The sequence below is a fragment of the Trachypithecus francoisi genome, unplaced genomic scaffold (genome assembly GCF_009764315.1).
Source record: "Trachypithecus francoisi isolate TF-2019V2 unplaced genomic scaffold, Tfra_2.0 Lachesis_group11, whole genome shotgun sequence".
In the NCBI taxonomy this organism is placed as follows: Eukaryota; Metazoa; Chordata; class Mammalia; order Primates; family Cercopithecidae; genus Trachypithecus; species Trachypithecus francoisi.
The window spans coordinates 19620780-19692146 of NW_022681456.1; the positions used below are offsets into that span (position 1 = coordinate 19620780).

General features: G+C 49.8%; 2 protein-coding genes and 1 long non-coding RNA gene across 6 annotated transcripts in view; 1 reads left to right on the forward strand and 2 right to left on the reverse strand.

Annotated features, from left to right (window-relative positions):
• Window positions 1-28935: 28935 nt before the first annotated feature.
• Window positions 28936-37361, reverse strand: LOC117089356. Of its 2 annotated transcripts, none has more exons than XR_004439564.1 (4): window positions 37305-37361; window positions 36660-36740; window positions 35098-35250; window positions 28936-29253 (listed from the first exon to the last, which is right to left on the reverse strand). It is a non-coding gene; the product is annotated as an uncharacterized LOC117089356 (long non-coding RNA). The 2 variants fall into 2 exon arrangements; XR_004439563.1 differs by lacking the exon at window positions 28936-29253 and adding an exon at window positions 32802-34365.
• Window positions 37362-37524: 163 nt separating this feature from the next.
• LHX5 (LIM homeobox 5) lies at window positions 37525-47430 on the forward strand. The gene is given in 6 exon segments (XM_033220480.1): window positions 37525-38062; window positions 40047-40270; window positions 40964-41241; window positions 41968-42133; window positions 45903-45968; window positions 45971-47430. Coding segments are annotated over 6 exon segments (1206 nt in total). The 5' UTR covers window positions 37525-37889; the 3' UTR covers window positions 46270-47430.
• A 23006-nt stretch (window positions 47431-70436) lies between these two features.
• The window catches only part of SDSL (serine dehydratase like), a 20915-nt gene continuing 19984 nt past the window's right edge, over window positions 70437-71367 (reverse strand). For all 3 annotated transcript variants that reach the window (XM_033220481.1, XM_033220482.1, XM_033220483.1), the window contains one exon: window positions 70437-70827. In XM_033220481.1, coding sequence (XP_033076372.1) covers window positions 70634-70827 — 194 coding nt within the window. In that variant the 3' untranslated portion in view covers window positions 70437-70633. The remainder of the gene's footprint in view (window positions 70828-71367) is intronic.

Sequence of the window (71367 nt, forward strand, 5' to 3'; positions counted from 1 at the left end):
GACACAGTGATAAGTGCCTTACCTGCTGTGTTAGCCTCTTCTTGCTGGTGTAACAAATTGTCACAAACTTAGTGGCTTAAAACAATGCAAAATGTATTAACTTACAGTTCTAGAGGTCAGACGGCTAACATAGCTCTCACTGGATTAAAATACATTTGCTGATAGGGCTGCATTCATTCTGGAGGCTCTAGGGGAGAATCCATATCCTTGCCTTTTCCAGATTCTAGATGCCTCCTGCATTCCTGGGCCTGTAGCCCCTTCCTCTGTCTTCAAAGCCAGCAGTAGAGCATCTTCTCGCTCATCTCTCTCTCTCTCTCTCTTGACCTCTGCTTCCGTCATCACATCTCCTTCTCTAACTCTGACTCTCCTACCTCCCTCTTAGAAGGCCCCTTGTGATGACACTGGGCTCACACATAATCCAGGATCACCTCCCCATCTCAAGAGCATGAATATAATCACATCTGCAAAATGCCTTTTGCCATGTAAGGTTACATAGTCACAGGTTCTGGGGATTCACAAGTGAACATTTTTAAATCCAGCCCAGACTGGGTACAGCCTCATTCCTATAATCCCAGCACTTTGGGGGAGGCTGAGGTGGGCAGATTACTTGAGCTCAGGGGTTCTAGACCAGCCTGGGCAACACGGTGAAACTCCATCTCTACAAAAAATTAGCCGGGCTGGAGGTGCATGCCTGTAATCCTAGCTACTCGGGAGGCTGAGGTGGGAGGATGGCTTGAGCCTGGGAGGCAGAGATTGCAGTGAGCAGAGATCGTGCCACTGAGCCCCAGCCTGAATGACAGAGCCAGACCCTGTATCAAAAATAAATAAATAAAAATAAAATAAAAAATAAAATCCAGCCCACTTCACTTGGATTGACTCTTTTCACCCTTGCAGCTACTTTCTGAGGCAGGGCTACTATTCCTCCCACTTTACAGATAAGAAAACTGAGGCTCTGAAAGCTAACCAGCTTACCCAAAGACATGCTCCCAGGAAGAGGGCAGACTCTCCCTTTCTCTGGCCTTGAATCTGGGAGGACCAGCCCCTGGATCCAACTGTGCCTGAAGTAGTCTACCTTAAACTTTTCAGTTCATAAGCTAACAAATTTCCTTTTCTGGCTCAAGCAAATCAAGTCATATTTCTTGCTATTTGCAACTGAGAGAGTTCTCATGGACAGGAGAGTCCTCCTGAAAAAGAACATTTCCTCAATGGTCAAAAATTGCATACGGCTGAGTGCCTGGTCATTTAACCGCTGGTCAGTCTAGTTTTTAAAACATACTAGTTCTCATATTCATTCATTCATTTTATAAATAAATATTGAACACCTGCTTTCTGTCAGGCACTGTTCTAAGCCAGGGTCAGTAAACTTTTTCTGTAAAGGGCCAGATAGTAGATATTTTCAGCTTTGCAAGCCCTACTGTCTCTGTCACAACTCCTCAGCTCTGCAACTGCAGAGCAAACACAGCTGTACATCATACAGAAATGAACAGGTATGGCTGTGTGCCAATAAAACTTTATTTACAAAACCAAGCTGTAAGCCGACTTTATCCGCAGACTGTAATTTGCTGGCCTTGTTCAAGGTAATAAGAATACAGCCATGGGCTGAGCATGGTGGTTAAGCAAATTGCCCTTGGTCACACAGCTATCCAGTGATAAAAAATCTGTGAGTCTGTCTGGGCACGGTGGCTCACACCTGTAATCCCAGCAATTTGGGAGGCTGAGGTGGGTGGATCACCTGAGGTCAGGAGTTTCAGACCAGCCTGGCCAACATGTTGAAACCTCATCTCTACTAAAATATAAAAACTTAGCCAGGCATGGTGGCACATGCCTGTAATTCCAGCTATTCAGGAGGCTGAGGCAGGAGAATCACTTGAACCCGATAGGTGGAGGTTGCAGTGAGCATCACGCACTCCAGCCTGGGCAACGAGAAGAATCTCAAAAGAATAATAATAATAATAATAATGCCACGAACAAGTCTGCCCTCATGGGTTTCCTAGAGCTTCTGTTATAAGAAGAGAAACAGTCAATATACAAATAAATAACTGTGAGTAACATCAAGAAGTGGTAAGTGCTGTGGAGAAAAACAAACCTGGAGGAGGAACTAGAGAGGAATGGGGTATTTATGCAGGGTGGTTGGGGAAGGCTTCTGTGCAGGGGCCATTCGGACAGAGACATGAAATGAGGACATGAGTTAGGGGGTGAGGGGCATCCGTGGGAAGAGCATTCCAGCAAAGGGTACGGCAGTGCAAACACCCAAAGACGAGGCCACGCTTGGAGAATTTGAGGAACGGAAGGACATCACAGACCACGGCTAGAAAAAAGAGAGGAAAGGACAGAGGAGGGCATGAGGGCAGAGAGTGCTGGCACCGCAGTAAGGGCTCTGGGCCTCGGATGCAATGGGGCCATCTGAGAGTCTGGGGCAGAGCAGTGGCAGGATCTGGCTTATATTTTGAAATGGTGCCTCTGACTACTGGATGCAGGATGGGTTGAGGGGTGAGGACAGGAGCAGGGAGGCCGGTGAGGAGCCTTCTGCCAAGACCCAGTCAGGAGATGAGGGGTTCTTGGACCGGGGGGCTACAGTAGAAAGAGTGGGAGGTGGTTGGATTCAGGATCAATGTTCAAGGTTGAGCTGACAGGGTTGTCTGATGATGCCGCCCCCAACTCAGACCTTACTTTCTATCACCTTCCATGGCAGCCTCCACCCACCCCGACGACAGCGAAAACAGCTGTCAAGACTTCTTTTTTCAGAGAATGGAAAAAAGAGCCACCAATCTATTAACTCATCAATACAGAACCCCGCCAATCTGTCCATCACCCAGGCCCCATCGATAACTCCATCTCAGGGCTGACAAGGCGGGAGAGAAGAGGGAAAATGAAATATTTATAATTTCTTAAGGGACGAAGCCCTTCCCCAAGGTGATGTTTTCAGGTTCAAGCACATTAAGGCTTCCATCACAGAACAATCTCCCTGACTCCTGCTGCCTTCTTGGCAGAGCAGAGACACCCAACAGAGGGACATCCTAAAAACATCTAGGATCAAAGTTCTTTGATTTTGGACCAAAGTTTTGGCATCAGACTCATAGATTTTTTTTTTTTTTTTTTTTTTTTTTTTGAGACAGAGTCTTGCTCTGTCACCCATGCTGGAGTGCAGTAGCGTGATCTCAGCTCACTGCAACCTCCACCTCCTGGGTTCAAGCGATTCTCCTGCCTCCTGAGTACCTGGGATTACAGGCACATACCCCCATATCTGGCTAATTTTTGTATTTTTAGTCGAGACAGGGTTTCACCATGTTGGTCAGACTGGTCTCGAACTCCTGACCTCGTGATCGGCCCGCCTCGGCCTCCCAAAGTTCTGGGATTATAGACGTGAGCCACCGCGCCCAGCCAGACTCATGGATTTTTATCGCTGGATAGCTGTGTGACCAAGGGCAAGTTGCTGAACCTCTCTGAGCCTCAGTTTCTCATCTGTAAAATGGAAACAGCAATAGTACCTATCTTATGAGGTTCTTATGAAGATAAAGTGAGATGATTTATGGGAAGCACTTAGCAGAGTACAAGCCTAGCATGTGCAGAAAGTTACCATAACGAACATTTTCTGAGTGCCCATTTGATCTGAGTCTTGAGGGGTAAATAGATTTCAGCCACAGGAATGGTGTTTTGGGCAGGAGGAACAACCTTGGCACAGGCCCTGAGAGTATGAAGGAGCAGTTTTTAGAAATTGCAGAGTCACTTCGGGAGACCAGAGCAATGCAGGTAAATTAAATTCCTTTCTGACCGTAGGAGATTCTAAAATTAAGCACTCCAGGATGAAGGAAGGAAGGTGGGGTTTCCCCAGTGTCAGATAAGGAAAGTCGGAATCTGGGCCTGGTTGTTCTGCCAACATTTTTTGTATAAAATATTATTTGTATATTGACCGTTTCTCTTCTTAGAACAGAAGCTCTGCCCATGAGGGCAGACTTCTTCATGGCTGTATTATTATTATTATTATTATTAGTGACTCTTCTGTTGCCCAGGCTGGAATGCCTGGTGCTCACTGCAATCTCCATCTCTCGGATTCAAGCGATTCTCCTGCTTCAGCCTCCAGAATAGCTGGGATTACAGGCATGTGTAAGGTGCCCTGCAGATGCATAGGGAGTTTGTGAGTGGGCGGGTTGATTCCTTTCTAACCCTAGGTGCTGGAATTAAGATAATTCTCTCCTCGGCCGGGTGCAGTGGCTCACGGCTGTAATCCCAGCACTTTGGGAGGCCGAGGCGGGCGGATTCCCTGAGGTCAGGAGTTCGAGATCAGCCTGGGCAACACAGTGAAACCACGTCTCTACTAAAAATACAAAATTAGCCAGGCGTGGTGACACATGCCTGTAATCCCAGCTACTCAGGAGGCTGAGGCAGGAGAATCACTTGAACCTGAGAGGCGGAGGATGTGGTGAGCTGAGATGGTGCCATTGCACTCCAGCCTGGGCAACAAGAGTAAATCTCCGTCTCACCCAAAAAAAAAAAAAGATAATTCTCCCCTCAACTCACAGCACATGCTATTGTCATTTATTCAGGCAAGGCTCCTCTTTTGCTTTTTATTCTAGTATTATTTTTCCCTTTATTCTTGTATTAGTCAGCTTTTACTGCAATGGTGCTGCAGAACAACCTCAAAACCCCAGAGACTTACAACAATAAACATGTTTGCCTGGTTTTTTTTCACACATGTGAGTCTGTGGGTTGGCTGTGGTTTGGATGATCTGGACTGGCCCAGCTGGGTCATCTCAGCTCCAGGATTCCTAGAGGGCCTGGATCTGCTCCACGGGGCCCAGACTAAAGGGGAATCAGCTACCTGGGGCATGAGCTTATCATGGGGGATCATAAAAGCTAAGAGAGCAAGGCAAACCCCACAAGCACATTGAAAACCTCTGATTGTGTCACATCCTTTAACATTCCTTTGGCCAAAAGTCAGTTGGCCAAGTCCAAGGTCAAGGAGGGGGCAGGGCACTACCCCACACACACACTGAAGACTTGGCAAAGGTGGAGAAGTATAATTCTATAATAAGGAGGGAGAGAAGGGCTGGGAATGATGATCAATGATCCAATCTAACACAATTGCCCATTCATAATTTCATTTGCCTTCCCACTGCAGGCACTTATATGTGTCAGATAGGTAGATTATAGATGATACATAGATGATAGATAGATGAGAGAAAGGTAGATCATAGATGATAGATAGATTTATTTTATTTTATTTTATTTTATTTTATTTTACAGAGTCTCACTCTGTCATCCCAGCTGGAGTGCAGTGATGAGATCATAGCTCACTACAGCCTCAAACTCCTAGGCTCAAGTGCTCCTCCCATCTCAGCCTCCCAAGTAACTGGGGCTACAGCCATGTGCCACCACTGTGGACTAATTTTTTTAGTTTTCATACAGATGGGGTCTCACTACAGATTGACAATGGATTACAGGTGATTGATAGATTATATATTATAGATGATTGATAGATTAGAGAGAATAGATTACATATGATAGATATAGAGATAGATATCATTAAAATTTTTACAGTATTATCTTATATCTCATTATTTACAACAAAATAATTGTTTTAAATAAACTTTATTGAGACTAATTTATATTCAAATGATGCATCTGTTCTAAGTGTACAGCTTGATATGTTTTGATAAATGTATACACTCATGTAACCTCCACAATCAAGATATAGAACATTTCCAACACCCCAGAAAAAAGTTTCCTTGAATCTCTTTGGAGTCAACTCCCCCACCCCACCCCCACTCCCCAATCCAGGGAGCCTTTGATGTGTCTCCCGTCCCCTAGATCAGTTTCGCCTATTCTCAGCATTCCTATAAATGGAATCCTATCATAGGGACTCTTTGGAGTCTGGTTTCTTTCACTTGGCATGAAGCTCTTGAGATTCACCGGTGTCACTACCCAAATCAACACCGTGTTCCTTTTAATTTCTGTGTAGGACTCCACTGTATGCAATTTGTCCATCCAGTCAACTATTGATAAACAATATTATTGTTTTTAATTTACACAAATGATATTGATTTTACAAGTTTTATTCTATTCCACACTTTTCCACATATCATATTTTTGTGGTCATCCATGGTATTATGTGTAGCTCTAGTTTGGTGTTTCTGCTGCTGCACGATCTTGCACACCTCTCTTTACCTTGTTTTATTTATCCATTCGCCTAATGATGGACCATCAGTTTGCCTGTTTGCCAGTATGAACACTGCTGCAATGAACATGCATGTTTCATGCATGTTTCCTTATATACCTGAGAGTTTCTCTGAGGTTTCTACCCAAGAATTGAATTTCTGGAGCATGCTCTCTGCAAATATTTAACATCATAAAATACTGGCTAACCACTCCTCAGACTGGCTGCTCCAAGCAATACCCCAGAGCACACATCAGGACACTGATTTCTCCATGTCCTCACCAGCTCTTGGTATTATATGCCCCAGTGTTCTGATTTTTACCAGTTGGATAGGAATACCATAGTGAGTCACTGAGGCTTTCATAAACATTTCTGCACTTACTGGTGATTCTTTTCTTGTATTCGGTTGCCTAGGCTTATTGTCAAAATTGTGAGTAGGACAGCTATCCTTTTGTTTTCTTTTTTCTGGAACAGTCTAATACAAGAATTATCTGCTTCTTAACATTTATACAACTCACCTGTAAGACTGTCTGGACGTGGTTCTTTTTTTATGGCAGGGTAAAGGCATTAACACCCTTGAGTCCTATACATTGATCTTTCTGGGGAAACTTGGCTATCTTTGGTGCTGCCTGTCAGATATGCATGAGCCTGACAAGATAGTGCTGCAAAGGATTGGGCAAAGCATGGATGGGGGCAGTCACTGAGCCTGGGAATGTGGAGAGGCAGCAGGAATGTGCAATATAAAAAGTAGGCTTAGTCCAGAAGAAACAAGGAAGAGGGAAAAGGGATAGGTACTCTGAAACTGTGAGCTCTCTGCCGCATGCCTCTGTGTGTGTGTGTGTTGAATCGAACCCGGTGACTCTTGCTAGACCTTGTCATGCATTGTGTCTAAGTCCATGCATACTACACCCAGTATCTATTTGCATCAGTGTCATATATGGTGTATGTATGTTTCCGTGTGTCCATATATGCACACACTTACCTGTCATTTTCTCCAAAGCCTATTTGTGCAAGCTCTGTGCAGTGTGTATGTGTGTTTGTCTGTGCATTTTACAGTTGATTATTAATCATTTACCTAATCTGCATATGACTATGTTTAGTGCGTTTGTATCTGTTGTGTTATTGGGAAAGATTTCACACACAGGTTCTGAGTGTGTGTGTGTGTATGTGTGTCTGTGTGTGTGATGGGGAATAGTACAAACAGTATGCGTTATTGCAGAGGCTGAGTATCCCATTGTGCAGGTTTATTTGTTAAACAAAACCTGTGCACCAATTGTGTTTGCATGCACACGCAAGTATGTGTGTGTGTGTGTGTGTGTGTAGGAGGGTGTTACCATCTCTATGTCTATTGCCACAGACTCCACACACTGTGCTTTTGCATGTTGGTGTCTGTCTATTGCACCCACACAGCCTTCCCTGCCCCCTCCCCGAGCCTGTTTGTAGAGACACCGGCATAATGTGGCTGTGCGTGTGAATGTGTGTGTGTGTTTGCCTTTTATTTTGCTCACTGTTCTGTGACAACAGAATGCTTTCCCTGCTTACCTCGTCTTCCACATTGCAATCCTTTGGGGATATCAAGGGCAAGCCAGAGAAGGGTTACCTGGAGAAAAGGGTTGCTAAGCAACAAAACACCCACCACCCCCGAGCACCACCAACCCAAAACTCCGTTCCAGGCCTGCAACCAGATTAGCATATTAATGAGGCTGTAATTTCCCCCGAATTGTCTGCTGGTACACACTCAACTCACAGCACACTGGCCCAGGAGTTTGCTATGCAAATAAACTGGTTTTACAGACTGCGACTTAATTAACTCATCAAGTTCATCCTCCTAACAGAAAAGGCAGACGAACTACAGATTAATGAACCTGTGTTTGCTCGCCCCTCTCTCTCTCTCCCCTGCCATAGCAAGCTGCCTTTTTCTTTTTATGGCCCGTTTCTTTTCCTTCTCCTTCTGAACCTAGTAGCTCCCAAAAACCCATCTGGGGTTCTCCTCCATCCTCCTCTGGGGTTTCTCCATACGCGCCTGATCTCTCCATCCCCCAAATGCCTCTCCCTTCTCATCCTTGCCTGTAGCCACCCCCAGGCCCCACACCCAGCTCCAGGGGTCTCCATCGCATGGGTCCTCCTCCCTGTCCAGGCAGACTGTTGGAGAAGCAGAGGACTGAAAATGGGACGCTGTTCCTTTAACGAGCTGAGAGCGCAGGCTTTATTTTTTGACACACGATTCATAGTTTAGCCCCAGCCCTGATATTCAATCAGCTGAATACAGATTCTGGAAGAAGAGGCATTCTCCCTGCCTGCGTGTTAATTAGAAACGCCAGTCCTGGCTGCCTCCCACACTAATCAACTTTCTCCACGTCTTGATGGAGGACACACACCCAGGAGGGGTCCCTGGAACTCTCTGTGGAGAAATCAGCAATGCCCTGGATGCAGGAAGTCCCTTAGGATGGAGTGGCTTTGGACACTAGACCATTTCTCCCCAAATCCCATTTCTTTTCTCCCTGGGTTTGCCACTCACTGAGGTCTGGTGGTGACAACCCCTCCTCCAGGAAGCCTTCTCTGGTTTGCTGAAACTCAGAGCATAAATCTAAACCTAGAAGAGAGCTCTACATTGGAATGTCAAGACATTTGCCCCCCAGCCCTGGCCTCCATGCAAGGAGGACATTCCACAACTTCACCAATGTCACAAATAAGCCGCTTAGTGACATTCTGCTCCTTCCCCAGACTTCCCTGCCCAAATTCAGGCCTTACTATTTCTTACGTAGGTTATTATACAATGTCTTGTATCAGTTCTCTCTGCCTGTTATCTTATTTCCTTACAATCAGCCTTCACTGTGCCACTGGAGGAATAAACCAGTTCCTCCCCTGCTCAAACACCTCTGATGGCTCCCTATGGCCATTAGAACAAAGTCCAAGTGTAGCACAATGTTCAAGGCCATCTGTGATCTGGCACTACCTACTCCACTCCAGGTTCACCTTGCAACCCAAATGTGTGTGGTTTTGAAACACAAGTGAGTATAAGAATCATCTGAAGCCCAGGTGCGGTGGCTCACGCCTGTAATCCCAGCACTTTGGAAGGCTGAGGCAGGCAGATTGCTTGAGGCCAGCCAGTATGGTGAAACCCCACCTCTACTAAAAATACAAAAATTAGCTGGCCATGGTGGCGCATGCCTGTAATCCCAGCTGCTTAGGAGGCTGAAGCAGGAGAACTGCTTGAACCCAGGAGGTGGAGGTTGCAGTTAGATGAGATGCCACCACTGCACTCCAGCATGGACAATAGAGTAAGACTCTCTCTCAAAAAAAAAAAAAAAAAAGAGAGAGAGAGAGAGGGAGAGAATTATCTGAAGCTCTTTAAAAAGATTCAGATTCATGGGTCCTACCTCGAGATAAACTGCTTCTGTAGAAGCTACTTCTGTAGGCCTACAGCAGGAATTTGCATCTTTAACCCGTATCCCAGGTGACACTGATGGAGGTTATCCTCGGACCATACTGTGAGAGACAAGGCTCTTTGCTCATCCTCCTGAGCTCCTGCCTGCACCTGATTAAATCCCTCTGGCCTAAGCACTTGGTCAGGTCTGGTCATTCTTCTCAAAGGGCCTTCTTGACATGTTCCACCTGGCACTCCTCCCCAGCATCACCTGTTAGAGATGCTGCCTGCACGGTGGTATGCTGGGGCCCTTCCCCTGGCCTCCCCAGCCCTCTGGTCTCTCATCCCTCCTGTCTGTGAGTAGTGGGCACCCAGGCAGCCCTCGGGATGGTTGTGTGTGACTTAGTATGACCTGACATAGGGGTAGGTTGGAGTATTTTTTAACTGTCCTTTAAAATCAGGAGATGCTTGGAAATTAGGGGAAAAAATTAATTCTCCCAAATGATTGCTTTTACTGTCAATCAATAAAGGTCTTCAGTGTAAATAAAAAAGAACTTGAGTCCTAGAGGTTAACCAATTCCCCATCTCACCAACTTGCTGTGTGTCCTTGGACAAGTGACTTGCCCTCTCTGTGCCTCAGCTTCTCCCTAAACAAAGTGGGAATAATGATAGTAACTCACTTCATAGAAGCAGAAAGGAGATTTTCAAACAGCCACAGAAAGTTCTTGAGACACCCAGTTAGTGGTTAATTACTGCCTGTCATTCCCTTTATGTGTTCGTCTGAATCCAAGGGGCATAGTGAGTTCTTTACCCCCAGGTGCTCTGTTTCTGGTTTTACTCTCTGAGTGCAGTGCCTGGTGCATAGCAGATGCTCAACCAGTGAAGGTTTCATGGTTGGAACTTACATGGAAAGTGGACAGTTCTGGAGGTGCAGGGAAGCTTCCTTCGTTAATCCACGTGGCTCTTATGTTCAGGCACGCCAAAGACAGATACACAGGCACACACAAATACAGACAGACACACACACAGAGACAGACAGGCACACACAGAGACACACACAGAGACAGACAGGCACACACAGAGACAGACAGATGTACACATACAAAGACAGACAGGCACACACAAAGACAGACACATGAAGATAAACATACACACAAACAAACACAGATAAACAGACTCAGAAAGCCAGACAGACAATCAGACACACACACATACACATATAGACACACACACACACACAGGGACACCCTTACAACATTCTTCCACATCTACATAAAGAACACACAGACACACATACACAGACATACAAAGGAGACAAACACAGAGAGACACACATAGATCTAAGCATTCACACACAGATTGACACAGACAGACACACAACCTGACATGCACACAGATTCATACACACACTCACACACCCTGACACACACACGCGCATGCACACGTACTGCCGGTCTGTTTGGTTCTTGTATACCAGAATCACAGGCGGCGGCAGTGGCAGCTGCCTCCCCATCTCTGTAACAAGCCCGCATTTATTTGAAGAGTGTCAGGAGGTCATTCCTCAGCTAAATAGTGTCATTCCCATCCATTCCCTCTCCTCCTAGGACCTATTCCACCATCCATTCATCATGCCCGTATCTTTAGCCGCAGGGCCTCCCAGACGCCCGGCCGCCCCCTTCTCTGGCACACAGGGGCAGCAGCAGCCACGCTGGGGGGCTGGCCTCCAATCCCTGCCCCTGGGCCTGACATTCCTGTTTCCCCAGGGCTTTCATCCTGCGATCACTGACCCCACCTTGTAGGCAAGAGGGCAGAGGCACAGAGAAGAAAAATGCGTTTTTTTGCTCATTCATTTATTCATTCAAGATTAGGTAGGAACACTTGAAATTGCCATTCTTAAAGATCAAAACCAGTCAAATATCAACAAATTAAAACAGTTCATCCTAATATTTAATGAGTGGGTCCCCCAGGCCAGGCATTGGGCCAGGCCTGGAGATGCAAGGATTCACCTGATGCTGACATTCTAGGAGGCGAGACAGACGATACACAGAAAAACAAATACGTGAATGACACCTTCAGATGGAAGGGAGTGCCAGGAAGAAAAGAGCTTCAGTGTGTCTGTAGTTCCAACTAGCGGGAGGCTGAGATGGAAGGATTGTTTGAGCCCAGGAGGTGGAGGAAGATGCAGTGAGCTATGGTTGTGCCACTGCAGTCCAGCCAGGGCAACAGAGTGAGACCCCATCTCAAATAAAAGAAAGGAAGGAAGGAAGGAAGGGAGGGAGGGAGGGAGGGAGGGAGGGAGGGGAGCTAAAGACAAGGGGATGGGGCATCGTTGGGTGGAAGCCTTACTGCTTTGAACAAGGATGTCAGGGACGATTTCTCTGGGAAGGTGACTTTTGAACAGGGACCTGAATTAAAGCAGGAGGCTCAGCCCCTTGGGAACTTGAGGCCAGCTGGTTTACAGGCAGAGAGAACAGCCAGTGCAAAGGCCCAGAGGTAGGCATGTGCATGGCTGTAGGGGCAGCAGGGAGGCCAGGTGGCTAGAGTAGAGGAAAAAGAGGAGAGGGTGGGGGAATGAAGGCAGTCGGGCAGGAGAAGCCTAGGCATGGGGGCAGCTTGAATTTTATTCAAGCGTGATGAGATCCATCACAAGAAAGTGATAGGATCTGACTTAATGTTGCCCACATCACTACTTTCTCAGCATATGCCTGAGAGAATTAAAAATCTAAGGTTGGGCACAGTGGCTCATGCCTGTAATCCCAACACTTTGGGAGACTTAGGCAGGCAGATCGCCTGAGGTCAGGAGTTCGAGACCAGCCTGGACAACATGGTGAAACCCTGTCTCTACTAAAAGCACAAAAATTAGCCAGGCGTGATGGCATGTGCCTGTAGTCCTAGCTACCTTCAGTCCCAGGTACTCAAGAGGCTGAGACAGGAGAATCGCTTGAACCTGGGAGACGGAGGTTGCAGTGAACAGAGATCGCACCACTGCCCTCCAGCCTGGGTGACAGAGCAAGCCTCTCTAGATTGATAGATAGATAGATAGATAGATAGATAGATAGATAGATAGATAGTCAGAGAGAGAGATATTCTATATACAGAGATATTCTAGAAAGAGAGAAAATTAAAAACCAAGACTCACACAGATCACTGCATATAGGTATTCACGGCAGCATTACTTATAATGGCCAAAAGGTGGAAATAGCCCAAATGTCTGTCATCAAATGAATAGATAAGCAGACGTGGTCTATCTATACCCTGGAATATGATTCATCCATAAAAAGGAACAAAGTCCTGACACACACTACAACATGAACGAAACTCGAAGCATTATACTATGTGAAATAAACCAGTCACTAAAGGACAACTATTATGTGATTCCACGTATATGAAATACCTGGAATAGGCAACTGCAGAGAGACAGAATGTAAACCAGAGGTTGCCAGGGGAAGAGGGAAATGAGAAGTTATTGCTTCAGGGAAACGGAATTTCTGTTTGGGGTAACAAAGCTTGGAAACTAGATGGTGGTGGTTGCACAACATTGTGAGTGTACTTAATGCCACCAAACTGCACCCTTAAAAATGGTTAAAATATTTTATTCTTCTTGAATTTAAAAAAGGAAAAAAATTGGTTAAAATTGCGAATTTTTTGTTATATGTATTTCACCACAGTCACAATAAAAAAATAATAATTGGCCAGGCACAGTGGCTCACTCCTGTAACCCCGGTATTTGGGAGGCTAGGGTGGGAGGATCACTTGAGCCCAGGAGGTCGAGGCTGCAGTGAGCCATGATCACACCACTGCACTCGACCCTGGGGACAGAGTGAGACCCTGTCTCAAAAATAATAGTAGTAATAATCACTGCTGGATAGAGATTAGCCCAGAAGGGGCAAGGACGGCAGCAGAGAGGCCAAGAGGAAGTCGCTGCCTTTTTCTGGGCTCACAACCATAACAGTCAGAGCACAATGTACCCAAGGTGTTTCAGTGACACCATGAGAGCAAGGACTCCAGCCCAGGACGTTGGCCTCTACACCTTCCCTGTGCCAGTCTGGCTTTGGGGACTTTAGGAGTAGAATAGTGGCTTGGAGTGAGGGCTCTGGGTCTGGGAACCTGTGTTCAAATTGCAGATTTGCCCCACCCCTAGCTCTGTGACCTTGGGATTGTGACCTCAGCTCTCTGGGCCTCAGTTTCCTCTTCTGTTGAGCTGAGATCATAATGGCACCTACCCCAGGGGTTGTTGGGAGGATGAATTGGGATAAGGTAAGTTAAGGGCTGCCTCCATGCCTGGTAGCAGAAAGCCCTCCAGGAGCCATAATTCACCAAGGTAACTGTGTGAGGCCTTTTTTGTTTTGCTTTTATGTGGGTTTTGGTTTTGTTTTTGTTTTTTGAGACAGAGTCCTGCTCTGATGCCCAGGCTGGAGTGGTGGCGCAATCTCAGCTCACTGCAACTCCACCTCCCAGGTTAAAATGATTCTTGTGCCTTGGCCTCCTGAGTAGCTGAGATTACAGGCATATACCACCATACCTGGCTAATTTTTCTATTTTAGTAGATACGGGTTTCACCATGTTGGCCAGGCTGGTCTTGAACTCCTGACCTCAGGTGACCCGCCCACCTCACCTCTCTTCTTCTTCTCTTCCCATGTCACCCTGCATGCTGTCTCCTCCCTCCAGGACCGGCTTCCTAGGTGCACAGCCTGCATAGTCGCACAGGGCTTACTTCAGAAGGCCCCCATACCTGGCTTTAATGCTCCACTGCCACCATCTTGAAACTCTTAATAACAGTCAAGCAAGGGGCCCCATATTTGCATTTGATACCAGCCAGTCCTGACACTTCCTTGTCCAGGTTCTCACTCACAAAGAGAAGCACATTGCCCCTTACTGCTTTGTAGGAAAGTAATTCTCAAACCTCCAGCCAGAAGAAGTGGGACGCACGAGCCTTCTTCATTTCTCATTTCATGCCCTTCCCCTATTTTAAAAGCCTTTCCTAGAAGAATTAGCAAAGGCAGGGAATGGGAGATGAGAAGACAACAATGAAAATATTCCAGATTGCCTCAAGCTTTCTCCTGTCCTCATTCCAGAAAGGCAGGCTGCCTTGGGGACAAGGAGTAGTGAACAAGAGAGAGACAGCTGGCATTAGAGAATGCCCCAAAGCTCCTCTTATCTAGAGAGTCTCGAAGCTGACTGCATATCAGAATCTCCAGGAAAACTGATTTGAAAAGTGGATTCTCTGGCCCCACTATCTCCTGGGGGTTCTGATGAATCTACTGCAGACAAATAGAATCCAGGCCCCTCATGATTCCCCGCAACACCCCACGTGATCAGACCCCAATCCTCCAACACATTCCCCTTCTGTCAACCACAACCATTTCTTCTATCAGGAGCACTCTCCCTGGATCTTACCAAGGCTGGCTTGTTGATGTCATCCTGGTCTCAGCTTAAAGCTCAGGTGCAGTGGTTCACACCTGTAATTCCAGCACTTTGGGAAGCTGAGGCATGTGAATCGCTCGAGGCCAGAAGTTCAAGACTCAGCCTGGGCTGGGCAACATGGCAAAATGCCATCTCTACTAAAAATTTTTTTTAAAAAATCAGCCAGGCCTGATGGTGAATGTCTATAGTCCCAGCTACTCAGGAGGCTGAGGCAGGAGGATCACCTAAGCCCAGGAATTCAAGGCTACAGTGAGCTGTGATCATGTCACTGAACTCCAGCCTAGGCAACAGAAGTGAAACGCTGTATTAGTCCATTTTCATGCTGCTGATAAAGAGATATCCAAGATTAGGAAGAAAAAAGGTTTAATTGGATTTACAGTTCCACATGACTGGGGAGGCCTCAGAATCATGGCAGGAGGCAAAAGGCACTTCTTACATGGCGGTGGCAAGAGAAAAATGAGGAGGAAGCAAAAGTGGAAACCCCTGATAAATCCATCAGATCTCATGAGACTTATTCACTATCATGAAACTAGCAAGGGAAAGATCAGTCTCCAGGATTCAGTTACCTCCCCCGGGTCCCTCCCACAACAAGGTGGGAATTCTGGGAGATACAATTCAAGTTGAGATTTGAATGGGGACACAGTCAAACCATATCATTCCACCCCTGGCCCCTCCAAATCTCATGTCCTCACATTTCAAAACCAATCATGCCTTCCCAACAGTCCCCCAAAGTCTTAACTCATTTCAGCATTAACCTAAAAGTCCACAGTCCAAAGTCTCATTTGAGACAAGGGAAGTCCCTTCCACCCTTGAGACTGTAAAATCGAAAGCAAGCTAGTTAATTCCTAGATACAATGGAAGTACAGGCATTGGGTAAATACAGCCATTTCAAATGGGAGACATTGGCCAAAACAAAGGGGTTACAGGGCCCATGCAAGTCCAAAATCCAGAAAGACAGTCAAATTTTAAAGCTCCAAAATGATTTCCTTTGACTCCATGTCTCACATCCAGGCCATGCTGATGCAAGAGGTGGGATTCCATGGTCTTGGACAGCTCCACCTCTGTGGCTTTGCAGAGTACAGCCCCCCTCCCAGCTGCTTTCATGGGCTGGCATTGAGCGTCTGTGGTTTTTCCAGGTTCATGGTGCAAGCTGTCAGTGGATCTACCATTCTGGGGTCTAGAGGACAGTGGCCCTCTTCTCACAGCTCCACTAGGCAGTGCCCCAGTAGGGACTCTGTGTGGTGGCTCCCACCCCATATTTCCCTTCCACACTACCCTAGCAGAGGTTCTCCATGAGAGCCCTGTCCCTGCTGCAAACTTTTGCCTGGGCATCCAGGCATTTCCACACATCTTCTGAAATCTAGGCAGAAGTTCCAAAACCTCAGTTCTTGACTTCTGTGCACCCACAGGCTCAACACCTCATGGAAGCTGCCAAGGCATGGGACTTCCACCCTCTGAAGCCATGGCCCGAGCTGTACATTGGCCCCTTTGAGCCACGGCTGGAATGGCTGGGACACAGGTCACCAAGTCCCTAGACTGCACACAGCACAGGGATCCTGGGCCCAGCCCACGAAACCACTTTTTCCTCCTGGGCCTCTGGGCCTGTGATGGGAGGGGCTGCTGTGAAGTTCTCTGACATGGCCTGGAGACATTTCCTTCATGGTCTTTGGGATTAACGTTAGGATCCTTGCTACCTTTGCACATTTCTGCAACTGGCTTGAATTTCTCCCCAGGAAATGGGTTTTTCTTTTCTACTGCATCATCAGGCTGCAAATTTTCTGAACTTTTATGCTCCATTTCCTTTTTAAAACAGAATGATTTTAACACACCCAAGTCACATTTTGAATGCTTTGCTGCTTAGAAATTTCTTCCACCAGATACCCTAAAACATCTCTCTCAAGTTCAAAGTTTCACAAATCTCCAGGGCAGGGTCAAAATGCCACCAGTCTCTTTGCTAAAACATAGAAACAGTCACCTTTGCTCTAGTTCCCAACAAGTTCCTCATCTCCATCTGAGACCACCTCAGCCTGGACCTTATTGTTCATATCACTATCAGCATTTTTGTCAAAACCATTCAACAAGTCATTGGGAGGTTCCAAACTTTCCCACATTTTCCTGTCTTCTTCTGAGCCCTCCAAACTGTTCCAATCTCTGCCTGTTACCCAGTTCCAAAGTCACTTCCACATTTTGGGGTATCTTTTCAGCAGCACTCCATTCTACCATTCTGCTGGTACCAATTTACTGTATTAGTCCATTTTCACATTGCTAATAAAGACATACCCGGGACTGGGAAGAAAAAGAGGTTTAATTGGACTTACAGTTCCACGTGGCTGGGGAGGCCTCAGAACCATGGCAGGAAGAAAAAGGCACTTCTTACATGGTGGCGGCAAGAGAAAAATGAGAAAGAAGCAAAAGTGGAAATCCCTGAGAAGCCCATCATATCTCGTGAGACTTATTCACTATCATAAGAATAGCATGGGAAAGACCAGCCCCCATGATTCAATTACCTCCCCCTGGGTACCTTCCACAACATGTGGGAATTCTGGGAGGTATGATTCAAGTTGAGATTTGAATGGGGACACAGCCAAACCATATCAAACCCTATCTCAAGAAAAAAAAGTCACCTCCTAGGTCTTAAATATAAATGATGTCCCCCAGTCCCTGTCACGTCCATCCTATTATCTGTGTTGGGCCCTCATCACAGTACAAAGTGACCTTATTTGTGTCTTGTCCATTTTCTGTCTCCCCAGCTAGAACATAAGTCACGTGAGAGTGAGGGTCTCATCTGTCTCAGCAGCATGGTGGCCTCGCTGCCTAGCCCACTGCCTGACATGTAGCAGGTGCTTAGTAGACATCAGCCGTATCCATGAATGAATGAATCTGGGTTTTTAGCAAGAGCTTTGGTGATTCTAATGCATCCAGTCTGAGGGCAGTTGGGAACTGGTGGCCTGGTCCAATCTCCCTTAGAAATGCCCTCTGTACCCCATCAGCCATTTCCTGCATATCCCCAGTGATGGCGAGGCTCATCCCCTTTTCAACAGCCCTAACCATTGGCAGGGTTGACCTTCTGTAGTTGTCAAATCTGCCTCCCCAGAGCTTCCATCCAAAGGCCCTTTTTCAACCTTCCAGGCCTCTCCAAACAGACCTAATTCCTCCATCAAATAGCAGCCCCTCAGAGACTCAAAAGCCTTCAAGTCTTCAGACAGTCCCTCCCCAAGCCCTTCAATAATTCCCATTTGTAAGTTTCACCACTGCTATCCAGGAAGGACCAGGATTTAATGGAAGGAAGCCTGCTCCAGATTGGACACCTCTCGTTTATTATTCTTTGACAACTGGCTTCATCTCCAAAATGTTCCTCCATGAGCTTGGATTTCTTCCGTATTCAGGCAGAAAAGTATCTAAGAAGCAACCCTATTCAAAGCAAGGGCTGCTTAGGGGAGAGCTTCCACCTCCCACAGCACACCACTCCCCAAAAATAAAAACGAGTGTTTTCATGGTCCAGAAAGATATTAAGTAAGCTGGATGTGGTGGTTTATGCCTGTAATCCCAGAACTTTGGGAAGCCAAGGCAGGAGGATTGCTTGAGCCCAGGAGTTTGAGACCAGCCTGGGCAACATAGTGAGACCCCATCTCTACAAATAATTTTTAAAAGTATCCAGGTGTGGTAGCGCACACTTGTGGTCCCAGCTATTCAAGAGGCTGAGGCAGAAGGACCACTAAAGTCCATAGAGCAGCAACTGCAGGGAGCTCTGATCCTGCCACTGTACTCCCGCCTGGCTGGCAGAGTGAGATCATGTCTCTAGAAAACAAAGAATAAAAAAGAAAGATATTAAGTAATGAGGAGTTAAAGAGTGGAGATGAAGGGACTTCAGGATGCTTATGGTCTGTTTGCAAAGAAGAAAAGCAAATTCACATCCATCTTCACTAGGTCCAACAGGAGGATCACAGGCCCTGTGGGGCCATCTTTAAGATAAGCTGCAGACCAGCCCAACCAACCTAGCACGTGGCTCTGCAAAAGACAGAGTGAGATTCTGTCACTTACCATTCAAGGTTTTTCAGCTCCAAACCCTAGCTGTGTTGTTGGGAGAAGTATACGGATCAAAAGAGGACTGAGGCTAAGTTTGGAAATCTTTTTCTATTGGTCGGGTGTGGTGGCTCATGCCTATAATCCCAGCACTTTGGGAAGCCAAGGTGGGCGGATTACTATGAACCCAAGAGTTCAAGATCAGCCTGAGTAACATGGTAAAACCTTGTCTCTACAAAAAATAAACAAAATTAACTGGGTGTGGTGGCGCACACCTGTAGTCCCACCTACTCAGGAGGCTGATGTGGGAGGATCACTTGAACCCTGGAGGTGGAGGCTGCAGTGAAGAAAAAGAAAGAGAAAGAAGGAAAGAAAAGACAGGAAGGAAGGAAGGAAAGAAGGAAGGAAGAAGGAAGGAAGAAGGAAGGAAGAAGGAAGAAGGAAGGAAGGAGGGAAGGAAGGAAGGGTGAAAGAGAGAGAAGGAAAGAAAAAGAAAGAGAAAGAACGAAAGAAAGAAAGAAAGGAAAGAAAGAAAGAAAGAAAGAAAGAAAGAAAGAAAGAAAGAAAGAAAGAAAATCTCTTTCTGACCATTTGGGAATTGTTCCTGCAGGCAGGGCTGGGACCTCAGTCCCAGAAACCCTGAAGGTGCATTTCCTCTGTGGGAAGGCTTTGGGGTGAGTCCGGTTTGGAGATTAAACAAAGGAGGCCATGAGTCCCTGTGTGTCATCCAAGGAGACTCCCAGCTACTCACACCATTGCCACCCTGGGATGCTGAAGAAAGGGTTCCAGAAAACCTGTCTCCACCCTCAGGTGATTTTCTGGTGCTTTCTACCAAGCCTTCAAGAAGTGAGCCCCAGCTTTGCCCAGAGAAGCACTGGAAGGGTGATGTCATGCAGTAGAGAGTCACTGGACAGGAGCTGCGGCCAGAGGAATAGCTTCCAACACACCAGGAATGTCCATTGGCCAAGCCCAGTGGGAAGCCAGTGAAAGGAGAGCCCATGGATGCTATCCAAATGGGTCAACCTCCCAGACCAGGCAGAGAAAGGTCAGGAAGCAGATGTAGGGAAGCAAAAAGAAGATCCCCAGCATGTCACTCCAGCCCTGTCCCTAGCAGAATGCCTAGCACATAGTTGGAGCTCAATAAATATTTGTTGAGTGAAAGAACGACAGTCTGGTCTAGTTACCTCAAAGTTTTCTACTTTTGGATTTGTCACATTGTTCTCTTCTCACAAGAATGCCCTCTGCTTCCTGTCTAATCATATCCCATCCTTCATTACATAGCTCAGAACCAACTCTGAGCCAGGAACACTGCTGGTCCCTTCCCTGTCACTACACCTTGGATCCATCTCAAATCCTGTTGATTCCCTCTCTTTCACACCTCTCACCTACCCAGGGCCCTGTCTTAGTTCAGGCCAAAACCTGAGAAAAAGAAGCCAGACATGAAATAATGCGTGCAGAATGATTCCATTTCTATAAAAGTTTAGAAAATGCAAACTAATCCATAGTGACAGGAGACAGATCAGTGGTTGCCCAGAGGTGGAGGCAGGGAGAAGGAAGAAGGGATTATTAAGGGACAAGAGGTGACTTTGGGAAGGTGTCAGGTGTGTACCTTGATAGTTTTTCAGGCATGTACATGTCAAAACTCATCAAATTGTACACTTTAAATATATGCAGTTTATTCTACATCAAATGTGCCTCAGTCAAGCTGGACCCCCGCAAAGAAACCCTAAATCCCCACAAAAACTTCACAGATCTCCCCATCTCCTAAAAATGCCTAGGTCACTGGTTATTGGACGCTTGCATTAACTCATCCCCTGGTTATTTATTGAGCATCTGCTATAAACCAGACACTGGGCTAGATGCTGATAGAAGGGGTGGGTAGAGGCCAGCCCCAGGCCTCCGTGAGCTCAGCGCCCTGTTGGGAAATAGACAACTGAGCTATGGGGGTATGGAAGGTTTCCTAAAGGGGATTCATCTTAGAGAAGACCCAAAAGGCAAGATAGGTAGGTGGAAGTGGGAGGAAGAATAGTTAAGATCGAAGGAACAACAGACTCAGAAGAAAGTGAAAACACTGGAGAATGCAGTCAAACGATAGAAAACTGGGGGAGAAAAGACACAAGAGATGATATAAAGGAAGGGGACAGGGGCTTGGAAACCAACTATGGGGTTGGGATTTTATCCTGACAACAACAAGGGAGCAGGTTATAAGCACACAAGTGACCTAGTCAGTTTTGTTCTGCAACAAAATCACTCTGGCTGGGGCAGGAAGAATGGATTGGAAGAGAAAGGGTGAGAACAAAATGTCGTGGCAAGAGATGGCTTTAGCCTTAACTGAGGCATGACTATGAGTAGGTGAGAGACGTGAAAGAGAGGGAATCGATAGGATTTGGGATGGATCCGAGGTGCGGTGAGAGAGAAGGAGTCAGCAGGGTTTCTGGCCCAGGCAGCTGAGCACATGACAGTGGCCACAGAGGCAGCAGGTGTAGGGAGGGAAAGTGATGATTCAGCATTGATAACACCAAGTTTGAGGGGTCTGCAGGCCCCCCTGTAATCTGTTCGGTGAAGTTGGGTAGATAGAGCTGACACTCAGGAGCCAGGTCATGGGTGGTGTCTCCTTAAGCTATGAGATCTTGAAGACAAGAATCTCCAACATCTTTGCATCCACAGCAAGCTGCACTCAATGCTTGACATGTATTTTTCTCCTAATAGATGTTTGTTGGTTGACCCTTGACTGAGTTCTCTCTGTACACAAAAGCCCTCCTTCGGGGGACATCTATTTATTTATTTATGGGTGAGGTTTCCATGTCTGCTTGCTCTAAGCTCCAGGTAAGGAGAGAGACAGAGAACAACCCTCAATTCCCATGGGCCAACTCCACCAAACCCTCCCTTTGGTTCCCACCTTGGCTCCACATTCCTGGAAAAGAGGTGGTCTCTGAGTGGCTCCTCTTCATGATCAGTTTGCCCTCAGAAGGAAACAAGACTCTATGTCTGCCAAATACCAGTCATTACACTTCGGATGGCTCTAATATAGTGTTCCAGGAAGCTCTGGCCAATGTAAGTTGGGCTGGCAACTCCTAATTCACAGATTGAAGGGTGGAACAGAGAGGTTTAGGAACTTTCCAAAAGCCACGCAGTAAGCCCCAGGGCAGAACCAGGCCTCCTAATGCTGAGTGTGGCTAGTCCCTGACACTGGTTGATGTTCTTTCTACCTACTCTCTCCAAATTCACCTCTGAGGCAGTGAGGGTTGCAGAATAGAAAATCCCTGCAGAGTGTAGAAGTCCAGTGACCTGCCCACAGTCTCACAGCTAGGAAGGAGCAGGTCTGTGCATTTTCACTAGAGCAGAAACCAGAATTCCTCCTCTCCTCCCACTTCTCGATGTTTCCAGGGAACCTGTACAATCAGCAGTCACTCTATTTATGTGCACCACTGAGCCTGGTTGGAACTGCAAACTCCCTTCTTTGGGTCATTTCGTATCTTTTCCTGGTTTCATATTTAATCTTCCCCATTGAACTCCTGGGGCAAGAACTGGGTCTGATGCATCTTTCTGCTTCCCACCCTTCACCAAGTGTCTTGAGGCTCAACAAATACCTGCTGATTCAGTTTGATTCTTTTTCTTTTAGAGATAGATTCTTGCTCTGTTGCCCAGGCGGGAGTGCAATGGTGCAATCTCGGGTCACTGAAGCCTCCACCTCCCGGATTCAAGTGATGCTCCCACCTCAGCCTCCCGAGTAGCTGGGACTATAGGCATGTGCCACCACACCCAGCTAATTTTTGTATTTTTAGTAGAGATGGGGTTTCTTCATGTTGGCCAAGCTGGTCTTGAACTCCTGACCTCAGGTAATGAAGTGGACAGGAGAAATATTTTAAGGAAGGAAAAAACAAGCCATTGACTAAATAATCCCCACAGCCCTGGGTTGCTCTTTACTTACCTGGGTTTCTATCCCCTCCCTCTTCGTCACCATGTGTAAAACACCAAGGCAGTCAAATTCCAATCTCTGGGCTTCAGATGCCTGTAGGGTAGGAGTGAAGATGGAAAGAAGGACTTGAGATTTAGGCTGTCAGAATTTGCCTTAAAGGGATCACTCCTCTCATCCAGTAAAGGGGACAGGGAAAGGGAGAACAATGATCATTTCAAATAAACTGATCAATATCCTAATCAAGCCATCGCAGGGTCAGGGTTGCTGATCCATGATCTCCACTTCACAGAGAGGTAGAGCGATTCCTCCAAGTTCACACAGCAAGGGAGTGGCCTATTTAGGCAACATAGCATTCATCTAATAAAAACATCCCTTTTGGAAGAAGGTACTGGTTAGTTACCATCCACAGCTCTGGATTCAATCTTGGCTTTGCTAATGACTGGTTGTGAAATCCTGGAAGAGTTGCTCAACCTCTCTGCACCTCAGTTTCTTCATCTGTGAAATGGGTGGAATAACAGCGCCTATGCTGATGACACATGGGAAGCGCTTTGCACAGTGTCCGGCGCATGCAATCTCCAGACAAGTGGTCACTGCTGCTTACCTTCCCAAGAGCACCCAAGAAGTGATGCTAATGGTGGAGATGCCTTGCACCGAAACAGATCGGAAGGGGACATATTTTAGACCAGAAGGACTTGTACTGCCTCTCAGACTTTACAATCATCTGGTCCCGGACCGCCTGGCCACCTCTGCGCACACCACGCCTGCAGACTCCACAGGGAACTTGGCCAGGCTGAGAGCTATGTGCAAAATAGCTGGATCAGCGCTCTCCAGAGAGGGACCCAATGGCACCTTTTGAGATTCTGAGGTCTGGTTTCCTCAGGACCTCAGAAATGCCAAAGCCTCCTAGAAAGAGGGAGAAAGACAAACAGGCTCTGAGAGGTTTTCACATTTGCCCACCAGGAGAGAGCCCTCTTGGAAAAGCCCAAGCAGCCTCTGGCCCTGGAGCACTGACCAGCCAGGGATCCCCATTGGCTCAGGGGGAGTGGGCGGGGCCTGGTTGGCAGTGATACGCCCCCTTCCCGGAGGGAAGTTCAGTGGGACTGGGCAGGGGAACCAGGGCTTCTTACCAGCCACAGGATGTGAGGCAGCTTATCTTCACCTCTGCGCTATTGACATTTCGAGCTGAGTAATTCTGGGGCTGCAGGAGGAGCGGGGCACCCTTCTGAATATTGTAGGGTGTTGAGCAGCATCCCTGGCCTCTATCTACGTAGCATCGCCACTCAATTGCGTCAACCAAACATGTCTGTAGGCATTGCCAAATGTTCCTTGGGAAACAAAATTCCTTTTCCTACTCTCCCAGTGAGAATCACTGGTGTAAAGGCAGCTTCCCAAAAGAGGAGGGCACAGGAAGGGGAAAGAGACACATAGGTTAACAGCGGTGGGTAGAAGGTGAAAGAGAAGAGACAGGAAAGGCAGAGTACCTGCTGGCTTTAGGGGGAGAAAAGGACTTTTTTTAACCCTGAATAGATCACATTAGTATCCCTGGAGATCTGATCCAGGAAGCTCTCAAATCCTCCTCCTTCACACGGAGGCACACCCCTTCCTATTTTTCTTAATAAGAGCAGAATTTCATTCTGTAAATACGTATTGATTGCTTTTTGTAGACAAGGCACTTTCATGCATCCATTCCAAATAACTATTCAACAAGTCTGTAATGTTATTGCTATTACTTAATATTTCATCACTAATAATTAATTGAAACCATCATAAGTTGGGCATTTGCCTTGTGCCACGCACTGTGCTAAGCGCCTTACATTTGTCTTCTCATTTAATCCTCCCAACAACTCCATGAGGTTATTAGTTTCTTTTATCATTATTATTTTTTCTGGTTGACAAATGAGGAAAATAAGCCTCAGAGTGAATAACTGAACCAAAGGCACCCAGGTTCATACACTTTTTGGTGAATAAATGAATAAACAGCCCTTCTTCCTCTGATATCCATAGTAACGTATAGATGTACAGAAATTTGTGTTGATGTGTAGGTCTCCTCTGCTAGGCTATGAGCAGCTTGTAGGGGGTGGGAGGTGCTCATTCACAGTGGTTTCTGCAGCCTCTAGTACATTCCCTGGTACACATAGTAGGTGTCCAATACATGTTTACCAAATGAACAAATTAAGGAGAATGTTTTGCACGTTTCTAAGTTACCTTTATAAACACCATCCCCCAGTACCAGCACAAGCCCTTTCCCATAGTAGGGCTCAGTATTACTGAGTTTTGTTCAAGGGGTAAAGGGTAGGAGACGTGCAATGGACACACGTCTTTGCAGAATGCTTCTGTTATGTACAGGAAAGCTCCCCTGCAGGGTGACAGTGGCTCAGATAAAACCTATGGGAATGAGCTCTGTGTGAAGGCAGGCCAGCCCCAGCCCTGGGACTGGATATTGAAAGGTCCTTTCATAACTCCAAGTACATAGCTCTCTATACCTCTCTCTCCAAGAAGATAACCCTCACCTTCTTTCTCTAGCTATTTCAAGTTCCAACCAAATGAATGCACTTACTTTCACCTGGAAAAAAAAAAAAAAAAAACCTTCTTTTTGTAAAGAATAAAGAAAGTCACCCCCAAACAAGGCCCAGTAACACCAGCTACTGTGCAGGTGCTTCCCAGTTTCCCAAACATCATCTCCCTAAATGATCCCAGTAACTCTCTAAGGCAGGCACCATTACTGCCCCATTTAACAGATTAGGAGACTGAGATTCAGGGAGGCTGGGCATTCCCACCTGCCATTCATGAGCAGGTTAGCATGGGAGCTATTGGGACTCTGAGCCAGCTCCTCTAACGTCAGAGCCCTCTTCTACCTCCACAGGTAAGAGAAGAGCTCTTGAAGGAGATGAGCTCTTAAACAGTAAGTCTCATCTTTTCCCCTTTGCATCTCAGCCTCTTTGCTCCATTGCCTTCCCTCATCTCTTACTGCTCTGCTTCCTTTTTTTCTCCTATACAAGGCTCTAACACAAATAAAACAGACTGAAACAATCCCTCGTGGCTACTCTCTGAGACAGACATACACCTTTTTTATGTGATGGCTGCCATAAAAACAAGTATACACTTTTATCCCCATCCGTCAAATGTGGAAACTGAGGCACAAAGAAGCTAACTGACTTGCCCTCTGTTGCACAGCTGGTAAGTGATGAAGCCAGATTCCAACCTAGGAGCACCGGGTCCCAGAGTCTGGGTGTTAACACTATACTCCATCAGCTCCCCCACAGATGGGACTGGTAACCTTTCCAAAAAATGTGTAATTTAGATGTCTTCTTGATTCATTGTGTTTTCCACTATCACCCCCTTTTTTTTCTTGTCTTTTTTTTTTTTTTGTAACCAAGTGAAGATTTCAGATCCAGCAAGAACAATTAAAATCACGCTCTGAGGCCACAGACCTGCTTCTCCACCCCAATGTGATTCTGTATCTAGTCTGAAGAATCCACCCAATGACTGCACTCTCTTGGGGTCCTTGGACAAGCTTTTCTTTCATCCTCTTTCCAAACTGGAAACCCACCCATCCAGCTGCTCCATTTGCAGACCTCAGAAGATGGGCAAATAAAGTTCAGTCTTGTCTCAGCTCTGCCCATCCATCTCCATTCACTTCTGTAGCTCTCTCTATGTATTCATTCATTATTCATTCAGTCAACAAATATGTATTGAACAACTATGGTTCCAGGTACTGAGCTAGGCACTGGGGATTCAACAGTGAGCAAGACAAACACGGTCTCTCTGCCCTCATGGAACTGATATTTTATTAAGAAATACAGACAATATACACCTAAACATATAAATAGAATAATTCTAGATATTGATAAAAGCTACAAAGAAAATAGACAGAGAGGAGGGCTAGACAGTGACCGGGGATGGGGTGCTTTTAGACAAGGTGATCAGGAGAGGTTTCTTTGAAGAGTTGACATTTGAGCTGCGATCTAAATGACAAAAGGGAGCCAACCGTGTAAGAATCTGAGGGCAGAGGGGAAGCCAAGTGCAAAGGTCTTGAGGTGAGAAAAACTAGGTCTGTGTGAGCCACAGCAGGGGTGGGGGCGAGGTGAGCAAAAACCAATCACAAGGAGCCCTGCAGACCAGGGTGAGGAGTATGGATTTTATTCTAAGTAGAATGGGGAGTTGTTGGAGGGTTAAAAGCAGAATGACACAACCTGATTTATGATTTTAAAATATAAGTTTAGTTATAGTGTGGAGAGTAGATTGCAGACGAGGGCAAGGATAGAAGAATCAGGGAGCCCGGTCAGGAGGCTACTGCTATAAAACAGATGAGATGGTGGTGGCTTGCACCGGGGTAATAATGGAGGAGAAGATGAGAATTAGATGGGTTGGAATATATTTTGGAGGCAGAGCTAACTGAACTTGCTGGTGGATTGTATGTGAGGCAGGAGAGAAAGGGGAAATCAAGGATGACTCCTAAGTGTGAGTCCAAGAGATTTTCACATTAAGCTGGTCCCATTCTGTGAAATGCCCACCCAACCCACATGAAATGAGAGCCTCTGTCCTCACCATTTTCACTCCTTCTTTTCAAATTTAGGACTTAAGCTAAATTCAAGTCTAGACCACAGGCCATGAGGTCCAGGGAATTCAATGGAACTGTGCTAAAAAATATATATATACACCATTGTAACCACAATGTAACCATCTGTGTGGCTCTAATACCATGAGTTATTAGAATAAGCACAGTCTCCAAAGCCAGTGAGATCTGGGTTAGAATCACAGGCCTTCACAGCATACCTATAAGCAACTTAATAAGCATTTCTGGGCCTCAGTTTCCTCACCCATAAAATAGCACCATGATATATATCTACTAATTTTTAGATTTGCAATGAAGATCAAGGAACCAGATGCACAGAATGATCACTAAATAAATGGCTTTTAAACAAAATTTATCCTTTTTGTTTGAGAGACACCCAAGGTTAAGACGTCTCTCCCAGCACCATGTGGCTCTGTATTCTGAGAGGGATAGAGGTGCATGGTCCAAAAGAGTGACCACCTTGGTCCTAATTAAAGATCTAAGGGGGTTTAAGTGAGAAGATAAGAGTTAGGGTCTGGAGAAACTGGAGTCTCACTCCCCTAACCCAAAGATATAACCCTTTATTGCAAATCCTTTGGGTTTGAGAATTCTGGTTCCTCTGCTTTTATGGGCAAATTAGCCCTACAATGTTCAGGTAGGGAGCTGGAGTTATTGTATTCCACTGGACTTATAAGTACCCCTCCCCCTTCATATGTATCGGCAATACTAACAACTGGACATAGCTGACACCCCTGTAGTGGGGAGGCCTGGAGGGTGCTGAGAAGACAAAAATGAAGATGTGGACCTAAAGCATCTGGGCTCTCTGGGAGACAGTGTATCTATGAGATGCCAGAGGAAACATACACAGCTCTCCGTGCACTAAAATGGGTGCTCCCTCACGAGGGAGGGAAAATGTGATTTTTTTTCTACCCTGCACATACTTATTTAGGCAAGTACTGCATACTAATTTGAACAGAGGAACACATTTGGTTATGCACCATGCCAGGTGTCTAGGTAACATCATGAACATTTAGAAAATTAAGCACCAGATTAACTCTTTTGTACCCAAACTTTCCAAAGGAATCACTTCCCTCTTACTGCTGATCCTGAAGATTGACATCCTTACAGATCTCATCTCTGTCTCAAAGGGTTAAGTCAACTTCATGTCCATCACTTTGGCCTTCACAAGCCATCTTTCTTCACGTAGGCAGATGCCTTAGTCTGTTCACCATCAATCCCCCCCACCTCCAGCTCTTATTTTTTCTACCCAAGAAGTTAAGATGCCAGGGATATGATATTCCCGAAACTAAAATTTCTAAACCCCTTGCCTCTTTATCGGAATAAATCAGAGGGCAGATTCTTGGCATTTGTTATAGGTTAGTTACATTGTTTTTAACACGAATTTCCATTTATTTAGGAGTGGAAATGTCCGTTTCTCTCCATTTTAGAGTACAGTTAAAATAAACCTTTCTAACATCATTTATTTGGGAAGAAAGGAGAAGACACCGTTTTCAATCAATCGTTTTGTTCTTTGATATATGTATATACACCTGTGTACAGGGCGCAGGTTCTAAGGTGAGCCCCCCGAAAGGGAAATAAATTCAGGGGAAGGCAAGAGTCACACAGCGAAGGGGAGTTAGAAGGACGGGGAGTGAATGAGCGGAGGGCTGGTTACAGAAGCCCTCTTGCTCCGGCGGCGGCGCCGCCGATTCAGCACCGCGGACAGCTCCTGTCTTTGTCTTGGTCCAAACTCCGGCGCCGGTGCGCAGCCGGGCAGCCACCGTGGCTCACCCCTGCTTTCTCCCGCAAATCTGCTTAGGGAAGAAAGAAAGAGAGAGCAGAGCAGAACGATGGAGAATTTTCTATTCTCTCCCCGCATCCCCCGAACTCGGCTATGATACCATCCCACCGCATCTCAGCTGCCGATTTTAACTCGGTTTCACAGGGAGCCTCGTTTCTGCCTACACGGTGTTTGGGTGGGTGTTGGGGGGCAGGAGAGGGCCATGGCGAGTTCAGAATGGGTTTGGAATTCGTTTCACTGTCACTGCCCAAGGCCCCAGCCGGCCGCGATCTGTCCCCAAACAACGCCTCGCCTTCGACCAAAAAAAAGAAGAAAAAAAAAAAAAAAGCGGCGATGCAGAACGTTTCGCGGGTGCGTATCCGGGGCTGTGGACACGCAAGGACCCCCAGACCAGCTAAGCCTCGCCCCAAGACCCGCAACCTCAAATCCAGGGAGCTAGAAAGATTAGAAAACGTTTCTTCCGACGCAACCGTGTCCTGGGAAAAATAAAAAACAAAAAAGCTTGCTGAATTATGTTACAATCAAAACCTATACTCCCCAACCCTCCGCACCGTTTCGGCGGCGTTTTTTCTCCCTTTCGCCAGGAAAAGCGTCTGGCTCCGAGTTCAACAAGCTGCACCCACAGAGGCTGCTCAAAATGTGTGTTATTTTTTTTCTGGTTCCTTTCGTAGGAGCCAGGATAAAAGGAATTCTTCTCACGTTCAACCCTGCTCGAAATCTGGCTTCTGCCAGAGGGTGAAAAATGCCGTGCACGAAGCTCACTCGCCAAATCCCACACACATACGTAAACAAACACAGCACACACACACAAACACACACCCTCTAGCCAAGACTCAATAAAGTTACTCGCTTCCACCAAGCTTTAGGGAAGTAGGCCAGCCTAGCTATGATTTTATTCTCACGGAATTTGTTCCCGAAGTGGGGCGCTAGGGTAGGGGTAGACCTGAGAGAGTAAGTTTAAGAATGAACCCTCTCCAACCCCTGCCCACGCACGGAAGGCTCTTCCTGTGGCGGTCTGCCAATGCCTTAGGAGGAAAGAAAGAGACCTCTTCGCAGGTTCCCTAAAGCCTGGGGACCCCACATGGGCATCGGGGTACAGGGAGCTCATCCCCAACCAACCATCCGAAAGACCCCAGTTTCTGCGGACTCATTTGTATTTGCCTCTAAAATAAGATATCTCACACCCCACCCTCAAAAACATCCCTGGAATTTTTTTCGAAACGGCACTCTGTCCTCCCCTTCCCCCTCCCCAAGAAACCTGGCGGAAAAGGCCGCCGCGCACTGCGCGGCAGCTCAGAGGAGTTTTAGAGAGCGCGATCCCGCAGCGGTCCCCGTGGAGCAGAAGGGTGCCCAGCAGGGTAAACATACTCGCCTTGGGAGGAAGGAGCTGGGGTCGTTTTCCCCGGACCCCTCCTGCCTCCCGGGGTCCGAGGCGGAGGGCGCCTGGGGGAAGGGTGGGCGCTGGGGGGTGGGCACTGTCCCCGCCCCCCAGCCCCTTGCCTCGCGCTGTTCAGCCGGGCTGCTGTGTAAACCGCCGCTTCCCGATGCAGATTTCCCTTTTAACACCTTCTAAACAAAGGCTAATGAGGCCACTGCATCACTCTATCAACACACAATCATTAGCAAGCGAGAAATACACGCGCAGGCACACACACACGCGCGCGCGCGCACACACACACACACACACAGAGCTGGGGCTGCCGAAGTAGGGCCAATTCTAAAGGAACCCATATTAGGCTAACAAAAAGGAGGTGGGATATGGAGGGGCGGGAGAGGGGCTGGGAGAGAATGGAGAGAGAGAAGGGGAGAGCCTGTTCTCTTGATAGCGAAAAAAAAGGCCAAGAGAAAAGAAAGAGAAAGCACACGCAGACTGAAACATGGCTGTGCTGGTTGGAGGGAGATCGTTAGAAAGTCTGCGGACCCTTATTTTGGAGGATAGGGTCCCCGCAAAGCTCTTCTTCCTAGGTCGCAAGAGCTGGAGTGGGGCTGCAGGTGTCTTCTTAGAAATAGCTCCCAAGGTCTGGTTCATGGCCTCTACCATCAGATAGTCTCAGTGGGGCCAGAGGGCCAAGACTACAGCCTCTCACGCCCCAGTATTGCCTGCCCTGAGATCCCGAAGGGCCAGGGTCAGCCTCCAGGCCCAGCCAGCTATGCAAGGATGAAGAGAAGCCTGACTGTGATGAGTGCTCAGCTGGGACCCACTGCTCACCCGGTGCCACTGGCAGCCTGGAATCCAACCTTCACCCTTGGGGAGGTGGGCCACTCTGTGCTAAGTGTGGGCCTTTCCTCTCAGAACAAAACAAGTCAGGGTTTCCCTCACAGGTTGGAGGACGGGCTTGCTGCTTTCCTTCTGTCTCTCCCAGGTCCCCTTCTGGCCCCCGGGGATCAGCCCCAGACTTCACTCTCCCAGCAACTGAGTGTGTTTTGCCCGGAGAAGGAGCACCTAGCAGGAGAAGGCAGCCTGTTTTTGCTTGCCAGATAGCCCAAGGTGTGGGACCTCTGGGGGAAGGGTGCATTCCAGGAGAGGGGCTTGCAGTAAGGAAGGAGGGAAACCCACGCCCCACTGCAGCTCCAGAGGGACCTCTGAGCTGGCCGGCACTCACCAGCTCACACACTCACTTGGAGGCTGGATCTCATCCACTGCCCAATCTCCACTTGCTCCAACCCTCCACTTGCTCCAACCGCAAGGTCCAGGGCCTGTCCCCCTAGGGGTAGTAGGCCCAGTGGACTTCCAGTAGCTGGGGCCCCTGATGCTACAGCCCCAGAAGTCTGACTCAGTGTTGGTCCACCCCTGCCAGATCCCACAGGCAGGCCCCTTAAAGTTCCAGCCTAGATATTGGACTGGGTTAAGTTTAGACTCAGAGCCCTGCTTTTCAGTGCTGGGGGTGAATGCAGAGGAAGATTGGGCAGGGAGTAACTTGGTGGGGGATGCCATTGTTTAATTCACACTTTCTACAGCTCTCCAAAGAAGGAAGGAAGAAGGGAGGGAGGGAAGGGAGGAAGGAAGGAAGGAAGGAAGGAGGAAGGAAGGAAGAAGGAAAAGAAAGAAAGAAAGAAAGAAAAAGAAAGAAGAAAGAAAGAAAGAAAGAAGAAAGAAAGAAGAGAAGAAGAGGGAAGGGAGAGGGGAGGAAGGAGAAAGGAAGGGGAAAAGGAAAGAAAAGGAAAGGAAAGGAAAGGGGGGAGGGAGGGAGGGAGGGAGGGAGGGAAGGAAGGAAGGAGGAGAGAAGGGAGGGAGAGGAGGAATTCCTTGCCTTTTTGATTAAACGTCCCGGGTCGGGCCTGCCCAGTTAACAAGACCGTTAATTAAGCCGAGCACGATTCAACTGACAGGAAGGCCCTGCGCCCCACAGAGATGTTCTGGAGACCAAGCAGTCCACGGCCCAGCTCCAGTGGGGCACACCAGCCACGACATCCCCGCCTCCCAGGGTTCCACGCAGGCCAGGACACTCTCCCTGCCTGGGCTCCGGGTCGCTCTCAGCCGGCCATCCCCGAGGGTTCCCCAGAAAATTCACCACTCCCACTCCACCCACCCCACTCCCACCCCCGCCATCCCTCTCGCATCCCTGCCAGGATGTCTAGGCTTGAGCACCGTTGCGCCCCGCCGGCGTCCTCTCTGGCCCGCCTGGGAGCGCACCGTCCTGAAGTCCTCGGGCAAACCCGAACTGCGGAGGGCAGAGGCTGGGCTCGCTGGTTCTCGCCAGAGCGCCACACCAGCCGCTCTCCTCCCGCCTCCAGGCGGCGGGGCCCAGCCTTCACGCCCGCTCCTACTCGGGGGCCCGATTCCTTCCGGCGGCGGGCGGTGCTCTGCGGCGCTGCGGGACGCTGAGTGTGTATGCGAGGCGCGGCCTATATTTACACCCCAAACAAAATAATTACACTTTTGTCGGAGGGAGAAAGCCAGTGATTAGGCGTAGGCTCTTTGCGGCAAAACAGTTTCTCAGTGGTACACCAGTATAATTTTTCACGGCTGGCTGAAATCAAAGAGGGGAGGTAATGAATCCGGCGAGCAATTTAAATTTACAATTTGTAACGCCGCCGCCGCCGAGCAGACCCGGCCGAGAGCGCAGCTCAGAGGCGCTCGCTGCGTTTGTTTAATGTTAAAGCCGCGCTGGCTCTTGGGGGTCGGGTGGGGGGAGTGTGCGTGTTGGGGGTGGGAGCGGTAATGATCGAAGTCGTGAGAGGACGGGCTGGGTCGCACAAGATGCCACCAAGAGAAGTGGGCAAACCGCGCGCCTCTCCGGTCCCCCCAGTCACCCGGGCCCCCAGCGCGCGCGTTTCCCAATAAAGGGTGCCACTCCCGGCCGTTCGAAAAGAGGACATGCCTTAAGAGGAGCCAGGAGAGAGACTGGCTGCCAGAGAAGACCCCCTTTCCTGCTTGGCTGCAGGATCTCCCAGGCCGGAGACTTTCCGGTGAGGAATAGGGAGGTGCACCTGAAACGACCTCTTCAACCCGCGGGAGGGTCAGCTCCAAACGTCCGGAAGAGCCCTCATTCCGGCCGCTGCCCGTGTCCCGAGCTGGAGAACTCAAGAGAGGTATCACCCACGCCCCAGCTCAGCGCTCCTCAAAACTCCCACCCCAGGCTAGTGTGGGCCTCCTCGCCTGTAATTAATTACCGAACTCAAGGGGGAATATGCAAACCGCATATTACTAACTCTACAGGGCTTAAGTGATTGGAAACAGATTATTATCTTGTTTGTCTTTTGTCTGTTTTACTTATCCCGCCGCCGTCTGTCGAGTTGTAATGTTGATACTCTTTACTCTAGGAGGAAGATTTTTATATAGTAAATTCCATCAACATCTTGTATAAGTGACATTGCATCTCCATGCATTACCCTGTTAAGACACAAGCGGTTTATTAGTTACATATAGGAGGGGATTTCGCTGCCTGGTCGCCATCTGTTAGCGCTGTTAGGGTGGGATGCGTCTAATAGCTGGTCTGCTGGCATTTTCCGATGCTGTGCACCGGGGAAGGCGGTGGGCTAGAGAAGGCCGAGTGGGTTCTGGGCAGCTTGGTAGCCCAGGTCCAGGGAGTTCTGGAACGGGGGTGCTGAGCTGTACTGAGGGTGAGGCCCCCAACGCAACTCTGGGGGGCTGCAACAAGGGCAGGATCGGTAAGTTCCCCTACAAGAGATGGAAGGTCAGACCAGGGCTTCTGGAAACAGAGTCCTCATCTCCTGCAACCAAATATTCAGCCCCAGGTAACCCACACTCATCCCTACTCAGGACTGCTCTCATTTGTTCCCTCTTCCTAGGACCTCCCTGGCCTGGTCACATGGTGGCTGGGGCCTGGCTACTCATTGAAGCTCTCTGGGAGATGAGGACCAGAGGGTCTGTCTGAGATTCAGATAGAGCTGAGTACCCAGGCCCCCTGCCACCACCAGTGGGTGTGCAAAGCCTGGGCTGGAAACACACACCAGACAGGGCACTTTGGATATTTTGTGGGGTTTGGGGGAGAATGGGCTCAGTGTGCCTAGTCTGGAGCAGAGAAGAAAGTGGTTGGATGGAGGTTTTAATGATCACGGAGCACGTGGCGGGGGTGCAAGTCTTCCCCCTATACCCCAAAATCTGCACGATGCACAGTAAGGAGCACTCAACTCAGCGCTGAGTCGAGTCGGATGCTGGATTTGGAAGCTCCAGCAGAGAGGTCAGGGGAGGAGAACAAAAAAAAGAGAGAGAGAGAGAGAAATGGAGAAAGAAAGCAAGGGAGAACCAAAGGAAAACGAAACAGAAAGAGAACAGATTCTCAGCACAAGAGAAAAACGGAGACAGAAAGGAAAACAGAGATGTGGCGAGAACTCGGGAGAGACAGAAAAAGCTCAGTGAGACAAAGACGGAGAAGGCAGCATGATTCACCTCTGCCGGGAGCCTGAGCACCTCTCTCCTCTCCGGGTTCTTATTTCTTTCCAGCTCTGCCCTGCCAGAGCTCAAGCATCCTTTAAGCCCAGGTGGGCAGAGCCAAGTGCTGTGGGAAACTGCGGTTCCGTTTGAAGTCTCGCATGGCCGAGCCTAGGAGACCAAGTGAGTTTCATCCTGCCTGTTCCTGGTTGAGCTGGGCTCTAATCAGGCTCACTACTATGCTCTGTAGATGCCTGTCCCCTGACAAGCTAGAGGGTCAGGTAACAGCACCAACAAGCAGAAGTTGTCCGGGTTAGGGATTCCTTTTCCAGCGGGCTGGCTGGTGAGTCAATGCTCCACTCTGTAACCAGCACTCACCAATTCCCTGTCCCTAGCAAGATCACCTCCCCTAGATAACTGTGGCGGACAGTGCTAGACCTGAAGAGGAAGGGGGACAAGTGGGTATCCCTGAGCCCCAACACAGGCATCCACAAATCCTGTTATCTCAACCTCCGAATCCACAAAGGTAAGCCCTGCTAGGAGTACACACACAAACACAAATACAAACATAACCACCCCCCCTCCCGTCTCTCACACACACACACACACACACACACACAAAGCCTACAGGAGTTGCATAAACAAAAAACTACTGTTTGCACAAATACACACATTTGCAGGCACACACACACAGCGACTAGCACACAAACATCGCTCTTCAAAATTCTGCACTCACAGACAAAACCAACCCAGTTCAGTCTCCTATACACAGGGTCTCAAATATGCACGCCCTCACCTAGACACAAACACACACATTCAGGTTTTTAAAAGTACACCTTCACATCAGTGCTTGCTAACACAGACACAAATATGCTTACGTTAATGCACGCATACACATGAAAACATCCTCACATTTATGCGTCCTAAAATAAGCATACACACATAGGCACAGACCAACAAAAATAAAAGTGCACAAGGTGATAAACACAAACATTAGCAGGACCATACACAATTACAAACACACGAATCTGCACACACAAGAACGCACACGCAGAAATGTACTCACCGGATTGATGGTACTAAAGCAATAAACAGATGCAAAAATGGAATTCTCAAAGAGCAAGGATACACTAACAAGCTCAGGAAACACACCCAAACAAACATTCACAGCCAAGTGTTGGCACAAACCCCTCTAGCTCCAGCCCTCGGTCCCAGGCCCTACTCCCTCAGCCCCCTTTCCAGAAGCGAAACGAAAATCCTGGTTGCCCATTCCCGGCCTCCCCAACTTGGAGCCCTGGTGGCTACGCTGGCCCCGAGGGAGAGGAGGCCTGGTCCCTTCTCCTCCTCAGACCCACACACCCCCTCCTCACACACACCTGCCAGCACCACCCCGCTCCTTAACACACACACACACTCTCTGCTCACACTCTGGGCGCCCTGCCGAGCACGGAACACACGTGCGCCGCTTCTCCTGCGCCCAATGAGGGGACAAACTTGCACACCCAGCCCGCACGACGTGAATGCAAATAGCGTTCTCATAGTCGCTGCTGTCCCCCGCCTCAGCCGTACGACCCACTCACCACAGTGCCCATAGGAAGACCTGGAATCTGGAAGGTGCAGCGAGGAAAGGAGAGACGTGGTGAGTGCCACCTCCGAGCTGTCTGCGGGAAGACCCGTCCACCCTGAATCTCCCCCTGTCCACATCTCCCTCAGAGCCCCGTGAGCAGCGCACGCAGGCCTGAAACTCTGGAATTCCGGACCAGGCCAAACGGCACCCCTCCTCCTCCCCCGCCTCCCCACTCTGGGCCTGGGCCTGCGCTCGGCGGCCAGGCAGAGAAAACTACCCAGGTCGCGCGGCCTCCACTAGCTCTCTCCATGAGAAAGGCCCGGCTGGGCCCCAGCCCCGTGTATGACAAAAAGAAGCCGGGGCCGGCTCCAGGAGCTCGGAGAACCGCGCTGACGCAGCTCAGGGCGCAGACTGGGCGCGGAGGTGGGGGAATCCAATCTGAGCTGCCTGGGCTGGAGAAGGGGAGGGAGGTGTGGGGCGTGGGGCAACTTCTGCAAGTTCCAGGGATGGCAAAGGGGGCAGGGGTACCTCCCGGACTAGGCCTTGGAACCCGTGACCCCCAAATATTTGTGAGGAGAAAGAGAGAGGAAGAGAGACGCAGTTTTCGTATCGCGCGGCCCCCGCCCCGTCAGCCCCAAACTGGAAGGTAAATACTTACTTAGCCTCCGAACCAGGTACAAGCTAATACTCAACAATACTGATGCCTTGTTTTTTTTGCTCTGTCCGGACCGCAACGCTGTAGCCAATTTAGATATGCTATAAATTTAAGAGGTTGCCATGGCCACGGTGCGCCCATTGGCCGCTGGGCCCCCTACGTGCCGCGCCACGTCACCAAATCTGAATAAGGATGCGCGAATTACGCGGCGACCAGACAAAGATGAGGATCGGGACCGCTTGAAAGTGGGGGAAAGTGCCGGCGCCTCCGCCACCGGGGAAAGCCGCTCCGCAGCGCCGAGGCCAGCAGCCACCCGAGATACCTGGGGAAGCCCGGAACAGGCGCCGGGGCGTGCGGCCGGTGGCATGCGGTTGTGAACGCCACCCCCGCCCCCACCATCCCACTCCCGGCAGCCCAGCGCCAGGCCAGCGATTGCCCAAGGACTTGACCGGCTGAGTCTTGGTCCGGACCGGACTCTCCCTGCAGCTGCTGAGACAAGAGGCGAAGGGCAGCGGAGGGCCCGGCAGGCCCGAGGGCCAGGGGCCCAAAGGGAGGGCAAGGCGGCTGAAGCCGCCGGGGCACGGGGCTATGATGGTGCACTGTGCCGGTTGCGAGCGGCCCATCCTCGACCGCTTTCTGCTGAACGTGCTGGACCGCGCGTGGCACATCAAATGTGTTCAGTGCTGCGAGTGCAAAACCAACCTCTCGGAGAAGTGCTTCTCGCGCGAGGGCAAGCTCTACTGCAAAAATGACTTCTTCAGGTAAGAGGCCGCGCCGCGCTGCTGCCTGCGCGCCCACCCTGCGCGCGCTCCACTGGGGAGCTGGGGAAGGGGAGACCCCCATACCCATCCCAGTCTCCCCGGATCACAAGCTTAGATGGTGAGCGGGCAGCACTTTGCTCTCCTCTTGTCCTCGGTCCAGGAAAGGTCCCGAGCCCAGGCGGAGGAAGAAGGACGCTGCTTCGCTGCCTCACGTTGGCTCGAGGCCGGCTCAGAGCGCTGGCGGGGCAGAGGGAGGAAGCCCTGACAAACTTGCTCTCCATCCCTCTCCGCCCCTTCCAAGCGGCTGCAACCCCAAGACAGAAGCTTCAAGCCCTGTCCCGAGAGAGAGGAAAGATTTTTGCCTGAGTTAGAGACGCCTGGAGGCTTCTCGCTCCAGGCAGAATGTGTGAGCCCATCGACCCGCAGTCCCAAACAGAAACTTCTCAGCTCCAGAGGGGGCCCAGCGCGGAAGGACTCCCCTGGTGATGGGAGGACAGAACCTCCCCACCCCCATCACGTCCCAACCCCTTAAACATTTCCTCCCATGTTGAAAAGCAGAAACGAAATCGAGGCTGAGAATCAGGACCTCTGGGGTCTAGACTGGGCTGTGGCACCTCCCCAGAACCCTCACCCCTGTGGGCCCCCTGGCTGGCCAGGGCAGATCACCTCTCTGAGCCTCAGTTTCCCCAGTCTGGAAGCCAGTAGAGTTTGAGGCAGCTGAGCCCTGCCTGTTTCCCCTGGGCACCCAGAGCCGGCTTTGTGAACAGGAATTCCCCGCGCTGAGGAAGGGGGGCGTGAATCACGCCATAGAGAAAGGCAGCCTGCCGGCCCCAGCGACTTCGCACTAGGAATTTGAATAGGAGAAAATGTCAGCCGCTCCTTTACACGTGTAAACTCCCTGGACCTGGAGGCCCGATGCCCCTAATGTAGCAGTGCTTGCAAAGCGCCTAATGATTTTTGATAAGGTGCATATGGCCAATTACGCTGCCGGATAAGGCCAAAAGTGACTTATGGCTTCTAATGCCCTCACTACATCAATGTCACCCAAATTCACCCTGTTTAGAGACATGGGTGTGAGTAGATGTGGGGTCCCCAGAGTCCTGGGTCCTCCCCCACCCCACCCCCAACCTGAGCCTCACCCATCTCCCATTTCGGGGGAGGCTGGCTTTCTCCCTGAGCTCAAAGAAGAAAGAAAAGGAATGAGATCAGGAACGCGGGAAAGGGGGGATTTGAGAGATTCCTGTCCTGGCCTTGCAGGGTCTATGATTGTCCTGTATTCACATTCCCCTGCTGCCTGCCAGGCCAGAGGTTTAGGGGGGCTGAAATTCGTCCCTGCTCTCTAGGGTCCGTCACTATGAGGCCCTGCTGTCCACAGCTCCTGATTAGCTCCAGCGAGACCCAGAGCGGTAGATTGGAAAGCCTCTCCATTGGTGCTGGAAATCAGTGGAAGGTTCCCTCCTTTCTGCTTCCTCCTTCCAGCCTAGGAGAAAGGCTCCCCGCCTGACGGCTAGGCTCAGCCAGCCAGGCAGATTGGCCCTAGCTAGGCACCAGCAGACTAGAAAGGATCCAGAAGGCAAAGCCACCAAGTGGCCCAAACTCTCCCCGCCTGGCTTCAAATCCTTCATGGACTCTAAGTTTGCCTGGAGCAGCCCAGGCAGGCCTGGCAGGGGTTGGATTTGGGGGAGGACATCTTGGGGTGCTCTGGGCTCTCTTCTTGGCTGAAGGCTGCACCCACTGCTCACCCCTTCCCAGCCCAGGAGAATCTCAAAAACCCCAGTGGAGGCATGGCAGTCCCAGTCCCAGAAACAGCTCAGAACATTTGTCCCAGTCTCCTGCTCTGGCCAGAGCACTCAAGATTGGGGTTCCGTTTGACAGATATGGAAATGGGGACTTCACAGAAGCCAGGTCGGGTGGGAAGAGGTCAGGGACTGGGAAGGACTGGATACAGTCCCACCCCGCAGTGACGGGCACCTTGTGTCCACAGGCGCTTTGGCACCAAATGCGCTGGCTGCGCGCAAGGCATCTCGCCCAGCGACCTGGTGCGCAAGGCCCGGAGCAAAGTCTTTCACCTCAACTGTTTCACCTGCATGGTGTGTAACAAGCAGCTGTCCACCGGCGAGGAGCTCTACGTCATCGACGAGAACAAGTTCGTGTGCAAAGACGACTACCTGAGCTCATCCAGCCTCAAGGAGGGCAGCCTCAACTCAGGTATGAAGCCCGGGCCCCTTACTAGCCTTAGGCCTTACCACCCTCCCACCGTGCCCAGCCTGGCACTCCCTACTTGGCCTCCGGTGTGCTGTCTGTGCTGAGCTTGGAGCTCATCAGCCCCAGGCAGTTCTAGGGCAAGGCAAGGGGGTTAGAGGCTAGAGAAGTGGCTTTGGAGCAATTTTACAGGGGATCTGAGAGCTGCCAGATCTTCCCCACCCTCCTTCAATTCAGGAGCATTTTCCAAGTTGCCCTCCTCCCCTAATTTGGAAGCGCACAATTCCCCCTTGTGTCATTTGAGCTCCAGGTAATTTCTAGATGCACTGGGAGGACATTAATTGAGGTCTGGAGAGAGGAGGGAAGTGAGAGGAAGATCCAAGCCCCAAGGGAATCTATGCCCTCCTCATCCCCTCTCCTTGAAGGTGGGAGTTCTCCAGAAGGTACGCCTCCCCCTACCCTTACCCAGGTACTAGCTGAGACGCGCGAAGAGGGCTTAAGAAGCGCCCATCCAAAGGCCCAGCCCCTCCTGGAGAGAGTGGGCGGGCACCGGTCCCTGGGGGAGGGGCTGTCGCAGGTTTGGGAGGGAATCCAGCGGGACCGGCCGTAGCCTGGGCCGGCGTGAACCCGCCTCTGGATTGAAGAGGCGTCTGGTCTTCCCTGACGCCGCTGTCCCCTTCCCGATCCGTCCGCCCGCAGTGTCATCCTGTACGGACCGCAGTTTGTCCCCGGACCTCCAGGACGCACTGCAGGACGACCCCAAGGAGACCGACAACTCGACCTCGTCGGACAAGGAGACCGCCAACAACGAGAACGAGGAGCAGAACTCGGGCACCAAGCGGCGCGGCCCGCGCACCACCATAAAGGCCAAGCAGCTGGAGACGCTCAAGGCTGCCTTCGCCGCCACGCCCAAGCCCACGCGCCACATCCGCGAGCAGCTGGCGCAGGAGACCGGCCTCAACATGCGCGTCATCCAGGTGCGGTCCGGGGCGGGCACAGCTCCTTAGCCCCGCTGGCCCGGGAGCCGGGAGCCTCGGAGGAGTCTCCCGCCAAGCTTCCTTGGCTATGAGCGCGCCTGGTTCTGGTCTGGGAGCAGACCGTAAGCCCGATTAGGGCACTCGCCCGAGGTCAGGGGACTGTGAGCCGAAAGATTCCATGTAGCCCTGCTGTCTTCCTGGTGGTGCGATTTGGGGCCGGGTCACTTTACTTCTCTGAATTCCGCCCCCCGCCTTGCTCAAGGAAGGTTGTAAGCCTCTCTGGGGTCTGGGATCCCCCTTTAACTCCCACCTTTCGAGCAGAGAAAGAGGCGATGCCCCCTCCCTCCCTGCGCCGAAGCGCGGGCAGACAAACGGCCAGAGGCCGGCTCCGGAGCCGAGGGGCCGAGGCGAGAGTCGTGCGGAAGGGAGGCCTTTATAGAGCCGTCAGACAGCGGGCGAGCCGAGGACCAGGAAGCCCAAGTCTTTATGAGTCGCCCCACGGGTCCGCGAAATCCTTCACCCTTGGCTGATTCGCCGAAGCCCCTCTCCACCCCTCCCGGCCTAATCCGTCCCGGCCCCGCCTCGAGGGAGTCCTGGTGCGGAAGAGGCGCAAGGACCCAGCGGGGGCAGCCCAGGCAGAGAAGGGAGGAAAGGGGAGAAGAGGGGAGGAGAAGGGAGGAGAGGACACTCTGATCCCTAGCTCACAGCCTCCCTCCTCTGTCCCAGGTGTGGTTTCAGAACCGACGGTCCAAAGAACGCCGGATGAAACAGCTGAGCGCCCTGGGCGCCCGGAGGCACGCCTTCTTCCGGAGTCCGCGGCGCATGCGTCCGCTGGGCGGCCGCTTGGACGAGTCTGAGATGTTGGGGTCTACCCCGTACACCTATTACGGAGGTAAGGGGCGCCCCGGGATTCGCTGCTCCGCACCTGCCCTGTTCTGGGAACTGAGGGCAAAGGGTCCTGGCCGGCACGTTTTCCGCCACAGGACATCACCCACTCTCTGGACACACGATCACGGACACATGTACACTCACCCACGTCTCCTGGACACAAAATCAGACACATGGTCTCACTCACACAGTGATGCACACAGAAGCACACACAAGATGCAGTGACACACTCACCCTCACCCACACAGGGCACAAGTGTGCACTCACACTTGCGTTCAGACACTCCAGGAACACATATCTAGACACGATCGCACGATCACGTACAGATAAATTCCACCCTCTCACACACAGGTACACTCACGGAGACACAACCCCACAGAGGCACACACTCCCACCAGTCACACTGAGGCCAGCACTGGCAAATCCGCATGCATGCCGCCCCCACGGACAGACACACAGCCTTCCCGCTGCCCTGGACCCCTGTGCCCGGTGTACTTGGTATGAAGTGGATTCTGAGCGCTGGAGGGTAGTGTCAGGGGAGGGGATGGGGGTCTGGATTCATTCCAGGCCGCCTGCTCACTAGCATCGAAGGCAGCAACTCCTGTTCCGTGTGGCGGGGTGTGTGTGCACAGTATCTGGCAGTGTTAGGCCAAATGCCGGCAGTAGATCTGGGCAGGACTATAGCCCACCCTCCAGCCCCAAGCCCCCTGGGGTTCCTACAGACTAGGGTCACAAGGATTGGGTCAACCCCAGATTTCCACCGTCTTTGGGGCTGCAGAGAGGGAGGAGCCCCAGTTTACAAAGGCCTTTAGATGGTGGTACCAGGCTTGGGCCCGGGGTGAGCTGTCCCCTTGTCACCGCAGCTTTTCCTTCTCTCCCTTCCCTCACACTGGATTGGTGAACCATCCCAACTCCCCCTACCCGTTTTTTTCAGCTCCTTACCCTCAGCCTCATTGCTTGAGCTCACCGAGCTCATCGTCCTGTTCTTCCCAGGGCTGAAGGCTTAAGAAAGCACCTCTCCTCTTCTGTTCTGAAGCTTCTGAATTTGGAGAGACCCCAGGGCTGCCTACGTCTGAGAGGCATCTGCACTTCTGAGTCGTAGCGCAGGTTAAGGAGAGGCAATTTCTCTTAGAAAGTGAGTTCAGTGGCAGTGTTGGGAAGGCAGGAGCTAGGCACCCAGGTAGACCCAGAAGGGAAGGGAAGATAACCCCATCACTAACTTCAGCTCATCCGGAAGCCTGAGGGGGGATTAGACCCGACCAGGGCCCCTAGAAATTGTGGGCAAAATGCCAGGCTCTGCTTTTTTTCAGGGCAGAGACCCCACGCAGTGGCAGGGCTCAGGCTGGAGCGCCACAGCCGCCCAACCCTGGACAGCCCCCCAACCCTGGAAAGCCCCCACCCCTGGACAGCCCCCAACCCTGGACAGCCCCCCAACCCTGGACAGTCCGGATGGTGGGCGTGTCTTCCGGCGTCTCCACTCACCCACTCTCTCCACCTAAATTTGCCTCTTTCCCTACAAAATCTGGGCCCAGAGCAGCGAGGTAGTGGGGGAGGTACCGGCCCGGAATTTTTCCCCGCCTGGGTAATTAACCAGGGTTTCCCCGAGGACCAGTTCGCCCCCGCCCCGACCTATCCCACAGCCTCCTCTCCCTGCGTGCTGGATGGGGTGGGGAGCTGGACACGGGGGCCCCTCATTCCGCGGAATGGTGGGGAGGACTCCCCAGCCCCCAGCGAGGCAGCCCCGCCTAATCCGCGCTGGGAGATCCCGGCGGCGGAGACCGGCAGCGGGCGAGAAAGGGGCCGGGCGGCGGGGCCGGCGGCTCCCCGTGGGAGCGCGGACAAAGCCCCAGCTGCGGCTTTTGTGCCCTTTTCAGACGGCGTTTGTTCCAATTACCTCCGGCCCGGCCGCCATATGGGCGGAGGCGGCGCGCACGGCGCCGGGGCCGCGGCCTTCGCTGGTTTTCCGGCTCGCTGAGGGCCGCGGCCGTCTCCCATCCCTGTCCCTTTGGGGCTCCAAATTCGCCGCTCCCCATCTTCCCCTTCACTTTCGGGGAGAATTAAATTAATGGTTTTAAAAAGTAATTGGCAACCGTTTTAGCTGTTGCTTAAACTGCCTCCTAGCCACGCCTCCAGACACCCCCCATTTGGACAGATTTCAGGGTTTGGAGACGCAAGAGGATGGCAGGGGGCATCAGGAACTCGCCCCTTGACTGAGATCCCAGGACTCAGCAGGGGGAGTGGATTTGCAGAAGAGCCTCAGGCTTCTGGGCGCGCTGGTTTTCCTGCCGTACAAAGCGGGTGCCTGGTACAAGGTGGTCCTTTCGTGAGGTCCCCCACGTCAGTCCTTCAGGGCCCCACCTGGTGGGGGAAGGCAGGATATCCCGAAGGTTCTGGAAAAGGGGCTATGTAAGGAGGTCAGAGGGTTGATGTAGATTTGTTGAGGCAGAATGGGTTTGTAATCCAGAGTCCCTGCACCTCCTGAATTTGTGGGCAAAATTCGCATCTTTGCGTTTTCCTTGAGAGAGAGAGCCCATAGCTATCACCAGCTTCTCAAAAGGTCTCAGTGTCAGATGCTTCAGATCCTGGGGGTCCTGGCAAAACCAACCCGGGGCAAGGCTGGAGGACCGAGCTTCTACCCCAAGGTGCCGGCGGAGCTCTGGGCATGACCCACAGCATCTCCGTGTCCTCCCCCTCACCCAAGTCGCTGGAGCTCAGTTTTCTCTGTCTCAGGCTAAGTGAGGCCGGTACAAAAGCCGATCTCACCGGGATCGACGCGCGGGCCGTACTTGGCGAGGCGAAGGACTTGGACTGGGTTGGTGGGGCGCAGGGACCGAATTCAGGGCTCCAAGGTCTTCCCGCCCGGCCCAACCCACCAGTCCCTCTGAGCTCCGACCGCGGCCCTGATCCAGTTTTCCCCGACCCGGTCGCTTCCCAGTCTCATCCATTTTGCGCTCTGCTCTGTCCGCTGGTTGGTCCCTGCCAGGTTCCTCTCCCCAGGCCTGTCAGCCTCCGCTTCTCTGGAGGTTCCTGGGACTCATCTCTGATCCACCGTCTTGCGTTCTCTGGTCGCATCGACTTCTCTCCATCTTCCGGCTCACTCCAGACCCTCGCTGCGGCCCCCGGGGTTTCCATGCGTGTCTCTAACCTCGGCCGTCTCACCTCTCTCTGCGTCTTCCCGACTCCTCCACGACCCTCTGATGTCTCTGGCTCTCGGGTCTCAGCTGCAGGCTCTGCGTTCTCTGGGTCTCTTTTCCGTCTTTCTCTCTGGCCCTCTGCGGATCTCTCCGTCTGTCTCTCGCTGTCGCGCATCTCTGTGTCTCTCACCGACTCTAAAACACTCAGGAATCTTTCTGTATCTCTGAGTCTCTGGCCGCCGCTATCTCTCTCCATCTCTAGGTGTCAGGAAACCTGTGAATTTGAAGCTTCCGAGTTTTTGCCGCGTGTGTCTCCCACGATCTCGGAGTCTCTCCCGTCTCTGTGTCTAGTCTCTGGCAGTCTGAGTCTCTTGCCCTTTCGAGATCTCTCATTGTCTCTCTCCCCAACCTTCCCCGTGGGTCTGCGACGTCCACTGTCTCTAGGGGCGCCGGCCTCCACAGATCTCTCTAACCTCGGTCGGTGTCGTGCGCTCCCCTCTCTGGCCCTCTCGGGTCCCCTCCCCGGGTCCCGGGTAACACCCCCCCAACCCCCCGCCCCCGCCCCCCCCCACCTTCTTCACCTTCTCTCACCGCGCCCTGTCTCCTTCCCCCTTCCCCCCACCCCCCACACCCCCGCAGACTACCAAGGCGACTACTACGCTCCGGGAAGCAACTACGACTTCTTCGCGCACGGCCCGCCTTCGCAGCGCAGTCCCCGGCCGACTCCAGCTTCCTGGCGGCCTCGGGACCCGGCTCGACGCCGCTGGGCGCGCTGGAGCCGCCGCTCGCCGGCCCGCACGCCGCGGACAACCCCAGGTTCACCGACATGATCTCGCACCCGGACACGCCGAGCCCCGAGCCGGGCCTGCCGGGCGCGCTGCACCCCATGCCCGGCGAGGTGTTCAGCGGCGGGCCCAGCCCGCCCTTCCCCATGAGTGGCACCAGCGGCTACAGCGGACCCCTGTCCCATCCCAACCCTGAGCTCAACGAGGCCGCCGTGTGGTAAGGCCGCCGGGCCTCCCCCCTCCGCGCTCGGTCCCCGGGGGCCCCGCCCCGAAGCAACCTCCTGAAACCAAAACGCCCGACGCCGACACGGTGGGAGACGTGGGTATCCCTCGGGGGTTCTCTCTCGGGTCCGCACTCAACTGGCAGCTGCTCCTCGGCTGGACGCCGAGGGGGGCCGACCCCCATCTCCACTCCACGGGCTCTCCAGGGGCCTCAGCCCACCGCCAGCGCTCTCCCGGCAACCGCGAGCAATTTCTTGGGACCAAAGTCAATACTCCGGAGGGTCAAGAGATTTTGAGCACGCTCTAGACTTTCCCCGGGCCCCCACCCACCCACCCAACCACCGCCACCTCTTTGGACTGAGAGAGGGTGAGGCCAAGAGGCAGAGACGGTGTTATTCCCTCTCTCTGCAATCCGAGGGGCATTTTGTAATCTTATTTCTCGCTGTGCTTTCCCCGTCTTAAAAAAAAAAAAGATAAGAAAAGGAGGAGAGAGATTGAAAGAGGGAGAGGAAAGGGGACAAGATGAGGAAGAGAGAGATGGAGAGAGTGTCAGCCAGAGGGAGAAGACGGAGAGGAACTCGCGTGAACCGGGAGCCACCGGAAGGGAGACCGAGCCACCTGCACGCTGGCGCTCCCTGGTGGCCAATCTTGAGGCTCAAGGTCAGCTTCTTTAGGAAGGGGGCTGTGGGTCAGGACGTGGCCAGCCGGGTCCAGCTCCCGATCTTCCTTACTTTGACGTTTATGTTGAGCCCGAGGGTGCAGGCTGGACTCTAACACACGCACATCCTGCTCTCCCCGTGGGTGAGGCGCCAGGGTTGCAGGGCTCGGACCCACAGACCACCCTCCCTGCCCGGGGCCTGGAGGCTGGGCCGTCAGGATGTACAATATTATACTTTTTTGGAAGTTGAACGCTTCTAGTTTCCTTATTTTGTATAAAGAAGAAACAAATAAAGTATGTTTTTGTGTTTACTGTTTATTTATTGTACTCTAGTTATCCGGGGTTGGACATTTTTATATTTTTAAGAGGAGGTAGGGCAGAGTGAGGGAGGGGAAGCAGAAAGAAGTTTACCTAAAAAAAAAAAAAACAAAAAAAAAACAAAAAATAAACTTTTTTTAAAAAGAAAGATTAATAAAAAAAAAAAACAATGTTTTTTCCCTCAGCGCTGTGTGGTTTTCTTTTTTTGTCCCTACCTTGATGATGACTCAGAGGGAATGAAACCATTCCTTTCCCTGGTTCTGTCTCTGACATTAAACCCTTGATGGATGCAAAAACTTCTGCTCACCCAAAGGGGGAGCTCTTCTAGTGACTCCCAGGTTCATGAAAGTGGCTGTCCTCTTTTGACAGCTACTATGTGCCAGGCACTGTATCTCCTCATGCTTTATGTAGTACCCTGCTCTAACACAGCCTGCCCAGTATATAGTAGGTCTTCAGAATGTTTGATGAATGAATGACTGTGTGATTTGTTTGTTGCCAGCACATCAAAAGAATTACAACTTCACTCCTAACTATTCCCCAGTGTAATTTCTGGTGGCCCAAAAAAAGAGCAGGCTGGTAAGCTGATGCTGGTTATCTGCAAGGCTATGTTAGGACTGAAGTGCCCCTCCTCCCCAAAGTGATGCTGTTGTGCTCTGCAAATCTTGTGCAGTGCATGCTTGTCTTTAGATAAAGGCATGAGGGAAAGAGTGTCCAGTGAGATTTAGGAGGCCTGAGGCCACTACCTAAAACAAGTCACTCTCCTTCTTTGACTCAGTTTCCCTACTTGCAAAAGCAGGGGTTGGAGAGAATTCTTCCTACATTCCCTTCCAACTCAAATGTCTGTAATCTCAGCACTTTGGGAAGTCGAGGTGGGTGGATCGCCTGAGATCAGGAGGTCAAGACCAAGAAACCCTGTCTCTACTAAAAGTATAAAAATTAGCCAGGTGTGGTGGCAGGCGCCTGTAATGCCAGCTACTTGGGAGGCTGAGGCAGGAGAATCACCTGAACCCAGGAGGCAGAGGTTGCAGTAAGCTGGTATTGCATCACTGCACTCCAGCCTGGGCAACAGAGCAAGACCCTGTCTCAAAAAAAAAAAAGAAAAGAAAAAGAAAAAGAAAAGCAGGAGAGAGAGGTAAAAATAAATAGAAGAGTGTCCTGCACTGGGATCACTTTTCACGCAAGCTTGGGGTGAGGGAAGCTGGCCCACTGTAGCTGCAGCAGGGGAAGTTGGGGAGCAGACCACCATGGGACAGGCGCATGCTCAGAGCCCCGCTCTTCTGCCTTTCTTCTTTATGCGTTCCTCACAAGAATCATGCAAGGTGGCTCGCCTTTTTCTTTTCTTTCCTTATAGCACATTTGTCTTTATCAGACCAATGCTACTTACTTGTGGAAAATTTAGAAATCTCAGATAAACAAAAGGAAGAAAATGTCACCACCCAGAATCTCAAGCACTATAGAAATGTAGTTGATGCATTTTCTTTTGGACTTTTTTCTTTTCTTGTTTTTGTTTTTGTTTTTGTTTGTTGTTGTTGTTTTTCCATTTTGAAACTTGAGATCATACCCTATACTCAGTATGCGGTCATCTGCTCTGGTTCACTCAGCAATGCTTCCAGATGTATAAACTGATCTTCAGAGACAGAGCTATGTCATTCTGTATAGTTACTGCTTAAAGTTCTCTTCAACGGCTGAGCCATCCTTTTATAGTTTTTGTTTTATTTTTAAGCAATTCTATTGTTGGATATTTGGGTTTGTTTCCAATGTTTCACCACTTTAAACCACATCAGAATATCCTTGCAGCTGAATCCTTGGACATGTATCAGGGTAGGTATTATTGGCCCCCTTAGGGTACTCAGAGAGGCTGAGGGACTGGCCCAAGGTCACACAGCTGGGAAGTGACAAAGCTGAGATTCAAACCCATGTATTGGTTGTGTTTCTACTTCTCTATGGTACCCTAATTGTAATGGATTCTAGAGGCCAAGAGAGAATTTGCAAGGTGGACTTCATCTCTGGCGGGTCCCTGAACGCTTTCTGGGCATGTGTGAACTTTGCAGAGGGGCTCACTTAGAACTTGCACCAGAGTGATATAGGGGAAGAGAAGCTAGGGGGAGGAAAGGACTCACCTCTCCTCAAACAGGGTTGTGACAGGGAGATAGAGGTCAGGGAGAGAGGGGAGGGGAGGAGGTGTGAAAGAGAGAAAGAGGAGGGGAAGGAGGCAGGAGAAAAGGAAGGAATAAGGAAGCAAAGGAGAGGAAGAGAAGGAAGAAAGGTTAGGAGGAGAGAAAGGGGAGATTCAAGCTGTAGGAGGAAGAGCCCCCATAGGTGTTCCAAGTCACATACTCATGCTCCATGCTCATGCTCCATGGTCCATGGTATGGACCATGAGCTCCATGGCTCATACTCATGCTCCATGTTCATGCTCCATGGTGTCCGGGGACCTCCAGCCCCTACCCAGATAGGACACTTAGACCCAGAGGTGTCCATCAGTGAAGGTAGCAGAGTGAGGCTGCAGGATGAGAAGCCACAGTAGAACCAAGCCCTCTGCCCCTTCCTCCAGATACAGGCACACACATACACACAAACATGCACCAGACAGACACGTACGGGCCCACACAATGCATACTTACACATGAAAATACATGTACACAACCAAAACACAAGGATATACAGATGCATGTTCACAGGCATATGGATACACACACACACAAAGCAGCCACATGGACACACAGCTGTGCATGCACACAGAGACACATACAAATGCAAGGGCACAATGGTAGGCACACACATCTACATACACGTGCACACACATGTACATTAACAGATACCCACAGGCTTGTGTTCACAAATGCACACACCTACAATATGTCTAACCCCTGTGGACCCACACAAACCCACACACCATGTCCTTGCACACATGCTAACACACATGTACACAGGATATATACCTGCCCCTTGAATACTCACAGCTTCAGTCTGGGAGAACTGGGAGAGGAAGAGGCCCCCTTTTAGTGTCAGGAGACTTAAATGACCCTGGGGTGGCCCATCAAGATCTCCGAGGGTGGCTCCAGAAGCCAGGTTCCAGGAGGGGTGCCATGATTTCTGCATGATCAGTACTTGTGGACACACTCCCCATCGTTCCTTCCTCGAGTATTCACACAAGTGAAGAGGGTTGGCAGCCTAGGTTACTTGGGAATGGGATGGAGGCAGAACAGAGCAGGGGCTCTGGGATCCAGGACACTACCTGACTGAGGAACTGGAGGTTGCTCACTATGTTACCTTTCTGGTCACTATGTCCCCTTTCTGGGCCTCAGTGTGCTCATCTGTGAAATGGACTCACAACATCGTTTCCTACACCGGGTGTGGTGAGGATGGAAAAGAAGCGACTCAGCCTGTGGCCAAGGTTCAGGAAATCTAAGGCCTGGGTGACATCCCCATTTCCATGTCTCTCTCTCTCTCTCTCTCTCACACACACACACGCCAGCTTCCATGGAGGGTAACAAGAGGAGAGAGGGCCTGATTCACACCAAATTCACTCCCACTTCTGTGCGCTCATTTTCATTCCCCAAGTGCTTACTGGGCCCAGGGGCTCCAGGAGGAGACATTCTCCCACCCCAACCCTGGCACAGTGTCCCTGCAGGTGTACAGCCATGATACTGGGTGCACATCGTTAAGGAGGCAGTTCTTGAGAAAGGCTAGATGGGGAAGGGGAGCAGTTGGGAAGGGACATTTGTCCTTCAGCATCCCCAACCGTTTTCTCAAAGTATGATCGGAGGACAATGCTTGCTACAAATCGTAGCCCCGGGTCCCCCCACTTATGGCTGGAATTGTCCTCTGGAGTGGGGCCCAAGATGCTTCACATTTAGCTCCCCAAGAGATTCTGGCACCTCCCAAACATGCAGGACCAGTGCTCAACATGATGCCACCTGTCTCCAAACCCGTTGGCCAGCCTCTCATTCAATCCTCACAATGTCCCTTCGAGATTAGCTTTGTTCTTCCCACTTTGCAGATGGAGAGACTGAGGCCCAAGAGGTGAAGTAAGCTGACCAAAGTCACACAGCCAGCGAGTAGCAGAGCCAGGTTTTGAATCGAGAACTTTTGCTGCAAGAGCCCACATTGTCCCTGGACCCAGGACAGAGCCCAGTGCAGTCTAGTAACTACATGAATGACTGAATGAAAGAATGAATGAATTAATACAATTCAGCTGCTATAAAAAGGGATTCTTTAAAAAATGGCTTAATGAATACTAATTCTTACTGATAGCAACCTCACAGGCTTTTGCTTAAAACCCCCTCCCAGGTTAAACAAAGCTAGCCAGAAGAGCAGAGGGCTTCGTGAATACTGCCAAGGTCAGAAGACATAAGGACGTCTGGTTTCTCCATGTTCGCCCTCCTCCCTTTCCTCCTCCATTAATGTATCTGCTCATCTCCTTCTATCTTCATCGCCTGTATTTATTATCTCTTAAAAATAAAAGGTTTCTGAGAGGAAAAAAACATCCCAGGGCATACAGGTAAAGAGGCAAGCCAGGCTCTCCTGCCAGCGCCCTCCAGCACTGGATAAAGGGGGACCTCGCCTGTCCCCTTGCTGCCCCTAGGCTATAATTCTGGCCAACACCAGACAGTTAAACCACACGTACTCCAACCCCCGTCATGCACGCTCTCCTCCTGTCCCTGTCCCTGTCCCTGTCCTCCTGCCCCGAGATATACACCCCACAGAGCACAGAGCTGACCCACTGTGCTTAGGACTAATATTTAAAATGCAGAATGGCTGTGGAGGGTGCCTACTCCCAAGCCTTGTCGTGCAGTAAAAAGATATAAACAGAATAAATTACCTCTCCAGCTTGGATTATGAGACTACCCTTCTCCTGACCAGAATTTTAAGTCCTGCCTCCCTCGTAGTGCTGCACACGGCTGATTTATGGAAACTCGAGCACCTCTCTGCATATTTCTTCTGTTCAGCCAAGTGACCAAGTTTACCCTTCCTATGCCATTAGCGTTATTAACACCTGGGTAACCGATCATTGCAAATGGGCCATTTCTGTGATGAACGGAAGCCTCTCCAGCCGCTTCTCCAGGCCAGCACCACCTCTGGCTTCCTGTTTCTGAATTTTGTGCCAGAGCTCAGAACCATCCTCACCTTCCCCTGCCCCCAGCACCTGCTGATGGGTTCCTGGGGGCTTGGGGAGGAAATGTCTCACCCCAGCAGGTGTTTGTGGCTTTCTGGCAAGCACACAGGAAGTGACACCACAGCTGGTGTTCATTTATTCTTCAGAGAACTGACCAGAGAATGAAACTGAGGCTCAAAGAGGGCAAGAGAGTGGCCAAAAGTCCCACGAAGAGTTTACAGAGGAGATGGGATCAGAATTCATATCTACTAATCTCTTGCTACTCAAAGTGTGGTCCGCGGACCGGCAGTGGCATCACCTGGGAGCTGGTTAGAAATGCAGCACTTCAGGCCCCACTCCAGAACTGCACACCACAGGTTGCACAACTCCTAAGGAACCTGTGTGCATGCTTCATTTTTGGAGCAGTGGCTTGGAAATCACACCCAGATTCTCCATGATCCCTTTTTCACTGCAGGAAAACCTTATGGTGTAACTTTTCTTTGTTCAGAAACAGCTGAGATCCCCAGCTCTGTGGTCTAGCTGAGTAAGTGTAGAGGAAGTAGCTGGCTGAGCTAGTGATGCCCTCCTGGGCACCTGCAGTATTCCTGTCCATGTCTTCCTCCATTGTAACACCTCAACCCACATTGTGTTTGTGTCTCCATCCCAACTTGAGACCAGGGACTGTGTGACCTCACATTAGGTACACAGTATCTCTGAGTCTCAGCTTTGCAAGGCCCTATAAAAAGAGCACAAAAACATCTGACTTCAAGTTTCATCATAAGGGTTAAATAAGGCCATATGTGTCATAGTCTAAACACAGTGCCTGTCAGAGAGCTGGCCAATAGTAATAAACACAAAAATGAAATAATAATAATAATATAGTAATAATAACAATGGCCATTCATTGGATGCTGTCATTATTATCTGTTCTTTTTTCTGCTTTGAGGAAGTGCTTAAAACACTTTTTAAAACAAAGACTTGGCCGGGTGCAGTGGCTCAAGCCTGTAATCCCAGCACTTTGGGAGGCCGAGGCAGGAGGATCACCTGAGGAGTTCGAGACCAGCTTGGCCAACATGGTGAAACCCTGTCTCTACTAAAAATACAAAAATTAGCCGGGCATGGTGGCAGGCGCCTGTAATCCCAGCTACTCAGGAGGCTAAGGCAGGAGAATCGTTTAAACCCAGAAGGCGGAGGTTGCGGTGAGCCAAGATCATGCCATTGCACTCCAGCCTGGGGGACCAGAGTAAGACCCCATCTCAAAAAAAAAAAAAAGACTAACATCACAGCCTATTGGACAAACATGTAGTTTATTACTTTTCAGAATATACTTCAAGATTACCCATGCTGCCTAATGGAAAATTATGGGGCCTATGAAGATAAGACTGGGAGTTGGGCGCATTGGCTCATGCCTACAATCCCAACACTTTGGGAGGCTGAGGTGGGTGGATCACTTGAGATCAGAAGTTCAATATCAGCCTGGCCAACATGGTAAAACCCCATATCTATTAAAAATACAAAAAACATTAGCCAGGTATAGTGGTGTGTGCCTGTGATCTCAGCTACTCGGGAGGCTTAGGTGACAGGATTGCTTGAACCCGGGAGGTAGAGGTTGCAGTGAGCCGAGATCACACTACTGCACTCCAGCCTGGGTGACAGAGCAAGACTCCATTTCAAAAAAAACAAAAACAAAAAAAAAACAGACTGGGTCTGACACATAGTAAGAGGTCAAGGCCTAGTGGAGAATAATCTGACATCTTTAAAAAAGAAATGTGGCTGGGTGCAGTGGCTCATGCCTGTCATCTCAGCACTTGGGGAGGCTTGGGTGGGAGGATTGCTTGAGCCCAAGAGTTGAGACCAGCCTGGGCAATATACTGAGACCCCATCTCTACAAAAAACATTAAAAATGTATAATGTAAAAGTTAGCCAAGTATGGTGGTAGTCCCAGCTACTCAGGATGCTGAGGTGGGAGCATCACTGGAGCTCAGGAGGTTGAAGCTGCAATGGCTATGGCTGTACTGCTGCACTCCAGCCTACGTGACGGAGTGAGAGACCTTGTCTTAAAAAAAAATAAAAATAAAAATAAATGCATCATCAGGAGATGAATAGATAAATAAAATGTGGGCCGGACATGATGGCTCACGCCTGTAATCCCTGCACTTTGAGATGCCAAGGCTGGAGGATTGCTTGAGTTCAGGAGATCAAGACCAGCCTGGGGAACATGGCAAAAACCCATCCCTATAAAAAAATTTTAAAAAACACAAAAATTCACTGGGTATGCTGGCTTGTGCCTGTGATCCCAGCCACTCGAAAGGCTGAGATAGGAGGATTGCTTGAGCCTGGGAGGTCGAGGCTGCAGTGAGCCATGATCGCGCCACTGCAATCCAGTCTGGGCAACAGAGCAAAACTCTGTCTCAATAATAATAATAATAAATTAATTAATTAACTAATTAAAGATAAAATGTGGTATATCCATACAATCAAATATGATCCAGCCATAAAAAGGAATGAAATGCAGATACATCCTGATACAACACGGATGAACTTTGAAATTTTTACACTGATTTAAAGAAGTCAGTCAGAAGAAAATTACACATTGTAGGATTCCACTTATAGGAAATACCCAGAATAGGTAAAACCATAGAAGCAGAAAGTGGATTGGTGGTTGCCAGGGGGTAGGGGGAGGGGGAATAGGGACTGGCTACTAAGTTGATACAGGGTTTCCTTTCCATGTGATGAAATATTCTGGAACTAGACAGAAGAGGTAGCTGCACAGCCTTGTGAATGCACTAAATGCCTCTGAATTGTTTATTTTAAAATGGTTACTTTTATGTTATGTTTTTACATCATTAAAATATGAAGAAGGGCCAGGCACAGTGGCTCATGCCTGTAATCTCAACACTTTGGGAGGCTGAGGTAGGTGGATCACTTGAGATCAGGGGTTTGAGACCGGCCTAGCCAACATGATGAAACCCCGTCTCTACTAAAAATACAGAAATTAGCTGGGCATAGTGGTGCACGCATGTAATCTCAGCTACTTGGGAGGCTGAGACAGGAGAATCACTTGAACTCAGAAGGCAGAGGTTGCAGCAAGCTGAGATCATGCCACTACACTCCAGCCTGGGTGACAGAGAGAGACTCCGTCTCAAAACAAAACAAAAGAAAACAAATGAAGAAAAGGCCAGGCACAGTGGCTCACATCTGTATTCCCAGCACTTTGGGATGCTGAGGCAGGCAGATCACTTGAGGTCGGGAGTTCAAGACCAACCTGGCCAACTTGGTGAAACTCCATCTCTACTAAAAGTACAAAAATTAGCCAGGCGTGGTGGTGCACGCCTGTAATCCCAGCTACTCGGGAGGCTGAGGCACAAGAATCACTTGAACCTAGGAGGCAGAGGTTGCAGTTAACCAAGATCCCATCACTGCACTCCAGCCTGGGCAACAGAGCAGACTCTGTCTCCAAAAACAAACAAACAAAAATCTGAAGGAAACAAAATACAGTTTTGTTATACTCCGGGATTTAAGGACGACTGAAGCCCAGCCCAGCTAAACACGAAACCCCATGCCTAACGAAGAGTGTTGAGAGTCTGTGTTATAATATCAGTTGCAGGTTGTCTGACTTTAGCTTCTGACTGCAGATATTGTTGAAGAAAGAGTTTGCTTTGCACCCTTTTTTTGGCAGGGGTGGTCCCTGAAATAAAGATCAGCCTCATTATCTGATGCTCCCACCAAGGCAGCGTTTCCTAAAGTGTGGGACGGGTACCCCTGGAGAACCACGTATTTTCAGAGATGCCTAACATTCTGTGAGGAAGTCACTCTCCTTCCAGCTCTCCTTCAGCACTTCTGATTGTTTTAAGGAGAATCTCTGTTGGGGTTTAGCATGTCTTAAGCGCCGTATAACACTTGCTTATCCAGGCGACCATAGGCTCAGGCTTGGAGACTTGGTGGGCAGAAGCTAGTAACTATATAATGATATAGGTTTGTTTTTCATTGTATCTATTTCCATACATAGTATCTAATTCTGGGAAGTGATACTGTTTCTCCATTTAGAGTGGTGATACCATTTTCTTTCTAACAGTATTGAAAGCTTCAAGAAAAATGCAAATGAGGGAATAGTAAAGATGATGCATGAGGCCAGGCACCATGTTGCATACCTGTAATCCCAGCACTTTGGGAGGCTGAAGCAGGAGAATCTTTTGAGCCCAGGAGTTCAAGATCAGCCTGGACAACACAGTGAGACTCAATCTCTACAAAAAAATGTAAAAATCAGCCTGGCATGGTGGTGAATGCCTGTGATCCCAGCTACTTGGGAGGTTGAGGTGGGAGGATCTCTGGAGCCCAGGCGGTTCAGGCTGCAGTGAGCTATAATCACTTCACTGCACGCCAGCCTGGGCAACAGAGCAAGACCCTGCCTCTCTAGGAAAAAAAAAAAAAAAAGATGACTCATGGGGATCTGGCAAAACCCTAGGTTGCAATATGGGTTTGGGGATGATATTTCAGGAATATGCCTACTCAGAGACAGCTGGTCCCCAGCTGGCCCACTCCAGGTCACTGGAGCTCTCTCTGTAGTAACCACATAGCCCCATGGGATTTTCAGTTTGGCACTGGCTTTGCCATGTTTGTGCTGTGTGACTGCGACAAGGTTACTTACCCTCTCTGGGCCTCAGTCTCTTCATCTGAAGTATGTGGGTGGAAAGTGCACCAAAGACCCTGGAGCCAAGCTGTGCAGACCTCTGACTTGTCTGATTTCAGGTTGAGGCTGCAGTGAGTTATGATCACTCTACAGCACTCCAGCCTGGGCTACAGAGCAAGACCCTGTCTCTCAAAAAAAGAAAAAAAGAAAGGCGATGCCTGACTTCCTGAACTTTCTCTTCATTTGTTCATTCATTAGATTATTCAGCAAACATTTTTTTAATGGCTTAATGTACACTAGGCACTCGCTGGACTTCCTGGGCTCCGCGTAAGTAGAATAGACTTTGGTCCCAGTCCCCACAGAGTTAATATTCTATGAGGGGATACAGACAGTAACCAAAGGAGAAAGGGAGCAATAACTTCAAATCATGGTAGGAAAAGAGAGTGATGAGATTGAGAAACTGGGTGATGGGAGGGGTACTCGGCAAGGATGGCCCAGAGTATAAGTGGGGTACTCACCTTGAGTGCAAAATGTAGCGGGGGCACCAAAAGCTGAGTAACAAAAATAAATAGTTCTTTGGTTTTGGTTTTGGTTTTGGTTTTTGAGACAGGGTCTCACTCTGCTGCCCAGGCTGGAGTGCAGTGATGCAGTCACAGCTCACTGCACCCTCAACCTCCCAGGCTCAAGCAATCCTTCCACCTCAGCCTCTGAAATAGCTGGAACGATAGACATGTGACATGACACTGGGCTAATCCTGTTATTATTTGTGGAGACAGGGTCTTGCTAGGTTGCCCAGGATGGTCTCAAATTCCTGGGCTCAAGTGATCCACTGACTTCAGCCTCCCAAAGTGCTGGAATTACAGGCATGAGCCACCATGCCTGCCCCCCCCAAAATACATATATAATATATACGTATCACATATATTATATATAACATATATAATATAATATATTACATATATGTATTGTATGTATTACATATAACATATATTATATATAATATATTGCATATTATATGTTATATATTATATATTTACATATAACATAGTATATATATTATATGTATATAAATTTTGTAATAAGCTAGGAGGTGGGTGTGTTGCACACCTATGGTCCAAGCTACTCCAGAGGCTGAGGCAGGAGGATTGTTTGAGCCCAAGAGTCCAAGGTTGCAATGAACCACGATTGCACCACTGCACTCCAGCGTGGGCAACAGAGCAAGGCTCTGACGGAACAAACAAAAAAGACTACCCTGACTTCTGGCTTCTGGATGGCAATTAAATTGGGGGTACCAGCCTGAAGACTAGCAGCAGGGAGGCTGTGGGGAGGCTGCTGGTTCCCTCAGGTGAGGGACGAGTCTGTTGGTGTCTTTTGTGTACACAATGGTGCATCTTCTCCCTGGAAGCCTTTGAGGGATGCTTTCATTCCCCATTAAGCAGCAAAGGAAACTGAGGCTCAGAGAGGTGAATGCACCTGCTCAGGGTCCTAGCTAGTAGGGAGCAGAGGTGGAATTTGAACCCATATTTTTATATACCTGGCTGGCCTATTTTCTGCCCATCTCACCATCTCAGAAGAATGGGCCAACCATGTAATTTCAGTTTAACCTCAGTTTTCTTCATCTGTAATATGGGTCAAATTATAGAACCCACCTCCAAGAGCTGAGGTAGTCAAAGAAATATGCCACACACAGGCTAAGTCCCCATTCACTTTTACCTTAAAAGAACATAAAAAAGGTCTTTTCTCACTCGCCTCTCTCTCTGCTGGCTCTACCCTAAAAGGAGAAAGTTTGATATTTGTTCTTCAAACATTTATTTTATTTTTTACATCTTTTTGGAAGGGGAAGGATTGGTGAAGGTAATCAGTTTTCGGACTTAAGATAAAAAATCAGGCCGGGCGCGGTGGCTCAAGCCTGTAATCCCAGCACTTTGGGAGGCCGAGACGGGCGGATCGCGAGGTCAGGAGATCGAGACCATCCTGGCTAACACGGTGAAACCCCGTCTCTACTAAAAATACAAAAACTAGCTGGGCGAGGTGGCGGGCGCCTGTAGTCCCAGCTACTCGGGAGGCTGAGGCAGGAGAATGGCGTAAACCCGGGAGGTGGAGCTTGCAGTGAGCTGAGATCCGGCCACTGCACTCCAGCCTGGGCGACAGAGCGAGACTCCGCCTCAAAAAAAAAAAAAAAAAAAAAAAAAAAAAAATCGCAGGAAAGGGTCGACTTGACTCTTTATAATTAATGGGGCGGCTTGTAATAGGATTCTCCTGCCTGTGGCGCTCCCAGGAAACACCTTTTTACATAAGATATTGCCCACACCGGAGTGGCAGCGGGGTGATTTATGGGGTTTCTTGCTCCAGAAAACCTCTCCTGGGGTTGCCCAGCCAGCGGAATTTATCAGGGAGTTTGGAAGCAAAGCAAGAAACCTGCCTGTGACATTTTTGGTGGAGTTTAAAAAGCACAAACACGGGGGAAGAGAGAGGCCAATGGGACAGGGGTAAGGTGGAGAGTGTTCATTTACATTGGGTTTTCTACAAGCAGAGGCTGAGATGGGGATTCTGGGCACATGGCTTACTAAGGCGCAGGGGCTCCCAGTAGAATAAATGAGACGAGCAGAATAGAGAGATGGGGGAAGCCAGGCTCAGACACGAGTTCAGGTGGAGTCTGGACCCTGAATGGTACCCATGGGGTTGCCCCACTTTGAAATGAGGGGATCTGCTTTTCCTTCTTCCTTCTTTCTTCTTTCTTCTTACTTCTTTCTTCTTCTTCTTCGTTTTCTTCCAGACAGAGTCTTGCTCTGTCACCCAGGCTGGAGTGCAGTGGCACAATCTCAGCTCACTGCAACCTCCGCCTCCCAGGTTCAAGTGAGTATTGTGCCTCAGTTTCTCAAGTAACTGGGACTACAGGCGCCTGCCACCGTGCCTGGCTAATTTTTTGTATTTTTAGTAGAGATGGGATTTCACCATGTCGGCCAGTCTCGAACTGCTGACCTCAGGTGATCCGCCCACCTCGGCCTCCCAAAGTTCTGGGATTACAGGTATGGGCCACTGCACCCAGCCCAGGAGGGGCTGTCTGTATTTTTTATTAATATATGTCTATATTAGCCAGTCACTGGCTGTGGGCCACCCGCAGGCAGCTGTGACCCCACACATCTCTGGACAAGGGGACCCCCATGGGTAATTCTCTGGACAGGGTGCAGCTGAAGTCTGTTAGCAGCCAACACATCCCAGCGGCTGGGGGATAATTGCACCTGCCTGGTTAAAGGATCTGAATCCAGGAGTGGAGGGCACCAGTAATGTCCACTGCAGAGGCAAAGGATGCCCAGGACAGGACATGGAAATCAAGGCTGAAGGGAGGCAGACAGGGGAGATGTCTCATGCTGAACTCTTCCAGGAATTCCCTCATGCTCAGGAAGAACCAAAGCCCTGCAAGGCCTTTCATGATCCGATATCCTTTCTGTTGACCCCTCCCCCGTGCTCTGTCTGTCTTCTATTATCTTCTATTCTCCCCTCACCCCTTCCCTGCAGCCATCCTGGACTCCTCGCACATTCCCACCCCAGGACATTTGCACATGCTGTTTCCCCTGCGTGACCCACATGCCTCCTCCTTCATTTCCTTCCAGCCTCAGCTCGAACTTCACCTTTTCAAAGAGGCCTTCTTTGATCACTCTCTCTCTCTCAGCTAACTGTAATAGATTAAGAGACGTAAGAAACGGAGCAATCAAACACAACATGGGCCAGGCGCGGTGGCTCATGGCTGTAATCCCATCACTTTGGGAGGCTGAGGCAAGATCACTTGAACCCAGGAGTTAGAAACCAGTTTGGGCAATATATCAAGACCTTCCCTCTGTTTTTAAAAAAACAAAAACAAAATGCAACATGAAGACTATTTTAGATTCTGATCCAACAAACTAATTCTCTCTCTCTCTCTCTCTCTCTTTCTCTCTCTCTCTCTCTCTCTCCCTCCCTCCCTCTCTCCACTCCCCTACCACCCCCCAACCCCCATTTCTGGGTTTTGTTTTGTTGTGTTTTTTTTTTTTTCAGATGGAGTTGTGCTTTTGTTGCCCAGGTTGGAGTACAGTGATGCAATCTCAGCTCACTACAACCTCAGCCTCCCGGGTCTTAGCAATTCTCCTGCCTCAGCCTCCCAAGTAGCTGGGATTACAGGTGTGAGCCACCACAGCCAGCTAATTTGTGTATTTTTAGTAGAGATGGGGTTTCACCATATTGGTCAGGCTGGTCTCAAACTCCTGACCTTGGCCTCAGCCTCCCAAAGTGCTGGCATTACAGGCGTGAGCCACCGCACCCAATCTTGTCTTTCTTTTTTAAGACAAGATCTCGTTTTGTCACCCAGGCTGGAGTAGAGTAGCACAATCACAACTCACTGCAGCTTTGAACTCCTGGGCTTAAGTGATCCTCCTGCCCCAGCCTCCCAAGTAGCTGAGGACTACAGGCATGAGTCACAACACCTGGCTAAAATGTTTTGTTTTTTGTAGAGATGAGGTCTCTCTATGTTGCTCAGGCAGGAAATTTTTTTTCTTATCTGTTAGAGATCCATACTGATATAGTTGATGAATAAAACAGTGTAATGTTTAGGATTTGTTGAAAATATTCCAACACAATAAATAGCCCCCCACCCCTTTCTTGCCATTCTCTCTCCCCTTATCCTGTCTCATCTTTCCTCAAACCCCCTATCAGTATCTGACACAATATATTTTTATTTGGGGCTTTGCCATTGTCTGTCTCTTTCCATTAGAATGTAAGCTTCCTGAGGCCAGGGCTTTTGTTGTATCCTGTATGTATGCCTGGCACACAGTGGGTGCTTAATAAATATTTGCTAAATAAATGACCAGATGGATCCCTAGGCTCTTCATTCCCCAACCCCTTTTACTCCCTCCTTTTGGATTCCCCGTCTCAGACATCTACACAGATGGTTGCCCAAGCCAAACTTGGAGGCCACCCTTGGCCCACCCACTCCCCAATCAAACACTGAGTTGTGTTGACTTCACCTTCTTAATTTATCCAAACTTGTTGCCTTTTCATGCAAACCACATGACCTGGTCTAAGCCTCCAGGGCCCTTCCCAGGGCTACCCAATCAAACAGATATCAGTCTGGAGCTGGTTCTCCAGGCAGCTTATCCCAGAGCAGAGAGATTTTAGCTTACCTGGAGTCCCACCTCCTCATCCACAGCCACTCACTCATCCACTCCTTCATTCTTCATTGTAGTAGAGACTGCTAGTTACCCTCTAGTCCCAAGTCTTCTTTTTAGAAATTGAACGCTGAGCTTTAGCTGGGTAAGTGTCCTCCCAGCTAGAGACTACATTACCCATACTTTCTTACAGCTGGGTGATTGAGTCTTGGCCAATGGGCTGTGAGCAGAAGGGAAGTGTGCCACATCCAGGTAATGCCCTTAAAAGGAAACATCTTGCCCCCTACTTTCTCTTTCCCCTTACTGCAGCCTTGGTAATTATGCACCAATTTTGACCAGACACATAAGAACAATATTTCAAGATATGGTGAAGCAACAGAATAGAAAGAACCTGCCTGGTTCCCGGTATTTCCTTGTGGAGCAGAGCTGCCTACCTGCCCTGAAATAACACTGTAGTTTTAGATCTTTTTATTATAGCAGGTTAACCTATACCCTTACACATTTGCTCCGTATGGCAAAGACTTCTTGTCATCCTCAATATTCATTCTATTCTTGTTTTTTTGTTTGTTTGTTTGTTTGTTTGTTTGTTTGTTTGTTTGTTTGTTTTAAGGCAGAGTTTAGTTCTATTGCCCAGGCTGGAGTGCAATGGCACAATCTTGGCTCACTGCAACCTCCTCCTCCTGGGTTCAGTGATTCTCATGCCTTAGCCTCCCGAGTAGCATGGTAGAGCACACCACCATGTCCAGCTAATTCTTGTAATTTTAGTGGAGATGGGGTTTCACCATGTTGCCCAGGCTGGTCTCAAACTGCTGCCCATCTTGGCCTCACAAAGTGCTGGGATTACAGGAATGAGCCACTGTGCCTGGCCCGTTCTATTCATCTTCCTCTATAGCAGAGCCTCTGACTTTGGCTCAGTAGCATGGCTGACTTTTATAGAGATTACATTTTTCAGCCACCTTTGCAGCTAGTTACGGCACATGACTAAATTCTGACCAACGAGCTATGAGCAGAATTAGTGTGTAGCAACTAATTTAAGTGTCCTTAAAGAGAAAGAAGTTTCCCTTCTTCATCTCCTCCTCCTTCCCGCTGCCTGGGATTAGCATATAGTGGCTGTCTCTCCAGCATCCACTTGGGACCATGAGGTGACCATGGGAGTGGAAGCCAGTCACAGCCATGCAGGCAGAGCAAAGGAGTCTGAGTCCCCGACATCAGTGGACACAATACCAGCCTTGGAGTGCTTAATTCCAAACTTGTATTTGTTTATTTATTTATTTTTTGTTTGTTTGAATCTCCCTTTGTCACCTAGGCTAGAGTACAGTGGCGCAATCTCGGTTCCCTGCAGCCTCCACCTTCCAGGTTCAAGCGATTCTCCTGCCTCAGCCTCCCAAGTAGCTGGGATTACAGGCATGGGCCACCACACCCAGCTAATTTTTGTATTTTTAGTAGAGACAGGGCTTCACCATGTTGGTCAGGCTGGTCTCCAACTCCAAACCTCAAGTGATCTGCCCACCTCAGCATCCCAAAGTGCTTGAATTAAAAGCATGAGCCACTGCTTCCAGCCTTACTTCCAAACTTTTAAGTGAAAGAAAAACAAACTTCTATTCTGTTTAAGTCTCTTATCTTGTGTTTCTTGAATTGTCAAACTGAACCAAACCCTAACTGATATACTCACTCATTCATTCATTCTGAAATGAACCAGAAACACAAAGTAATGGAAATAGATGTGCAGGTCCAGAATGGATCTCCCAAATCCCCCTGCCATGGGACACGAGGTGTCCAGTCTGACCCAGAAAGCCCTGGAGGAGCTGGACATGGAGGTCCCCAATCAATCGCTCTACGTCCCCATGAGAACAAAGCATCCCACCAGGCAAGTGGGAAGACCCTTGGGTCCCCACACCAGGCGTCCTGGAGTGAGCAGCTGCCCATCTCTGGACCTCACCATGCTCCTCGCCATCAGCATGTTTGCTCTGCCAGGCCTCCAGGAAGCTCAGGCAGGAGGCTCCAACTCAGAGTAATTTTCCAAGCCCCTAAGGTAGATGGAAAATCAGGAAACTGCTGGGCGCGGTGGCTCACGTCTGCAATCCCAGCACTTTGTGAAGCCAAGCCAGGTGGATCACTTTGAGACCAGGAGTTCAAAACCACTCTGGCCAACCTGGGTAAAACCCCGTCTCTACCAAAAACAGAAAAATTAGTTAGACATGGTGGTGCGCTCTTGTAATCTCAGCTACTCGGGAGGCTGAAGCAGGAGAATTGCTTGAACCTGGGAGGTGGAGGTTGCAGTGAGCTGAGATTGTGCCACTGCACTCCAGCCTGGGTGACAGTGAGACTCGCCACAAAAAAAAAAAAAAAAGGAAATTAGGAAACTGTCTTCCTAACAGGCTTGAATTTTAAATGTTGGAGGTGTCTCTGGGTTACCCCAGCCCTAACCATTATTTACACCAGTCACTTCCAAAAGAGACTTTTACCCAATCTGATTTTTAAAATCTCCCTATCTTCATAAAATACTGCTGCCCAACTCCTTAGCAATATGACATTGAGTTTTACTTTGCTCTTCTTGTAAGGGCAAACGGCATGAACTCCCAGTTATAAATATAAAAAGTGGATCCAAAGAGAAGATTGCCCTCATTTCCCTGAGGGCCAACCTGAGATAAGACTCAAATCCAGGCAGCTCGAAGCAAATCAATTCAATCCAGCAGACATGTATGAAGTGTGTACCAGGCCGGGCACAGTGGCTCACGCCTGTAATTCCAGCACTTTGGGAGGCCGAGACGGGCGGATCTCGAGATCAGGAGATCGAGATCATCCTGGCTAACATGGTGAAACCCTGTCTCTACTAAAAAATACAAAAATCTAGCCGGGCGAGGTGGCGGGCGTCTGCAGTCCCAGCTACTCAGGAGGCTGAGGCAGGAGAATGGCGTAAACCCGGGAGGCGGAGCTTGCAGTGAGGGGAGATCCGGCCACTGCACTCCAGCCTGGGCGACAGAGTCTCAAAAAAAAAAAAAAAAAAAAAATGAAGTGTGTACCCCATCCATCGGGATCCTTTCAGTCTATGACAGGAGATCCAGGCTTGTGCAGAAAGGGACATTTATTGGCTTACAGAAATGAACAGCTATGGGTGCCCCCCTATTCCCAGCTCAAGTCCTGAGGGCCACTCTGATTGGACAGCTTGGCTCCTGGCCCACCCTTGAACCAATCACCATGAGCATGGAAAATGTAATGCTCTGATTGACTCAGGTCGGGGTCACATACTCCTCCCCCAGATTCAGTGACTTTCCTGCAGGACTTGTCAGAGCCTTTATATGAATACATGGGCAAATGGAACAAACAGTATTTCCCAAATGGCTTTAATTTTGAGTGAACACTATGAGATTGGGAGATGTGTTATGTTGGGCCTGCAACTGGCTGGAGCTGAGTAGTGGCTAAGTCCTTTAGACCCAGCATAAGCCCTCCATTTGGCTCCAGTCCCCATCACTCCTTAGTCTCTAGCCCCCAGGCTGCTTCACTGTAGACATCCAAGTTTGACGTCTGGCTAGTGATTACATCACAAGTCCCAAAAGCAACAATGTGAAGCACCACATTAAGGGGGAAATCAAGTAGCCCTCAATTACGGTGTTTATTCCCTCATCAATGTTGACACAAGTATTCATGCACTCGTGGACACAAACACACATGCATGCAGGTACACACCTACACAGGTGCACATACAACCACAGTGGGGACTTAGGATACAAAGTGTTGTGGTCTAAATGTTTGTGTCCATCCAAAATTCACAAGTTGAAACCCTGATCCGCATGGTTTTAGGAACTGGGGGCTTTGGGGGATGATTAGGTCATGGGGAGAGGACCTTTATGAAAGGATCAGTGCCCTTATAAGAGAGGTCTGAGGCCAGGCACAGTGGTTCACACCTGTAATCCCAGCACTTTGGGAGGCTGAGGCAGGCAGATCACTTGAGGTCAGGAGTTCCAGACCAGCCTGGCCAACATGGCAAAACCCCATATCCACCAAAAATATAAAAATTAGCCAGGCATGGTGGCCTGTGCCTGTAATCTTAGCTATTCAGGAGGCTGAGGTACAAGAATCACTTGAACCCAGGAGGAGGAGGTTGCAATGAGCTGAGATCACACCACTGTACTCCAGACTGGGCAACAGAGTGAGACTCCATCTAAAAAATAAAATAAAAATAAGAGAGGTCTGAGAGACATCCTTCCACTATGGGAGGGCAATGTGAGAAGATGGCTGTTGATGAGGGCACAGGTCCTCACCAGACACCAAATCGTCACCAGACACCAAGACCAGTATCTTGGTTGGTCTTGGACTTCCCAGGCTCCAGAACTGTGAAGATGCATTTCCATTGTTTACAAGCCACCCCATTTATGGCATTTTGTTATAGCAGCCGAAATGGACCAAGACACAAAGTCAGTCTGAGTCATCACTTCCCCACATGAGAGTCAGACCATCCTCAGCAGGTGCTGGGGCACTTACTCTGCCCTGAACTGGGCTCCTGCCAAGGCTGAGGATGGGGTTGGGGAGGAGCAGGCCTGAACCTGGATCCCCCTTCTCATGTCCCTACCTTGCATGGGGCCAGCTCTGGGGTGAGAGCACCTCAGAATGAAAGGCGAGATTCCCAAGCCTCCCTGTCACCTGGCTTTAAAACTAGAAAGAAGGACTAGATGGAGATGAGGTCCCTGGAGGCAGAGGTGTTAGGGTCATCCTGGGGAGGGGACACAGGGAGCCTCAGCTGCTAGAAGCCACAGGGAGCCAAAAGGGCCCCCAGATTCAGGAGAGGGACCCCAGCTAGGATGGGAGGCTGGGCATATCTCAGGCAGGTACACACACCTGGTGGCCCAGTTTGCAGTGTTTTTATGCAGCCTAGATAAACATAGAGAGGCCCTTGCTCCCCATTTCCCCAGCTGAGAGGCCAAGAAGGCAGAGGCAGAATTGGAAGAGCCTCTGCCTTTGGAACCTGTCCCTGCTATAAGTCATAGCAGCCATGACCTCAGCTTCAAACACTCCCCTGTCTCCTGGCTCTCTCCCTGTGCCTCATCCCTGCTCTTGGCGTTCCTTGGGTGTCAACCAGGAAGGGCTAAACTGAGTTAACTGACATGTGTTATCTGGACAGGGTCAACAGACCCCTCGGCTTCTTATCTCCAACTCGTTGAGACCAAGAGAGAAGCAAACAGCAGCTGACAAGTCTCCCAGGAGGGGAGCCAACAGCATGAGACCGTGGGTGGGGAGGCCCGACTTGGGAGACAGAACACCTGGAGCTGAGGTGGGCTCTGCAGCTCATCTGGAGGAGCATGGGTTGGGGGACTATCATCACTGGCTGAACCAATCCAGGGAGGCTTCAGGGAGGAGGCTGCACTCACAATGGGCTGTGAAGAACGTTTAGGATTCAGAAGCATAGCAGGCACGGCAGGCAGGGGACAGAGCTTAAGCAAAGGAAAGGAGGTGTACGAGCCTGAGTAGTTAGACACATGAGCTTCAGATTTCTACATATCAGGGCTCCCATACAGCTAGATGACCCAGACTAGGCGGCTGAACTACTCCACGCCCCAGTTTCCTCGTCTGCAAAAATGGGGATAATAATAATATCTACCACGTGGGTTATTAAATGAAACAGCTGCTGAAGACCATAGCATACTGTAGGTGCTCAATACATGAATAAATTCTAGTTCCTCTCATTGTTTGGGGAAGAATGGTCAGGAGACAGTAAGAATGGACATTTATTGAAAGACTAGCTATGTCGTGTCCACAGTAACAATCCTCCAATCACCCATGTTACGGATGAGGACACTGAGGTACTGAGAAGGAGCATCCTTTGCTCAAGATGCCCAGGCTGCTAAGCAGGAACAGATTCCAGGCTCAGGTCTGACTGTGTCTAGCTCTGGTGCTCTTAATGTCTCCTGTATTTGTGGAATTCACAAAGCATGACTCCAAGCAAATGCGGCTGGCTCCAGGGGGTTTCTGGAGCTGATGGGTAGCGGGGTTGAGGGGGGTGGTCCCTGGCTACCGAGAGCTGCATCTGGAGTTAAAGAGAAAATGAGACCAAGGCAGCAGGGGCACAGAGGGAGGTCACGGTCACTCTCAAATCTTGCTCTTCAGAAAAGGAGGGGTTGGCATGGTGCCTGTAATCCCAGCACTCTGGGAGGCCAAGACAGGAAGATGGCTTGAGCCCAGGAGTTCAAGACCAGCCTGGGCAACAGAGCAAGACCCCATCTCTACAAAAAATAATTTAAAATTGGCCGTGCATGGTGGCACATGCCTGTGGTCCCACCTACTCGGGAGGCTGAGGCAGAAGGATCCCTTGAGCCCAGGAGTCCACGGCTGCAGTGAGTTAATGATCCTGCCACTGTACTTCAGCCTGGGCAAGAGAGCGAGGCCCTGTCCCTAAAAAACAAAGAAGGAAAAGGGAGAGGCATCTGGCAAAGGGAACAGCTTGAGCAAAGGAAAAGAGGTAGGAAGTGGAAAGTGAGCCTCCTACAGCACAAGGTGCTGCCTGAGGCCTGGAGAAGGGAAGGCACTAGCCCAAGGTCATACAGCCCACATGAGTCAGGAGAGAGGACGTCGCTGGGGGGCCAGGATCCAAGTTCTGCCAGGGCCTGTGACGCTGCACAGACCCTGCACTCTCTGAGTTTTGCTTCTCGGCAGGCTGGTGAGGGGTTGGAAAAGGTTCCTGCATGCCACAAACGTGTGGACCTCAGCATGTCCAGCTGAGGTGAGGGCCCCACAAGAGGTAGCCACCAGGAGAACCCAAGGAGAGGGTCTCTCCTGCCTGGAGCCAGCCTTCCCCATAGGAGACACTTTGCTGCCCCCCTGTGGCTCAAAGGAGCGCAACTTTCCATCCCCTTCTAAGAGAGACTTCCCAGAAGTCGGAGGTTCCGAATTCCAGGCACAGAACCTGCCTCTTCCCATGACCCACAGGTGTGTCCAGACCTACCTACCCTTTCCTACCCTTTCCTCAATACTCCACCACCACCCACCCCCACACAGAGAGTTCAGATCCAAGCAATACAGAGTGACCCTGAAAATCAGTTTGAACCTGGATAGATGTCAATTGATGGATACACTGATGGATGGACAGACAGATAGTCTAATGATGGCTAGATGGATGAATGTATCAATGTATGAATGGATGGATGGATTATAGATGGATGGATGGATGGATATGTTGATGGACTGATACAGTGATGGACAGTCTAATGATAGAGGATGATGAATTAATGGATTATAGATGGATGAATGGATTATAGATGAATGGATGGATATGTGGATGGATGGATACACTGATGGATGGAGAGAAAGACAGTCTATTGATGGATAGAAAAATGGATGGATGAATGAATGGATGGGTGGATGGACTATAGACGAATGGATGGATATGTGAATGGATGGACACACTGATGGTTGGACAGACAGTCTAATGATGGATAGAGGAATGGATGGGTGGATGGATGGATGGATGGATGGATTATAGATGAATGGATGGATATGTGGATGGATGGATACACTGATGGATAGTCTAATGATAGAGGAATTGATGGATGGATGGGTGGATGGCTTGTGAATGAATGGATGGATGGATGAATGGATGGATTGATACACCAACGGATAGACAGACAGACAGTCTAATGATAGAGGAATTGATGGATGGATGGGTAGATGGCTTATGAATGAATGGATGGATGGATTATGGATGAATGGATTATGGATGGATGAATGGATGGATTGATACACTGATGGATGGACAGACAGACAGCCTAATAATGGGTAGGTGAATGGATAGATGGAGAGAGAGATAAAAGATGGATGGTTGGAGGGATATGTGATCAGGCTGATGGATGGAGAGTGAGACAAGTGATCACATATCCTAGATATGTGATCTTGGGCAAGTTATGTAAACTTTCCGAGTCTCAGTTTCCGCATCTGTAAAACGGGGATGGTAATAATGGTTTTACTTCCTAGTACCTTTGTGAATGTTAAAGAAGACAACAAACAGAAAGTTCTTAGCAGAGTTTCTGGTATATAACAAGCACTGGATGAAGACTGGTGTTATTTTCCTTTCCTGCCTAGGCCTGAGAAGTGATAGAACATCTCCCTCTCCTTCCTGACCTGGTCAACCTGGGCTGGTCCACCAGTTAAAGGAAGCCCATTTAAGATCTCAGAATGGTTTAATTCCTTTAGAGACTGAGGTTTTCACATCTTGGCTTTGTTGCCTAAGATGGGGCTTGGAGTCACTTTATTACAGAAGTGGCAACAGGACTGTGGTGTGTCTCCTGTGAGCTCATTGACATGGAAAGATAGGATCCATACCAGTCACAAACTCAACTCAGAAAGTGTTTATTGGCCAGAGTTGTTGGAGAGTCAAAAGGAGCAGTCCGGGAGGGCTTCCTTCAGGAGGCAGCCAGCACCGTTGCACAGGGCAGCTTCCACTGCCATCCACCAGCACTGAGCCCTCCTCATCCAGCCACAGGAGTGTCCATGGGCCTCTCAGGGGTCTTTGGGGCCAGGCTGGGACCCCTCACACCTGGCCCAGGTGAGTTTTCAGAGCCTGCAGCTCTCGGCTGTTGATGTTGTTACCTCCACACACAATGACCACAACTGAAGTCAGGGAAGGCGGCAGGCAGCCCTTGGCCTGGAGCCTCCCCAGGAGGCCTGAGTAGATGGCTGCTAAGGCTGCCCCACAGGCAGGCTCCACCAGCATACGCTCATCATCTGCCGGGATCAGGGAAATAGAGAGAAGAGGGAAAGGGAAGAAGAACCACTCGGTGCTCAGCAGGCCCTGGGCACTGCAGATCCTTGCAGCCATCTCTCCTCTCCAGCCAGTCAGCCATTCATCTGCTCTGCTGGCAATCCATCACTTGTCTCACGCTCTCCCCATCCATCAGCCTGGCCTCCTATCCCTCCACCCATCCACCTTTTATCTCTCTATCCACCCATCCATTCCTCTATCCATCATTAGACTATCTGTCCATCCATCAGTGTACACATCCATCAACATATCCATCCATCCACCCATTCATAGCCATCCATCCATTCCCCTATCCATCATTTGACTGTATGTCCATCCATCAACATGTTCATTAATCAATGTGTCCATCCATCCATTCATTTCTATACCATTCATCAATCCATCACTTCATTATCCATCCGTCCATCCATCCACTGTCTATCTATCCATTATCCACCTTTCCATTCACTCATACATTCATCCCTTCAATCAACAAGCATCTATTGAGTGCCTACTACCTGCCA